We start from the raw sequence: 72089 nt of genomic DNA, 5'->3' as shown, positions 1-72089 counted from the left end.
GTGTCAAATTTGCCTCGGATTCCCGAAACTTTACGCGTAAGACAACGATCATGTGGTGACCCAGGCAGTAATAGATGCTTGGAGATAAATATGCTGGAAGACAATGTTCTGAAAAGCATCGCAGTATGTGTGTTCCGGCGTCATTTAGAGGATGAGAGAACATAAATTAATTGTCTTCTTTGGGTCGGATTTGAAAACTAGATGACAAAACGCGACCATCCGGTGACCGAGGCACAAGTAGACCCTTGTAGATAGTTACGCTGGACATCGATCTATTGAATCGCGACGCTATTTGTGTGTTCCATCGTCAATACCAGGATCTGACGGTAAGAATTAACTGTGAGTTATGAGAGGGAGAAAACAAACTTGACTGCCAAAGAGTACGTCCATCTGGTATGAGGCGGCGATAGACGCTCGGAGATAAGTCGGCTAGTGACCAATGTATTGAATCGCGACGCAATTTCTGTGTTGCATCGGCATTATGGTGGTGGGAATGTCGCAATTAACTGTCAAATGTGCGTCGGATTTGAAAACTAGACTGACAAAGAGCGAACATCCGGTGACCGAGGCACCAATAGACCCTTGTAGATAGTTACGCTAGATATCGATGTATTGAATCGCGACGCTATTTGTGTGTTCCATCGTCGATACCAGGATCTGACGGTAAGAATTAGCTGTGAGTTTTGAGTCGGAGACAAGAAACAGCCAAATTGTACATCCATCTGGTATGAGGCAGCGTTAGACCCTCTGAGATAAGTCGGCTAGTGACCAATGTATTGAATCGCGACGTATTTTCTGTGTTGCATCGTCATTAGGATGGTGGGAATGTCGCAATTAACTGTCAAATGTGCGACGGATTTGAAAACTAGACTGACTAAGAGCGAACATCCGGTGACCGAGGCACCAATAGACCCTTGTAGATAGTTACGCTAGACATCGATGTATTGAATCGCGACGCTATTTGTGTGTTCCATCGTCGATACCAGGATCTCACTGTAAGAATTAACTGTGAGTTTTGAGTCGGAGACAAGAAACTTGACAGCCAAATTGTACATCCATCTGGTATGAGGCAGCGTTAGACCCTCGGAGATAAGTCGGCTAGTGACCAATGTATTGAAACGCGACGCAATTTCTGTGTTGCTTCGTCATTAGGATGGTGGGAATGTCTCAATTAACTGTCAAATTTGCGTCGGATTCCCGAAACTTTACTCGCAGGAGACCGATCATGTGGTGACCCAGGCATGCTTGGAGATAAATCTGCTGGAAGTCGATGTTCTGAAAACCATCGCAGTATTTGTGTTCCATCGTAATTGAGAGTATGGGAGGAATAAAATTAACTGCCAATCTTGCGTCGGATTTGTAAACTAGACTGACAAAACGCGACCATCCGGTGATCGAGGCACCAATAGACCCTTGTAGATAGTTACGATTGACATCGATGTATAGAATCGCGACGCTATTTGTGTGTTCCATCGTCAATACCAGGATCTGACGGTAAGAATTAACTGTGAGTTATGAGAGGGAGAAAACAAACTTGACTGCCAAAGAGTACGTCCATCTGGTATGAGGCACCGATAGACCCTCGGAGATAAGTCGGCTAGTGACCAATGTATTGAAACGCGACGCAATTTCTGTGTTGCTTCGTCATTAGGATGGTGGGAATGTCGCAATTAACTGTCAAATTTGCGTCGGATTCCCGAAATTTTATTCGTAGGACAACGATCATGTGGTGACCCAGGCAGTAATAGATGCTTGGAGATAAATCTGCTGGAAGACAATGTTCTGAAAACCATCGCAGTATGTGTGTTCCATCGTCATTGAGAGGATGAGAGAACATAAATTAACTGTCAGTTTTGCGTCGGTTTTGAAAACTAGATGTCAAAACGCCACCATCCGGTGACCGAGGCACCAATAGACCCTTGTAGATAGTTACGCTGGACATCGATCTATTGAATCGCGACGCTATTTGTGTGTTCCATCGTCAATACCAGAATCTCACGGTAGGAATTAACTGTGAGTTATGAGAGGGGAAAACAAACTTGACTGCCAAAGAGTACGTCCATCTGGTATGAGGCAGCGATAGACCCTCGGAGATAAGTCGGCTAGTGACCAATGTATTGAATCGCGACGCAATTTCTGTGTTGCAACGTCGTTAGGATGGTGTGAATGTCGCAATAACTGTCAAATGTGCGTCGGATTTGAAAACTAGACTGACAAAGAGCGAACATCCGGTGACCGAGGCACCAATAGACCCTTGTAGATAGTTACGCTAAACATCGATGTATTGAATCGCGACGCTATTTGTGTGTTCCATCGTCAATACCAGGATCTGACGGTAAGAATTAACTGTGAGTTATGAGAGGGAGAAAACAAACTTGACTGCCAAACAGTACGTCCATCTGGTATGAGGCAGCGATAGACCCTCGGAGATAAGTCGGCTAGTGACCAATGTATTGAATCGCGACGCAAGTTCTGTGTTGCATCGTCATTAGGATGGTGGGAATGTCGCAATTAACTGTCAAATTTGCGTCGGATTCCCGAAACTATACTCGTAGGACAACGATCATGTGGTGACCCAGGCAGTAATAGATGCTTGGAGATAAATCTGCTGGAAGACAATGTTCTGAAAACCAATGCAGTATGTGTGTTCCGTCGTCATTGAGAGGATGAGAGAACATAAATTAACTGTCTGCTTTGCGTCGGATTTGAAAACTAGATGACAAAACGCGAATATCCGGTGACCGAGGCACAAATAGACCCTTGTAGATAGTTACGCTTGACATCGATTTATTGAATCGCGACGCTATTTGTGTGTTCCATCGTCAATACCAGGATCTGACGGTAAGAATTGACTGTGAGTTATGAGAGGGAGAAAACAAACTTGACTGCCAAAGAGTACGTCCATCTGGTATGAGGCAGCGATAGACCCTCGGAGATAATTCGGCTAGTGACCAATGTATTGAATTGCGACGCAATTTCTGTGTTGCATCGTCATTAGGGTGGTGGGAATGTCGCAATTAACTGTCGAATGTGCGTCGGATTTGAAAACTAGACTGACAAAGAGCGAACATCCGGTGACCGAGGCACCAATAGACCCTTGTAGATAGTTACGCTAGATATCGATGTATTGAATCGCGACGCTATTTGTGTGTTCCATCGTCGATACCAGGATCTGACGGTAAGAATTAGCTGTGAGTTTTGAGTCGGAGACAAGAAACAGCCAAATTGTACATCCATCTGGTATGAGGCAGCGTTAGACCCTCTGAGATAAGTCGGCTAGTGACCAATGTATTGAATCGCGACGTATTTTCTGTGTTGCATCGTCATTAGGATGGTGGGAATGTCGCAATTAACTGTCAAATGTGCGACGGATTTGAAAACTAGACTGACTAAGAGCGAACATCCGGTGACCGAGGCACCAATAGACCCTTGTAGATAGTTACGCTAGACATCGATGTATTGAATCGCGACGCTATTTGTGTGTTCCATCGTCGATACCAGGATCTCACTGTAAGAATTAACTGTGAGTTTTGAGTCGGAGACAAGAAACTTGACAGCCAAATTGTACATCCATCTGGTATGAGGCAGCGTTAGACCCTCGGAGATAAGTCGGCTAGTGACCAATGTATTGAAACGCGACGCAATTTCTGTGTTGCTTCGTCATTAGGATGGTGGGAATGTCTCAATTAACTGTCAAATTTGCGTCGGATTCCCGAAACTTTACTCGCAGGAGACCGATCATGTGGTGACCCAGGCATGCTTGGAGATAAATCTGCTGGAAGTCGATGTTCTGAAAACCATCGCAGTATTTGTGTTCCATCGTAATTGAGAGTATGGGAGGAATAAAATTAACTGCCAATCTTGCGTCGGATTTGTAAACTAGACTGACAAAACGCGACCATCCGGTGATCGAGGCACCAATAGACCCTTGTAGATAGTTACGATTGACATCGATGTATAGAATCGCGACGCTATTTGTGTGTTCCATCGTCAATACCAGGATCTGACGGTAAGAATTAACTGTGAGTTATGAGAGGGAGAAAACAAACTTGACTGCCAAAGAGTACGTCCATCTGGTATGAGGCACCGATAGACCCTCGGAGATAAGTCGGCTAGTGACCAATGTATTGAAACGCGACGCAATTTCTGTGTTGCTTCGTCATTAGGATGGTGGGAATGTCGCAATTAACTGTCAAATTTGCGTCGGATTCCCGAAATTTTATTCGTAGGACAACGATCATGTGGTGACCCAGGCAGTAATAGATGCTTGGAGATAAATCTGCTGGAAGACAATGTTCTGAAAACCATCGCAGTATGTGTGTTCCATCGTCATTGAGAGGATGAGAGAACATAAATTAACTGTCAGTTTTGCGTCGGTTTTGAAAACTAGATGTCAAAACGCCACCATCCGGTGACCGAGGCACCAATAGACCCTTGTAGATAGTTACGCTGGACATCGATCTATTGAATCGCGACGCTATTTGTGTGTTCCATCGTCAATACCAGAATCTCACGGTAGGAATTAACTGTGAGTTATGAGAGGGGAAAACAAACTTGACTGCCAAAGAGTACGTCCATCTGGTATGAGGCAGCGATAGACCCTCGGAGATAAGTCGGCTAGTGACCAATGTATTGAATCGCGACGCAATTTCTGTGTTGCAACGTCGTTAGGATGGTGTGAATGTCGCAATAACTGTCAAATGTGCGTCGGATTTGAAAACTAGACTGACAAAGAGCGAACATCCGGTGACCGAGGCACCAATAGACCCTTGTAGATAGTTACGCTAAACATCGATGTATTGAATCGCGACGCTATTTGTGTGTTCCATCGTCAATACCAGGATCTGACGGTAAGAATTAACTGTGAGTTATGAGAGGGAGAAAACAAACTTGACTGCCAAACAGTACGTCCATCTGGTATGAGGCAGCGATAGACCCTCGGAGATAAGTCGGCTAGTGACCAATGTATTGAATCGCGACGCAAGTTCTGTGTTGCATCGTCATTAGGATGGTGGGAATGTCGCAATTAACTGTCAAATTTGCGTCGGATTCCCGAAACTATACTCGTAGGACAACGATCATGTGGTGACCCAGGCAGTAATAGATGCTTGGAGATAAATCTGCTGGAAGACAATGTTCTGAAAACCAATGCAGTATGTGTGTTCCGTCGTCATTGAGAGGATGAGAGAACATAAATTAACTGTCTGCTTTGCGTCGGATTTGAAAACTAGATGACAAAACGCGAATATCCGGTGACCTAGGCACAAATAGACCCTTGTAGATAGTTACGCTTGACATCGATTTATTGAATCGCGACGCTATTTGTGTGTTCCATCGTCAATACCAGGATCTGACGGTAAGAATTGACTGTGAGTTATGAGAGGGAGAAAACAAACTTGACTGCCAAAGAGTACGTCCATCTGGTATGAGGCAGCGATAGACCCTCGGAGATAATTCGGCTAGTGACCAATGTATTGAATTGCGACGCAATTTCTGTGTTGCATCGTCATTAGGGTGGTGGGAATGTCGCAATTAACTGTCGAATGTGCGTCGGATTTGAAAACTAGACTGACAAAGAGCGAACATCCGGTGACCGAGGCACCAATAGACCCTTGTAGATAGTTACGATGGACATCGATGTATAGAATCGCGACGCTATTTGTGTGTTCCATCGTCAATACCAGGATCTGACGGTAAGAATTAACTGTGAGTTATGAGAGGGAGAAAACAAACTTGACTGCCAAACAGTACGTCCATCTGGTATGAGGCAGCGATAGACCCTCGGAGATAAGTCGGCTAGTGACCAATGTATTGAAACACGACGCAATTTCTGTGTTGCTTCGTCATTAGGATGGTGGGAATGTCGCAATTAACTGTCAAATTTGCGTCGGATTCCCGAAATTTTATTCGTAGGACACCGATCATGTGGTGACCCATGCAGTAATAGATGCTTGGAGATAAATCTGCTGGAAGACAATGTTCTGAAAACCATCGCAGTATGTGTGTTCCATCGTCATTGAGAGGATGAGAGAACATAAATTAACTGTCAGTTTTGCGTCGGTTTTGAAAACTAGATGACAAAACGCCACCATCCGGTGACCGAGGCACCAATAGACCCTTGTAGATAGTTACCCTGGACATCGATCTATTGAATCGCGACGCTATTTGTGTGTTCCATCGTCAATACCAGAATCTCACGGTAAGAATTAACTGTGAGTTATGAGAGGGAGAAAACAAACTTGACTGCCAAAGAGTACGTCCATCTGGTATGAGGCAGCGATATACCCTCGGAGATAAGTCGGCTAGTGACCAATGTATTGAATCGCGACGCAATTTCTGAGTTGCAACGTCGTTAGGATGGTGTGAATGTCGCAATAACTGTCAAATGTGCGTCGGATTTGAAAACTAGACTGACAAAGAGCGAACATCCGGTGACCGAGGCACCAATAGACCCTTGTAGATAGTTACGCTAAACATGGATGTATTGAATCGCGACGCTATGTGTGTGTTCCATCGTCAATACCAGGATCTGACGGTAAGAATTAACTGTGAGTTATGAGAGGGAGAAAACAAACTTGACTGCCAAACAGTACGTCCATCTGGTATGAGGCAGCGATAGACCCTCGGAGATAAGTCGGCTAGTGACCAATGTATTGAATCGCGACGCAATTTCTGTGTTGCATCGTCATTAGGATGGTGGGAATGTCGCAATTAACTGTCAAATTTGCGTCGGATTCCCGAACCTATACTCGTAGGACAACGATCATGTGGTGACCCAGGCAGTAATAGATGCTTGGAGATAAATCTGCTGGAAGACAATGTTCTGAAAACCATCGCAGTATGTGTGTTCCATCGTCATTGAGAGGATGAGAGAACGTAAATTAACTGTCAGTTTTGCGTCGGATTTGAAAAGTAGATGACAAAACGCCACCATCCGGTGACCGAGGCACCAATAGACCCTTGCAGATAGTTACGCTGGACATCGATGTATTGAATCGCGACGCTATTTGTGTGTTCCATCGTCAATACCAGGATCTGACGGTAAGAATTAACTGTGAGTTGTGAGAGGGAGAAAACAAACTTGACTGCCAAACAGTACTTCCATCTGGTATGAGGCAGCGATAGACCCTCGGAGATAAATCGGCTAGTGACCAATATATTGAATCGCGACGCAATTTCTGTGTTGCATCGTCATTAGGGTGGTGGGAATGTCGCAATTAACTGTCAAATGTGCGTCGGATTTGAAAACTAGACTGACAAAGAGCGAACATCCGGGTCCGAGGCACCAATAGACCCTTGTAGATAGTTACGCTAGATATCGATGTATTGAATCGCGACGCTATTTGTGTGTTCCATCGTCGATACCAGGATCTGACGGTAAGAATTAGCTGTGAGTTTTGAGTCGGAGACAAGAAACTTGACAGCCAAATTGTACATCCATCTGGAATGAGGCAGCGTTAGACCCTCTGAGATAAGTCGGCTAGTGACCAATGTATTGAATCGCGACGTATTTTCTGTATTGCATCGTCATTATAATGGTGGGAATGTCGCAATTAACTGTCAAATGTGCGTCGGATTTGAAAACTAGACTTACAAAGAGCGAACATCCGGTGACCGAGGCACCAATAGACCCTTGTAGATAGTTACGCTAGACATCGATGTATTGAATCGCGACGCTATTTGTGTGTTCCATCGTCGATACCAGGATCTGACGGTAAGAATTAGCCGTGAGTTTTGAGTCGGAGACAAGAAACTTGACAGCCAAATTGTACTTCCATCTGGTATGAGGCAGCGATAGACCCTTGGAGATAAGTCTGCAAGTGACCAAAGTATTGAATAGCGACGCAATTTCTGTGTTGCATCGTCATTAGGGTGGTGGGAATGTCGCAATTAACTGTCAAATTTGCGTCGGATTCCCGAAATTTTATTCGTAGGACAACGATCATGTGGTGACCCAGGCAGTAATCGATGCTTGGAGATAAATCTGCTGGAAGACAATGTTCTGAAAACCATCGCAGTATGTGTGTTCCATCGTCATTGAGAGGATGAGAGAACGTAAATTAACTGTCAGTTTTGCGTCGGATTTGAAAACTAGATGACAAAACGCCACCATCCGGTGACCGAGGCACCAATAGACCCTTGCAGATAGTTACGCTGGACTTCGATGTATTGAATCGCGACGCTATTTGTGTGTTCCATCGTCAATACCAGGATCTGACGGTAAGAATTAACTGTGAGTTATGAGAGGGAGAAAACAAACTTGACTGCCAAAGAGTACGTCCATCTGGTATGAGGCAGCGATAGACCCTCGGAGATAAATCGGCTAGTGACCAATGTATTGAATTGCGACGCAATTTCTGTGTTGCATCGTCATTAGGGTGGTGGGAATGTCGCAATTAACTGCCAAATTTGCGGCGGATTTGAAAACTAGACTGACAAAGAGCGAACATCCGGTGACCGAGGCACCAATAGACCCTTGTAGATAGTTACGATGGACATCGATGTATAGAATTGCGACGCTATTTGTGTGTTCCATCGTCAATACCAGGATCTGACGGTAAGAATTAACTGTGAGTTGTGAGAAGGAGAAAACAAACTTGACTGCCAAACAGTACTTCCATCTGGTATGAGGCAGCGATAGACCCTCGGAGATAAGTCGGCTAGTGACCAATATATTGAATCGCGACGCAATTTCTGTGTTGCATCGTCATTAGGGTGGTGGGAATGTCGCAATTAACTGTCAAATGTGCGTCGGATTCCCGAAACTATACTCGTAGGACAACGATCATGTGGTGACCCAGGCAGTAATAGATGCTTGGAGATAAATCTGCTGGAAGACAATGTTTTGAAAACCATCGCAGTATGTGTGTTCCATCGTCATTGAGAGGATGAGAGAACATAAATTAACTGTCAGTTTTGCGTCGGTTTTGAAAACTAGATGACAAAACGCCACCATCCGGTGACCGAGGAACCAATAGACCCTTGTAGATAGTTACGCTGGACATCGATCTATTGAATCGCGACGCTATTTGTGTGTTCCATCGTCAATACCAGGATCTGAAGGTAAGAATTAGCTGTGAGTTTTGAGTCGGAGACAAGAAACTTGACAGCCAAATTGTACATCCATCTGGTATGAGGCAGCGTTAGACCCTCTGAGATAAGTCGGCTAGTGACCAATGTATTGAATCGCGACGTATTTTCTGTGTTGCATCGTCATTAGGATGGTGAGAATGTCGCAATTAACTGTCAAATGTGCGTCGGATTTGAAAACTAGACTGACAAAGAGCGAACATCCGGTGACCGAGGCACCAATAGACCCTTGTAGATAGTTACGCTAGAAATCGATGTATTGAATCGCGACGCTATTTGTGTGTTCCATCGTCTATACCAGGATCTGACTGTAAGAATTAGCTGTGAGTTTTAGTCGGAGACAAGAAACTTGACAGCCAAATTGTACATCCATCTGGTATGGGGCAGCGTTAGACCCTCGGAGATAAGTCGGCTAGTGACCAATGTATTGAATCGCGACGCAATTTCTGAGTTGCATCGTCATTAGGATGGTGGGAATGTCGCAATTAACTGTCAAATTTGCGTCGGATTTCCGAAACTTTACGCGTAAGACTTCGATCATGTGGTGACCCAGGCAGTAATAGATGCTTGGAGATAAATCTGCTGGAAGACGATGTTCTGAAATCCATCGCAGTATGTGTGTTCCATCGTAATTGAGAGTATGGGAGGAATAAAATTAACTGTCAGTTTTGCGTCGGATTTGAAAACTAGACTGACAAAGCGCGACCATCCGGTGACCGAGGCACAAATAGACCCTTCTAGATAGGTACGCTGGACATCGATGTATAGAATCGCGACGCTATATGTGTGTTCGATGGTCGATTCCAGGATCTGACGGTAAGAATTAGCTGTGAGTTTTGAGTCGGAGACAAGAAACTTGACAGCCAAATTGTACATCCATCTGGTATGAGGCAGCGTGAGACCCTCTGAGATAAGTCGGCTAGTGACCAATGTATTGAATCGCGACACAATTTATGTGTTGCAACGTCGTTAGGATGGTGGGAATGTCGCAAATAACTGTCAAATGTGCGTCGGATTTGAAAACTAGACTGACAAAGAGCGAACATCCGGTGACCGAGGCACCAATAGACCCTTGTAGATAGTTACGCTAGATATCGATGTATTGAATCGCGACGCTATTTGTGTGTTCCATCGTCGATACCAGGATCTGACGGTAAGAATTAGCTGTGAGTTTTGAGTCGGAGACAAGAAACTTGACAGCATAATTGTACATCCATCTGGTATGAGGCAGCGTTAGACCCTCTGAGATAAGTCGGCTAGTGACCAATGTATTGAATCGCGACGTATTTTCTGTGCTGCATCGTCATTAGGATGGTGGGAATGTCGCAATTAACTGTCAAATGTGCGTCGGATTTGAAAACTAGACTGACAAAGAGCGAACATCCGGTGACCGAGGCACCAATTGACCCTTGTAGATAGTTACGATGGATATCGATGCATAGAATCGCGACGCTATTTGTGTGTTCCATCGTCAGTACCAGGATCTGACGGTAAGAATTAACTGTGAGTTATGAGAGGGAGAAAACAAACTTGACTGCCAAAGAGTACGTCCATCTGGTATGAGGCAGCGATAGACCCTCGGAGATAAGTCGGCTAGTGACCAATGTATTGAATCGCGATACAATTTCTGTGTTGCATCGTCATTAGGGTGGTGGGAATGTCGCAATTAACTGTCAAATTTGCGTCGGATTTGCAAACTAGACTGACAAAGCGCGAACATCCGATGACCGAGGCACCAATAGACCCTTGTAGATAGTTACGCTAGGCATCGATGTATTGAATCGCGACGCTATTTGTGTGTTCCATGGTCGATACCAAGATCTGACGGTATGATTTAGCTGTGAGTTTTGAGTCGGGGACAGGAAACTTGACAACCAAATTGTACATCCTTCTGGTATGAGGCAGCGATATACCCTCGGAGATAAGTCGGCTAGTGACCAATGTATTGAATCACGACGCAATTTCTGTGTTGCATCGTCATTAGGATGGTGGGAATGTCGCAATTAACTGTCAAATTTGCGTCGCATTCCCGAAACTTTACTCGTAGGACAACGATCATGTGGTGACGCAGGCAGTAATAGATGCTTGGAGATAAACATGCTGGAAGACAATGTTCTGAAAACCATCGCAGTATGTGTGTTCCGTCGTCATTGAGAGGATGAGAGAACATAAATTAATTGTCTTCTTTGGGTCGGATTTGAAAACTAGATGACAAAACGCGACCATCCGGTGACCGAAGCACAAATAGACCCTTGTAGATAGTTACGCTGGACATCGATGTATTGAATCGCTACGCTATTTGTGTGTTCCATCGTCAATACCAGGATCTGACGGTAAGAATTAACTGTGTGTTATGAGAGGGAGAAAACAAACTTGAGTGCCAAGGAGAACGTCCATCTGCTATGAGGTAGCGATAGACCCTCGGAGATAAGTTGGCTAGTGACCAATGTATTGAATCGTGATGCAATTTCTGTGTTGCATCGTCATTAGGGTGGTGGGAATGTTGCAATTAACTGTCAAATTTGCGTCGGATTTGAAAACTAGACTGACAAAGCGCGAACATCCGGTGACCGAGGCACCAATAGACCTTTGTAGATATTTACGCTAGACATCGATGAATTGAATCGCGACGCTATTTGTGTGTTCCATCGCCGATACCAGGATCTGACTGTAAGAATCAGCTGTGAGTTTTGAGTCGGAGACAAGAAACTTGACAGCCAAATTGTACATCCATCTGGTATGAGGCAGCGTTAGACCCTCGAAGATAAGTCGGCTAGTGACCAATATATTGAATCGCGACGCAATTTCTGTGTTGCATCGTCATTAGGGTGGTGGGAATGTCGCAATTAACTGTCAAATTTGCGTCGGATTTGAAAACTAGACTGACAAAGCGCGAACTTCCGGTGACCGAGGCACCAATAGACCCTTGTAGATAGTTACGATGGACATCGATCTAATGAATCGCGACGCTATTTGTGTGTTCCGTCGTCAATACCAGGATCTGACGGTAAGAATTAACTGTAAGTTTTGAGTCTGAGACAAGAAACTTGACAGCCGAATTGTACATCCATCTGGTATGAGGCAGCGTTAGACCCTCGGAGATAAGTCGGCTAGTGACCAATGTATTGAATCGCGACGCAATTTCTGAGTTGCATCGTCATTAGGATGGTGGGAATGTCGCAATTAACTGTCAAATTTGCGTCGGATTCCCGAAACTTTACGCGTAAGACAACGATCATGTGGTGACCTAGGCAGTAATAGATGCTTGGAGATAAATATGCTGGAAGACAATGTTCTGAAAAGCATCGCAGTAAGTGTGTTCCCTCGTCATTGAGAGGATGAGAGAACATAAATTAATATTCTTCTTTGGGTCGGATTTGAAAACTAGATGACAAAACGCGACCATCCGGTGGCCGAGGCACAAGTTGACCCTTGTAGATAGTTACGAAGGACATCGATGTATTGAATCGCGACGCTATTTGTGTGTTCCATCGTCAGTACCAGGATCTGACGGTAAGAATTAACTGTGAGTTATGAGAGGGAGAAAACAAACTTGACTGCCAAAGAGTACGTCCATCTGGTATGAGGCAGCGATAGACGCTCGGAGATAAGTCGGCTAGTGACCAATGTATTGAATCGCGACGCAATTTCAGTGTTGCATCGTCATTATGGAGGTGGGAATGTCGCAATTAACTGTCAAATGTGCGTCGGATTTGAAAACTAGACTGACAAAGAGCGAACATCCGGTGACCGAGGCACCAATAGACCCTTGTAGATAGTTACGCTAGATATCGATGTATTGAATCGCGACGCTATTTGTGTGTTCCATCGTCGATACCAGGATCTGACGGTAAGAATTAGCTGTGAGTTTTGAGTCGGAGACAAGAAACTTGACAGCCAAATTGTACATACATCTGGTATGAGGCAGCGATAGACCCTCGGAGATAAGTCGGCTAGTGACCAATATATTGAATCGTGAAGCAATTTCTGTGTTGCATCGTCATTAGGATGGTGGGAATGTCGCAATTAACTGTCAAATTTGCGTCGCATTCCCGAAACTTTACTCGTAGGACAACGATCATGTGGTGACGCAGGCAGTAATAGATGCTTGGAGATAAACATGCTGGAAGACAATATCTGAAAACCATCGCAGTATGTGTGTTCCGTCGTCATTGAGAGGATGAGAGAACATAAATTAATTGTCTTCTTTGGGTCGGATTTGAAAACTAGATGACAAAACGCGACCATCCGGTGACCGAAGCACAAATAGACCCTTGTAGATAGTTACGCTGGACATCGATGTATTGAATCGCTACGCTATTTGTGTGTTCCATCGTCAATACCAGGATCTGACGGTAAGAATTAACTGTGAGTTATGAGAGGGAGAAAACAAACTTGACTGTCAAGGTGAACGTCCATCTGGTATGAGGTAGCGATAGACCCTCGGCGATAAGTTGGCTAGTGACCAATGTATTGAATCGTGATGCAATTTCTGTGTTGCATCGTCATTAGGGTGGTGGGAATGTTGCAATTAACTGTCAAATTTGCGTCGGATTTGAAAACTAGACTGACAAAGCGCGAACATCCGGTGACCGAGGCACCAATAGACCTTTGTAGATAGTTACGCTAGACATCGATGTATTGAATCGCGACGCTATTTGTGTGTTCCATCGCCGATACCAGGATCTGACTGTAAGAATCAGCTGTGAGTTTTGAGTCGGAGACAAGAAACTTGACAGCCAAATTGTACATCCATCTGGTATGAGGCAGCGTTAGACCCTCTGAAATAAGTCGGCTAGTGACCAATGTATTGAATCGCGACGTATTGTCTGTATTGCATCGTCATTATAATGGTGGTAATGTCGCAATTAACTTCAAATGTGCGTCGGATTTGAAAACTAGACTGACAAAGAGCGAACATCCGGTGACCGAGGCACCAATAGACAGTTGTAGATAGTTACGCTAGACATCGATGTATTGAAACGCGACGCTATTTGTGTGTTCCATCGTCGATACCAGGATCTCACTGTATGAATTAACTGTGAGTTTTGAGTCGGAGACAAGAAACTTGACAGCCAAATTGTACATCCATCTGGTATGAGGCAGCGTTAGACCCTCGGAGTTAAGTCGGCTAGTGACCAATGTATTGAAACGCGACGCAATTACTGTGTTGCTTCGTCATTAGGATGGTGGGAATGTCGCAATTAACTGTCAAATTTGCGTCGGATTCCCGAAACTTCACTCGCAGGAGAACGATCATGTGATGACCCAGGCATGCTTGGAGATAAATCTGCTGGAAGTCGATGTTCTGAAATCCATCGCAGTATTTGTGTTCCATCGTAATTGAGAGTATGGGAGGAATAAAATTAACTGCCAATCTTGCGTCGGATTTGTAAACTAGACTGACAAAACGCGACCATCCGGTGACCGAGGCACCAATAGACCCTTGTAGATAGTTACGATTGACATCGATGTATAGAATCGCGACGCTATCTGTGTGTTCCATCGTCAATACCAGGATCTGACGGTAAGAATTAACTGTGAGTTATGAGAGGGAGAAAACAAGCTTGACTGCCAAACAGTACGTCCATCTGGTATGAGGCACCGATAGACCCTCGGCGATAAGTCGGCTAGTGACCAATGTATTGAATCGCGACGCAATTTCTGTGTTGCATCGTCATTAGGATGGTGGGAATGTCGCAATTAACTGTCAAATTTGCGTCGGATTCCCGAAACTATACTCGTAGGACAACGATCATGTGGTGACCCAGGCAGTAATAGATGCTTGGAGATAAATCTGATGGAAGACAATGTTCTGAAAACCATCGCAGTATGTGTGTTCCATCGTCATTGAGAGGATGAGAGAACGTAAATTAACTGTCAGTTTTGCGTCGGATTTGAAAACTAGATGACAAAACGCCACCATCCGGTGACCGAGGCACCAATAGACCCTTGTAGATAGTTACGCTGGACATCGATCTATTGAATCGCGACGCTATTTGTGTGTTCCATCGTCAATACCAGGATCTGACGGTAAGAATTAACTGTGAGTTATGAGAGGGAGAAAACAAACTTGACTGCCAAATAGTACGTCCATCTGGTATGAGGCAGCGATAGACCCTCGGAGATAAGTCGGCTAGTGACCAATGTATTGCATCGCGACGCAATTTCTGTGTTGCATCGTTATTAGGGTGGTGGGAATGTCGCAATTAACTGCCAAATTTGCGGCGGATTTGAAAACTAGACTGACAAAGAGCGAACATCCGGTGTCCGAGGCACCAATAGACCCTTGTAGATAGTTACGATGGACATCGATGTATGGAATCGCGACGCTATTTGTGTGTTCTATCGTCAATACCGGGGTCTGACGGTAAGAATTAACTGTGAGTTGTGAGAGGGAGAAAACAAACTTGACTGCCAAACAGTACTTCCATCTGGTATGAGGCAGCGATAGACCCTCGGAGATAAGTCGACTAGTGACCAATATATTGAATCGCGACGCAATTTCTGTGTTGCATCGTCATTAGGGTGGTGGGAATGTCGCAATTAACTGTCAAATGTGCGTCGGATTTGAAAACTAGACTGACAAAGAGCGAACATCCGGTGACCGAGGCACCAATAGACCCTTGTAGATAGTTACGCTAATCATCGATGTATTGAATCGCGACGCTATTTGTGTGTTCCATGCTCGATACCAGGATCTGACGGTATGATTTAGCTGTGAGTTTTGAGTCGGGGACAAGAAACTTCACAACCAAATTGTACATCCGTCTGGTATGAGGCAGCGATAGACCCTCGGAGATAAGTCGGCTGGCGACCAATGTATAGAATCGCGACGCAATTTCTGTGTTGCATCGTCATTAGGATGGTGGGAATGTCGCAATTAACTGTCAAATTTGCGTCGGATTCCCGAAACTTCACTCGCAGGAGAACGATCATGTGGTGACCCAGGCATGCTTGGAGATAAATCTGCTGGAAGACAATGTTTTGAAAACCATCGCAGTATGTGTGTTCCATCGTCATTGAGAGGATGAGAGAACATAAATTACCTGTCAGTTTTGCGTCGGTTTTGAAAACTAGATGACAAAACGCCACCATCCGGTGACCGAGGAACCAATAGACCCTTGTAGATAGTTACGCTGGACATCGATCTATTGAATCGCGACGCTATTTGTGTGTTCCATCGTCAATACCAGGATCTGACGGTAAGAATTAGCTGTGAGTTTTGAGTCGGAGACAAGAAACTTGACAGCCAAATTGTACATCCATCTGGTATGAGGCAGCGTTAGACCCTCTGAGATAAGTCGGCTAGTGACCAATGTATTGAATCGCGACACAATTTCTGTGTTGCAACGTCGTTAGGATGGTGGGAATGTCTCAATTAACTGTCAAATTTGCGTCGGATTCCCGAAACTTTACTCGCAGGAGAGCGATCATGTGGTGACCCAGACATGCTTGGAGATAAAACTGCTGGAGGACGATGTTCTGAAAACCATCGCAGTATGTGTGTTCCATCGTAATTGAGAGTATGGGAGGAATAAAATTAACTGCCAATCTTGCGTCGGATTTGTAAACTAGACTGACAAAACGCGACCATCCGGTGACCGAGGCACCAATAGACCCTTGTAGATATTTACGATGGACATCGATGCATAGAATCGCGACGCTATTTGTGTGTTCCATCGTCAATACCAGGATCTGACGGTAAGAATTAACTGTGAGTTATGAGAGTGAGAAATCAAACTTGACTGCCAAACAGTACGTCCATCTGGTATGAGGCAGCGATAGACCCTCGGAGATAAGTCGGCTAGTGACCAATGTATTGAATCGCGACGCAATTTCTGTGTTGCATCGTCATTAGGATGGTGGGAATGTCGCAATTAACTGTCAAATTTGCGTCGGATTCCCGAAACTATACTCGTAGGACAACGATCATGTGGTGACCCAGGCAGTAATAGATGCTTGGAGATAAATCTGCTGGAAGACAATGTTTTGAAAACTATCGCAGTATGTGTGTTCCATCGTCATTGAGAGGATTAGAGAACATAAATTAACTGTCAGTTTTGCGTCGGTTTTGAAAACTAGATGACAAAACGCCACCATCTGGTGAACGAGGAAACAATAGACCCTTGTAGATAGTTACGCTGGACATCGATCTATTGAATCGCGACGCTATTTGTGTGTTCCATCGTCAATACCAGAATCTGACGGTAAGAATTAACTGTGAGTTTTGAGTCTGAGACAAGAAACTTGACAGCCGAATTGTACATCCATCTGGTATGAGGCAGCGTTAGACCCTCGGAGATAAGTCGGCTAGTGACCAATGTATTGAATCGCGACACAATTTCTGTGTTGCAACGTCTTTAGGATGGTGGGAATGTCTCAATTAACTGTCAAATTTGCGTCGGATTCCCGAAACTTTACTCGCAGGAGAGCGATCATGTGGTGACCCAGACATGCTTGGAGATAAAACTGCTGGAGGACGATGTTCTGAAAACCATCGCAGTATGTGTGTTCCATCGTAATTGAGAGTATGGGAGGAATAAAATTAACTGTCAGTTTTGCGTCGGATTTGAAAACTAGACTGACAAAGCGCGACCATCCGGTGACCGAGGCACAAATAGACCCTTCTAGATAGTTACGCTGGACATCGATGTATAGAATCGCGACGCTATTTGTGTGTTCGATGGTCGATACCAGGATCAGACGGTACGAATTAGCTGTGAGTTTTGAGTCGGAGACAAGAAACTTGACGGCCAAATTGTACATCCATCTGGTATGAGGCAGCGTTAGACCCTCTGAGATAAGTCGGCTAGTGACCAATGTATTGAATCGCGACACAATTTATGTGTTGCAACGTCGTTAGGATGGTGGGAATGTCGCAAATAACTGTCAAATGTGCGTCGGATTTGAAAACTAGACTGACAAAGAGCGAACATCCGGTGACCGAGGCACCAATAGACCCTTGTAGATAGTTACGCTAGACATCGATGTATTGAATCGCGACCCTATTTGTGTGTTCCATCGTCGATACCAGGATCTGACTGTAAGAATTAGCTGTGAGTTTTGAGTCGAGACAAGAAACTTGACAGCCAAATTGTACATACATCGGGTATTAGGCAGCGTTAGACCCTCGTAGATAAGTCGGCTAGTGACCAATATATTGAATCGCGACGCAATTTCTGTGTTGCATCGTCATTAGGATGGTGGGAATGTCGCAATTAACTGTCAAATTTGCGTCGGATTCCCAAAATTTTATTCGTAGGACAACGATCATGTGGTGACCCAGGCAGTAATAGATGCTTGGAGATAAATCTGCTGGAAGACAATGTTCTGAAAACCATCGGAGTATGTGTGTTCCATCGTCATTGAGAGGATGAGAGAACATAAATTAACTGTCAGTTTTGCGTCGGTTTTGAAAACTAGATGACAAAACGCCACCATCCGTTGACCGAGGCACCAATATACCCTTGTAGATAGTTACGCTGGACATCGATCTATTGAATCGCGACGCTATTTGTGTGTTCCATCGTCAATACCAGGATCTGACTGTAAGAATTAGCTGTGAGTTTTGAGTCGGAGACAAGAAACTTGACAGCCAAATTGTACATCCATCTGGTATGAGGCAGCGTTAGACCCTCGGAGATAATTCGGCTAGTGACCAATGTATTGAATCGCGATGCAATTTCTGAGTTGCATCGTCATTAGGATGGTGGGAATGTCGCAATTAACTGTCAAATTTGCGTCGGATTCCCGAAACTTTACGCGTAAGACAACGATCATGTGGTGACCCAGGCAGTAATAGATGCTTGGAGATAAAATGCTGGAAGACAATGTTCTGAAAAGCATCGCAGTATGTGTGTTCCGGCGTCATTTAGAGGATGAGAGAACATAAATTAATTGTCTTCTTTGGGTCGGATTTGAAAACTAGATGACAAAACGCGACCATCCGGTGACCGAGGCACAAGTAGACCCTTGTAGATAGTTACGCTGTACATCGATGTATTGAATCGCGACGCTATTTGTGTGTTCCATCTTCAATACCAGGATCTGACGGTAAGAATTAACTGTGAGTTATGAGAGGGAGAAAGCAAACTTGACTTCCAAAGAGTACGTCCATCTGGTATGAGGCAGCGATAGACCCTCGGAGATAATTCGGCTAGTGACCAATGTATTGAATTGCGACGCAATTTCTGTGTTGCATCGTCATTAGGGTGGTGGGAATGTCGCAATTAACTGTCGAATGTGCGTCGGATTTGAAAACTAGACTGACAAAGAGCGAACATCCGGTGACCGAGGCACCAATAGACCCTTGTAGATAGTTACGATGGACATCGATGTATAGAATCATGACGCTATTTGTGTGTTCCATCGTCAATACCAGGATCTGACGGTAAGAATTAACTGTGAGTTATGAGAGGGAGAAAACAAACTTGACTGCCAAAGAGTACGTCCATCTGGTATGAGGCGGCGATAGACGCTCGGAGATAAGTCGGCTAGTGACCAATGTATTGAATCGCGACGCAATTTCTGTGTTGCATCGTCATTATGGTGGTGGGAATGTCGCAATTAACTGTCAAATGTGCGTCGGATTTGAAAACTAGACTGACAAAGAGCGAACATCCGGTGACCGAGGCACCAATAGACCCTTGTAGATAGTTACGCTAGATATCGATGTATTGAATCGCGACGCTATTTGTGTGTTCCATCGTCTATACCAGGATCTGACGGTTAGAATTAGCTGTGAGTTTTGAGTCGGAGACAAGAAACTTGACAGCCAAATTGTACATCCATCTGGTATGAGGCAGCGATAGACCCTCTGAGATAAGTCGGCTAGTGACCAATGTATTGAATCGCGACGTATTTTCTGTGTTGCATCGTCATTAGGATGGTGGGAATGTCGCAATTAACTGTCAAATGTGCGTCGGATTTGAAAACTAGACTGACTAAGAGCGAACATCCGGTGACCGAGGCACCAATAGACCCTTGTAGATAGTTACGCTAGACATCGATGTATTGAATCGCGACGCTATTTGTGTGTTCCATCGTCGATACCAGGATCTCACTGTAGGAATTAACTGTGAGTTTTGAGTCGGAGACAAGAAACTTGACAGCCAAATTGTACATCCATCTGGTATGAGGCAGCGTTAGACCCTCGGAGATAAGTCGGCTAGTGACCAATGTATTGAAACGCGACGCAATTTCTGTGTTGCTTCGTCATTAGGATGGTGGGAATGTCTCAATTAACTGTCAAATTTGCGTCGGATTCCCGAAACTTTACTCGCAGGATCATGTGGTGACCCAGGCATGCTTGGAGATAAATCTGCTGGAAGTCGATGTTCTGAAAACCATCGCAGTATTTGTGTTCCATCGTAATTGAGAGTATGGGAGGAATAAAATTAACTGCCAATCTTGCGTCGGATTTGTAAACTAGACTGACAAAACGCGACCATCCGGTGACCGAGGCACCAATAGACCCTTGTAGATAGTTACGATTGACATCGATGTATAGAATCGCGACGCTATTTGTGTGTTCCATCGTCAATACCAGGATCTGACGGTAAGAATTAACTGTGAGTTATGAGAGGGAGAAAACAAACTTGACTGCCAAAGAGTACGTCCATCTGGTATGAGGCACCGATAGACCCTCGGAGATAAGTCGGCTAGTGACCAATGTATTGAAACGCGACGCAATTTCTGTGTTGCGTCGTCATTAGGATGGTGGGAATGTCGCAATTAACTGTCAAATTTGCGTCGGATTCCCGAAATTTTATTCGTAGGACAACGATCATGTGGTGACCCAGGCAGTAATAGATGCTTGGAGATATATCTGCTGGAAGACAATGTTCTGAAAACCATCGCAGTATGTGTGTTCCATCGTCATTGAGAGGATGAGAGAACATAAATTAACTGTCAGTTTTGCGTCGGTTTTGAAAACTAGATGACAAAACGCCACCATCCGGTGACCGAGGCACCAATAGACCCTTGTAGATAGTTACGCTGGACATCGATCTATTGAATCGCGACGCTATTTGTGTGTTCCATCGTCAATACCAGAATCTCACGGTAAGAATTAACTGTGAGTTATGAGAGGGAGAAAACAAACTTGACTGCCAAAGAGTACGTCCATCTGGTATGAGGCACCGATAGACCCTCGGAGATAAGTCGGCTAGTGACCAATGGATAGAATCGCGACGCAATTTCTGTGTTGCAACGTCGTTAGGATGGTGTGAATGTCGCAATAACTGTCAAATGTGCGTCGGATTTGAAAACTAGACTGACAAAGAGCGAACATCCGGTGACCGAGGCACCAATAGACCCTTGTAGATAGTTACGCTAGACATCGATGTATTGAAACGCGACGCTATTTGTGTGTTCCATCGTCGATACCAGGATCTCACTGTATGAATTAACTGTGAGTTTTGAGTCGGAGACAAGAAACTTGACAGCCAAATTGTACATCCATCTGGTATGAGGCAGCGTTAGACCCTCGGAGTTAAGTCGGCTAGTGACCAATGTATTGAAACGCGACGCAATTACTGTGTTGCTTCGTCATTAGGATGGTGGGAATGTCGCAATTAACTGTCAAATTTGCGTCGGATTCCCGAAACTTCACTCGCAGGAGAACGATCATGTGATGACCCAGGCATGCTTGGAGATAAATCTGCTGGAAGTCGATGTTCTGAAATCCATCGCAGTATTTGTGTTCCATCGTAATTGAGAGTATGGGAGGAATAAAATTAACTGCCAATCTTGCGTCGGATTTGTAAACTAGACTGACAAAACGCGACCATCCGGTGACCGAGGCACCAATAGACAATTGTAGATAGTTACGATTGACATCGATGTATAGAATCGCGACGCTATCTGTGTGTTCCATCGTCAATACCAGGATCTGACGGTAAGAATTAACTGTGAGTTATGAGAGGGAGAAAACAAACTTGACTGCCAAACAGTACGTCCATCAGGTATGAGGCACCGATAGACCCTCGGCGATAAGTCGGCTAGTGACCAATGTATTGAATCGCGACGCAATTTCTGTGTTGCATCGTCATTAGGATGGTGGGAATGTCGCAATTAACTGTCAAATTTGCGTCGGATTCCCGAAACTATACTCGTAGGACAACGATCATGTGGTGACCCAGGCAGTAATAGATGCTTGGAGATAAATCTGATGGAAGACAATGTTCTGAAAACCATCGCAGTATGTGTGTTCCATCGTCATTGAGAGGATGAGAGAACGTAAATTAACTGTCAGTTTTGCGTCGGATTTGAAAACTAGATGACAAAACGCCACCATCCGGTGACCGAGGCACCAATAGACCCTTGCAGATAGTTACGCTAATCATCGATGTATTGAATCGCGACGCTATTTGTGTGTTCCATGCTCGATACCAGGATCTGACGGTATGATTTAGCTGTGAGTTTTGAGTCGGGGACAAGAAACTTCACAACCAAATTGTACATCCGTCTGGTATGAGGCAGCGATAGACCCTCGGAGATAAGTCGGCTGGCGACCAATGTATAGAATCGCGACGCAATTTCTGTGTTGCATCGTCATTAGGATGGTGGGAATGTCGCAATTAACTGTCAAATTTGCGTCGGATTCCCGAAACTTCACTCGCAGGAGAACGATCATGTGGTGACCCAGGCATGCTTGGAGATAAATCTGCTGGAAGACAATGTTTTGAAAACCATCGCAGTATGTGTGTTCCATCGTCATTGAGAGGATGAGAGAACATAAATTACCTGTCAGTTTTGCGTCGGTTTTGAAAACTAGATGACAAAACGCCACCATCCGGTGACCGAGGAACCAATAGACCCTTGTAGATAGTTACGCTGGACATCGATCTATTGAATCGCGACGCTATTTGTGTGTTCCATCGTCAATACCAGGATCTGACGGTAAGAATTAGCTGTGAGTTTTGAGTCGGAGACAAGAAACTTGACAGCCAAATTGTACATCCATCTGGTATGAGGCAGCGTTAGACCCTCTGAGATAAGTCGGCTAGTGACCAATGTATTGAATCGCGACACAATTTCTGTGTTGCAACGTCGTTAGGATGGTGGGAATGTCTCAATTAACTGTCAAATTTGCGTCGGATTCCCGAAACTTTACTCGCAGGAGAGCGATCATGTGGTGACCCAGACATGCTTGGAGATAAAACTGCTGGAGGACGATGTTCTGAAAACCATCGCAGTATGTGTGTTCCATCGTAATTGAGAGTATGGGAGGAATAAAATTAACTGCCAATCTTGCGTCGGATTTGTAAACTAGACTGACAAAACGCGACCATCCGGTGACCGAGGCACCAATAGACCCTTGTAGATATTTACGATGGACATCGATGCATAGAATCGCGACGCTATTTGTGTGTTCCATCGTCAATACCAGGATCTGACGGTAAGAATTAACTGTGAGTTATGAGAGTGAGAAACCAAACTTGACTGCCAAACAGTACGTCCATCTGGTATGAGGCAGCGATAGACCCTCGGAGATAAGTCGGCTAGTGACCAATGTATTGAATCGCGACGCAATTTCTGTGTTGCATCGTCATTAGGATGGTGGGAATGTCGCAATTAACTGTCAAATTTGCGTCGGATTCCCGAAACTATACTCGTAGGACAACGATCATGTGGTGACCCAGGCAGTAATAGATGCTTGGAGATAAATCTGCTGGAAGACAATGTTTTGAAAACTATCGCAGTATGTGTGTTCCATCGTCATTGAGAGGATTAGAGAACATAAATTAACTGTCAGTTTTGCGTCGGTTTTGAAAACTAGATGACAAAACGCCACCATCTGGTGAACGAGGAAACAATAGACCCTTGTAGATAGTTACGCTGGACATCGATCTATTGAATCGCGACGCTATTTGTGTGTTCCCATCGTCAATACCAGAATCTGACGGTAAGAATTAACTGTGAGTTTTGAGTCTGAGACAAGAAACTTGACAGCCGAATTGTACATCCATCTGGTATGAGGCAGCGTTAGACCCTCGGAGATAAGTCGGCTAGTGACCAATGTATTGAATCGCGACACAATTTCTGTGTTGCAACGTCGTTAGGATGGTGGGAATGTCTCAATTAACTGTCAAATTTGCGTCGGATTCCCGAAACTTTACTCGCAGGAGAGCGATCATGTGGTGACCCAGACATGCTTGGAGATAAAACTGCTGGAGGACGATGTTCTGAAAACCATCGCAGTATGTGTGTTCCATCGTAAATGAGAGTATGGGAGGAATAAAATTAACTGTCAGTTTTGCGTCGGATTTGAAAACTAGACTGACAAAGCGCGACCATCCGGTGACCGAGGCACAAATAGACCCTTCTAGATAGTTACGCTGGACATCGATGTATAGAATCGCGACGCTATTTGTGTGTTCGATGGTCGATACCAGGATCAGACGGTACGAATTAGCTGTGAGTTTTGAGTCGGAGACAAGAAACTTGACGGCCAAATTGTACATCCATCTGGTATGAGGCAGCGTTAGACCCTCTGAGATAAGTCGGCTAGTGACCAATGTATTGAATCGCGACACAATTTATGTGTTGCAACGTCGTTAGGATGGTGGGAATGTCGCAAATAACTGTCAAATGTGCGTCGGATTTGAAAACTAGACTGACAAAGAGCGAACATCCGGTGACCGAGGCACCAATAGACCCTTGTAGATAGTTACGCTAGACATCGATGTATTGAATCGCGACCCTATTTGTGTGTTCCATCGTCGATACCAGGATCTGACTGTAAGAATTAGCTGTGAGTTTTGAGTCGAGACAAGAAACTTGACAGCCAAATTGTACATACATCGGGTATTAGGCAGCGTTAGACCCTCGTAGATAAGTCGGCTAGTGACCAATATATTGAATCGCGACGCAATTTCTGTGTTGCATCGTCATTAGGATGGTGGGAATGTCGCAATTAACTGTCAAATTTGCGTCGGATTCCCAAAATTTTATTCGTAGGACAACGATCATGTGGTGACCAAGGCAGTAATAGATGCTTGGAGATAAATCTGCTGGAAGACAATGTTCTGAAAACCATCGGAGTATGTGTGTTCCATCGTCATTGAGAGGATGAGAGAACATAAATTAACTGTCAGTTTTGCGTCGGTTTTGAAAACTAGATGACAAAACGCCACCATCCGTTGACCGAGGCACCAATATACCCTTGTAGATAGTTACGCTGGACATCGATCTATTGAATCGCGACGCTATTTGTGTGTTCCATCGTCAATACCAGGATCTGACTGTAAGAATTAGCTGTGAGTTTTGAGTCGGAGACAAGAAACTTGACAGCCAAATTGTACATCCATCTGGTATGAGGCAGCGTTAGACCCTCGGAGATAATTCGGCTAGTGACCAATGTATTGAATCGCGATGCAATTTCTGAGTTGCAATGTCATTAGGATGGTGGGAATGTCGCAATTAACTGTCAAATTTGCGTCGGATTCCCGAAACTTTACGCGTAAGACAACGATCATGTGGTGACCCAGGCAGTAATAGATGCTTGGAGATAAAATGCTGGAAGACAATGTTCTGAAAAGCATCGCAGTATGTGTGTTCCGGCGTCATTTAGAGGATGAGAGAACATAAATTAATTGTCTTCTTTGGGTCGGATTTGAAAACTAGATGACAAAACGCGACCATCCGGTGACCGAGGCACAAGTAGACCCTTGTAGATAGTTACGCTGGACATCGATGTATTGAATCGCGACGCTATTTGTGTGTTCCATCGTCAATACCAGGATCTGACGGTAAGAATTAACTGTGAGTTATGAGAGGGAGAAAACAAACTTGACTGCCAAAGAGTACGTCCATCTGGTATGAGGCGGCGATAGACGCTCGGAGATAAGTCGGCTAGTGACCAATGTATTGAATCGCGACGCAATTTCTGTGTTGCATCGTCATTATGGTGGTGGGAATGTCGCAATTAACTGTCAAATGTGCGTCGGATTTGAAAACTAGACTGACAAAGAGCGAACATCCGGTGACCGAGGCACCAATAGACCCTTGTAGATAGTTACGCTAGATATCGATGTATTGAATCGCGACGCTATTTGTGTGTTCCATCGTCTATACCAGGATCTGACGGTTAGAATTAGCTGTGAGTTTTGAGTCGGAGACAAGAAACTTGACAGCCAAATTGTACATCCATCTGGTATGAGGCAGCGTTAGACCCTCTGAGATAAGTCGGCTAGTGACCAATGTATTGAATCGCGACACAATTTCTGTGTTGCAACGTCGTTAGGATGGTGGGAATGTCTCAATTAACTGTCAAATTTGCGTCGGATTCCCGAAACTTTACTCGCAGGAGAGCGATCATGTGGTGACCCAGACATGCTTGGAGATAAAACTGCTGGAGGACGATGTTCTGAAAACCATCGCAGTATGTGTGTTCCATCGTAATTGAGAGTATGGGAGGAATAAAATTAACTGCCAATCTTGCGTCGGATTTGTAAACTAGACTGACAAAACGCGACCATCCGGTAACCGAGGCACCAATAGACCCTTGTAGATATTTACGATGGACATCGATGCATAGAATCGCGACGCTATTTGTGTGTTCCATCGTCAATACCAGGATCTGACGGTAAGAATTAACTGTGAGTTATGAGAGTGAGAAATCAAACTTGACTGCCAAACAGTACGTCCATCTGGTATGAGGCAGCGATAGACCCTCGGAGATAAGTCGGCTAGTGACCAATGTATTGAATCGCGACGCAATTTCTGTGTTGCATCGTCATTAGGATGGTGGGAATGTCGCAATTAACTGTCAAATTTGCGTCGGATTCCCGAAACTATACTCGTAGGACAACGATCATGTGGTGACCCAGGCAGTAATAGATGCTTGGAGATAAATCTGCTGGAAGACAATGTTTTGAAAACTATCGCAGTATGTGTGTTCCATCGTCATTGAGAGGATTAGAGAACATAAATTAACTGTCAGTTTTGCGTCGGTTTTGAAAACTAGATGACAAAACGCCACCATCTGGTGAACGAGGAAACAATAGACCCTTGTAGATAGTTACGCTGGACATCGATCTATTGAATCGCGACGCTATTTGTGTGTTCCCATCGTCAATACCAGAATCTGACGGTAAGAATTAACTGTGAGTTTTGAGTCTGAGACAAGAAACTTGACAGCCGAATTGTACATCCATCTGGTATGAGGCAGCGTTAGACCCTCGGAGATAAGTCGGCTAGTGACCAATGTATTGAATCGCGACACAATTTCTGTGTTGCAACGTCGTTAGGATGGTGGGAATGTCTCAATTAACTGTCAAATTTGCGTCGGATTCCCGAAACTTTACTCGCAGGAGAGCGATCATGTGGTGACCCAGACATGCTTGGAGATAAAACTGCTGGAGGACGATGTTCTGAAAACCATCGCAGTATGTGTGTTCCATCGTAATTGAGAGTATGGGAGGAATAAAATTAACTGTCAGTTTTGCGTCGGATTTGAAAACTAGACTGACAAAGCGCGACCATCCGGTGACCGAGGCCCAAATAGACCCTTCTAGATAGTTACGCTGGACATCGATGTATAGAATCGCGACGCTATTTGTGTGTTCGATGGTCGATACCAGGATCAGACGGTACGAATTAGCTGTGAGTTTTGAGTCGGAGACAAGAAACTTGACGGCCAAATTGTACATCCATCTGGTATGAGGCAGCGTTAGACCCTCTGAGATAAGTCGGCTAGTGACCAATGTATTGAATCGCGACACAATTTATGTGTTGCAACGTCGTTAGGATGGTGGGAATGTCGCAAATAACTGTCAAATGTGCGTCGGATTTGAAAACTAGACTGACAAAGAGCGAACATCCGGTGACCGAGGCACCAATAGACCCTTGTAGATAGTTACGCTAGACATCGATGTATTGAATCGCGACCCTATTTGTGTGTTCCATCGTCGATACCAGGATCTGACTGTAAGAATTAGCTGTGAGTTTTGAGTCGAGACAAGAAACTTGACAGCCAAATTGTACATACATCGGGTATTAGGCAGCGTTAGACCCTCGTAGATAAGTCGGCTAGTGACCAATATATTGAATCGCGACGCAATTTCTGTGTTGCATCGTCATTAGGATGGTGGGAATGTCGCAATTAACTGTCAAATTTGCGTCGGATTCCCAAAATTTTATTCGTAGGACAACGATCATGTGGTGACCAAGGCAGTAATAGATGCTTGGAGATAAATCTGCTGGAAGACAATGTTCTGAAAACCATCGGAGTATGTGTGTTCCATCGTCATTGAGAGGATGAGAGAACATAAATTAACTGTCAGTTTTGCGTCGGTTTTGAAAACTAGATGACAAAACGCCACCATCCGTTGACCGAGGCACCAATATACCCTTGTAGATAGTTACGCTGGACATCGATCTATTGAATCGCGACGCTATTTGTGTGTTCCATCGTCAATACCAGGATCTGACTGTAAGAATTAGCTGTGAGTTTTGAGTCGGAGACAAGAAACTTGACAGCCAAATTGTACATCCATCTGGTATGAGGCAGCGTTAGACCCTCGGAGATAATTCGGCTAGTGACCAATGTATTGAATCGCGATGCAATTTCTGAGTTGCAATGTCATTAGGATGGTGGGAATGTCGCAATTAACTGTCAAATTTGCGTCGGATTCCCGAAACTTTACGCGTAAGACAACGATCATGTGGTGACCCAGGCAGTAATAGATGCTTGGAGATAAAATGCTGGAAGACAATGTTCTGAAAAGCATCGCAGTATGTGTGTTCCGGCGTCATTTAGAGGATGAGAGAACATAAATTAATTGTCTTCTTTGGGTCGGATTTGAAAACTAGATGACAAAACGCGACCATCCGGTGACCGAGGCACAAGTAGACCCTTGTAGATAGTTACGCTGGACATCGATGTATTGAATCGCGACGCTATTTGTGTGTTCCATCGTCAATACCAGGATCTGACGGTAAGAATTAACTGTGAGTTATGAGAGGGAGAAAACAAACTTGACTGCCAAAGAGTACGTCCATCTGGTATGAGGCGGCGATAGACGCTCGGAGATAAGTCGGCTAGTGACCAATGTATTGAATCGCGACGCAATTTCTGTGTTGCATCGTCATTATGGTGGTGGGAATGTCGCAATTAACTGTCAAATGTGCGTCGGATTTGAAAACTAGACTGACAAAGAGCGAACATCCGGTGACCGAGGCACCAATAGACCCTTGTAGATAGTTACGCTAGATATCGATGTATTGAATCGCGACGCTATTTGTGTGTTCCATCGTCTATACCAGGATCTGACGGTTAGAATTAGCTGTGAGTTTTGAGTCGGAGACAAGAAACTTGACAGCCAAATTGTACATCCATCTGGTATGAGGCAGCGTTAGACCCTCTGAGATAAGTCGGCTAGTGACCAATGTATTGAATCGCGACGTATTTTCTGTGTTGCATCGTCATTAGGATGGTGGGAATGTCGCAATTAACTGTCAAATGTGCGTCGGATTTGAAAACTAGACTGACTAAGAGCAAACATCCGGTGACCGAGGCACCAATAGACCCTTGTAGATAGTTACGCTAGACATCGATGTATTGAATCGCGACGCTATTTGTGTGTTCCATCGTCGATACCAGGATCTCACTGTAAGAATTAACTGTGAGTTTTGAGTCGGAGACAAGAAACTTGACAGCCAAATTGTACATCCATCTGGTATGAGGCAGCGTTAGACCCTCGGAGATAAGTCGGCTAGTGACCAATGTATTGAAACGCGACGCAATTTCTGTGTTGCGTCGTCATTAGGATGGTGGGAATGTCGCAATTAACTGTCAAATTTGCGTCGGATTCCCGAAATTTTATTCGTAGGACAACGATCATGTGGTGACCCAGGCAGTAATAGATGCTTGGAGATATATCTGCTGGAAGACAATGTTCTGAAAACCATCGCAGTATGTGTGTTCCATCGTCATTGAGAGGATGAGAGAACATAAATTAACTGTCAGTTTTGCGTCGGTTTTGAAAACTAGATGACAAAACGCCACCATCCGGTGACCGAGGCACCAATAGACCCTTGTAGATAGTTACGCTGGACATCGATCTATTGAATCGCGACGCTATTTGTGTGTTCCATCGTCAATACCAGAATCTCACGGTAAGAATTAACTGTGAGTTATGAGAGGGAGAAAACAAACTTGACTGCCAAAGAGTACGTCCATCTGGTATGAGGCACCGATAGACCCTCGGAGATAAGTCGGCTAGTGACCAATGGATAGAATCGCGACGAAATTTCTGTGTTGCAACGTCGTTAGGATGGTGTGAATGTCGCAATAACTGTCAAATGTGCGTCGGATTTGAAAACTAGACTGACAAAGAGCGAACATCCGGTGACCGAGGCACCAATAGACCCTTGTAGATATTTACGCTAAACATCGATGTATTGAATCGCGACGCTATTTGTGTGTTCCATCGTCAATACCAGGATCTGACGGTAAGAATTAACTGTGAGTTATGAGAGCGAGAAAACAAACTTGACTGCCAAAGAGTACGTCCATCTGGTATGAGGCAGCGATAGACCCTCGGAGATAAGTCGGCTAGTGACCAATGTATTGAATCGCGACGCAATTTCTGTGTTGCATCGTCATTAGGATGGTGGGAATGTCGCAATTAACTGTCAAATTTGCGTCGGATTCCCGAAACTATACTCGTAGGACAACGATCATGTGGTGACCCAGGCAGTAATAGATGCTTGGAGATAAATCTGCTGGAAGACAATGTTTTGAAAACTATCGCAGTATGTGTGTTCCATCGTCATTGAGAGGATTAGAGAACATAAATTAACTGTCAGTTTTGCGTCGGTTTTGAAAACTAGATGACAAAACGCCACCATCTGGTGAACGAGGAAACAATAGACCCTTGTAGATAGTTACGCTGGACATCGATCTATTGAATCGCGACGCTATTTGTGTGTTCCCATCGTCAATACCAGAATCTGACGGTAAGAATTAACTGTGAGTTTTGAGTCTGAGACAAGAAACTTGACAGCCGAATTGTACATCCATCTGGTATGAGGCAGCGTTAGACCCTCGGAGATAAGTCGGCTAGTGACCAATGTATTGAATCGCGACACAATTTCTGTGTTGCAACGTCGTTAGGATGGTGGGAATGTCTCAATTAACTGTCAAATTTGCGTCGGATTCCCGAAACTTTACTCGCAGGAGAGCGATCATGTGGTGACCCAGACATGCTTGGAGATAAAACTGCTGGAGGACGATGTTCTGAAAACCATCGCAGTATGTGTGTTCCATCGTAATTGAGAGTATGGGAGGAATAAAATTAACTGTCAGTTTTGCGTCGGATTTGAAAACTAGACTGACAAAGCGCGACCATCCGGTGACCGAGGCACAAATAGACCCTTCTAGATAGTTACGCTGGACATCGATGTATAGAATCGCGACGCTATTTGTGTGTTCGATGGTCGATACCAGGATCAGACGGTACGAATTAGCTGTGAGTTTTGAGTCGGAGACAAGAAACTTGACGGCCAAATTGTACATCCATCTGGTATGAGGCAGCGTTAGACCCTCTGAGATAAGTCGGCTAGTGACCAATGTATTGAATCGCGACACAATTTATGTGTTGCAACGTCGTTAGGATGGTGGGAATGTCGCAAATAACTGTCAAATGTGCGTCGGATTTGAAAACTAGACTGACAAAGAGCGAACATCCGGTGACCGAGGCACCAATAGACCCTTGTAGATAGTTACGCTAGACATCGATGTATTGAATCGCGACCCTATTTGTGTGTTCCATCGTCGATACCAGGATCTGACTGTAAGAATTAGCTGTGAGTTTTGAGTCGAGACAAGAAACTTGACAGCCAAATTGTACATACATCGGGTATTAGGCAGCGTTAGACCCTCGTAGATAAGTCGGCTAGTGACCAATATATTGAATCGCGACGCAATTTCTGTGTTGCATCGTCATTAGGATGGTGGGAATGTTGCAATTAACTGTCAAATTTGCGTCGGATTCCCAAAATTTTATTCGTAGGACAACGATCATGTGGTGACCAAGGCAGTAATAGATGCTTGGAGATAAATCTGCTGGAAGACAATGTTCTGAAAACCATCGGAGTATGTGTGTTCCATCGTCATTGAGAGGATGAGAGAACATAAATTAACTGTCAGTTTTGCGTCGGTTTTGAAAACTAGATGACAAAACGCCACCATCCGTTGACCGAGGCACCAATATACCCTTGTAGATAGTTACGCTGGACATCGATCTATTGAATCGCGACGCTATTTGTGTGTTCCATCGTCAATACCAGGATCTGACTGTAAGAATTAGCTGTGAGTTTTGAGTCGGAGACAAGAAACTTGACAGCCAAATTGTACATCCATCTGGTATGAGGCAGCGTTAGACCCTCGGAGATAATTCGGCTAGTGACCAATGTATTGAATCGCGATGCAATTTCTGAGTTGCAATGTCATTAGGATGGTGGGAATGTCGCAATTAACTGTCAAATTTGCGTCGGATTCCCGAAACTTTACGCGTAAGACAACGATCATGTGGTGACCCAGGCAGTAATAGATGCTTGGAGATAAAATGCTGGAAGACAATGTTCTGAAAAGCATCGCAGTATGTGTGTTCCGGCGTCATTTAGAGGATGAGAGAACATAAATTAATTGTCTTCTTTGGGTCGGATTTGAAAACTAGATGACAAAACGCGACCATCCGGTGACCGAGGCACAAGTAGACCCTTGTAGATAGTTACGCTGGACATCGATGTATTGAATCGCGACGCTATTTGTGTGTTCCATCGTCAATACCAGGATCTGACGGTAAGAATTAACTGTGAGTTATGAGAGGGAGAAAACAAACTTGACTGCCAAAGAGTACGTCCATCTGGTATGAGGCGGCGATAGACGCTCGGAGATAAGTCGGCTAGTGACCAATGTATTGAATCGCGACGCAATTTCTGTGTTGCATCGTCATTATGGTGGTGGGAATGTCGCAATTAACTGTCAAATGTGCGTCGGATTTGAAAACTAGACTGACAAAGAGCGAACATCCGGTGACCGAGGCACCAATAGACCCTTGTAGATAGTTACGCTAGATATCGATGTATTGAATCGCGACGCTATTTGTGTGTTCCATCGTCTATACCAGGATCTGACGGTTAGAATTAGCTGTGAGTTTTGAGTCGGAGACAAGAAACTTGACAGCCAAATTGTACATCCATCTGGTATGAGGCAGCGTTAGACCCTCTGAGATAAGTCGGCTAGTGACCAATGTATTGAATCGCGACACAATTTCTGTGTTGCAACGTCGTTAGGATGGTGGGAATGTCTCAATTAACTGTCAAATTTGCGTCGGATTCCCGAAACTTTACTCGCAGGAGAGCGATCATGTGGTGACCCAGACATGCTTGGAGATAAAACTGCTGGAGGACGATGTTCTGAAAACCATCGCAGTATGTGTGTTCCATCGTAATTGAGAGTATGGGAGGAATAAAATTAACTGCCAATCTTGCGTCGGATTTGTAAACTAGACTGACAAAACGCGACCATCCGGTGACCGAGGCACCAATAGACCCTTGTAGATATTTACGATGGACATCGATGCATAGAATCGCGACGCTATTTGTGTGTTCCATCGTCAATACCAGGATCTGACGGTAAGAATTAACTGTGAGTTATGAGAGTGAGAAATCAAACTTGACTGCCATACAGTACGTCCATCTGGTATGAGGCAGCGATAGACCCTCGGAGATAAGTCGGCTAGTGACCAATGTATTGAATCGCGACGCAATTTCTGTGTTGCATCGTCATTAGGATGGTGGGAATGTCGCAATTAACTGTCAAATTTGCGTCGGATTCCCGAAACTATACTCGTAGGACAACGATCATGTGGTGACCCAGGCAGTAATAGATGCTTGGAGATAAATCTGCTGGAAGACAATGTTTTGAAAACTATCGCAGTATGTGTGTTCCATCGTCATTGAGAGGATTAGAGAACATAAATTAACTGTCAGTTTTGCGTCGGTTTTGAAAACTAGATGACAAAACGCCACCATCTGGTGAACGAGGAAACAATAGACCCTTGTAGATAGTTACGCTGGACATCGATCTATTGAATCGCGACGCTATTTGTGTGTTCCATCGTCAATACCAGAATCTGACGGTAAGAATTAACTGTGAGTTTTGAGTCTGAGACAAGAAACTTGACAGCCGAATTGTACATCCATCTGGTATGAGGCAGCGTTAGACCCTCGGAGATAAGTCGGCTAGTGACCAATGTATTGAATCGCTACACAATTTCTGTGTTGCAACGTCGTTAGGATGGTGGGAATGTCTCAATTAACTGTCAAATTTGCGTCGGATTCCCGAAACTTTACTCGCAGGAGAGCGATCATGTGGTGACCCAGACATGCTTGGAGATAAAACTGCTGGAGGACGATGTTCTGAAAACCATCGCAGTATGTGTGTTCCATCGTAATTGAGAGTATGGGAGGAATAAAATTAACTGTCAGTTTTGCGTCGGATTTGAAAACTAGACTGACAAAGCGCGACCATCCGGTGACCGAGGCACAAATAGACCCTTCTAGATAGTTACGCTGGACATCGATGTATAGAATCGCGACGCTATTTGTGTGTTCGATGGTCGATACCAGGATCAGACGGTACGAATTAGCTGTGAGTTTTGAGTCGGAGACAAGAAACTTGACGGCCAAATTGTACATCCATCTGGTATGAGGCAGCGTTAGACCCTCTGAGATAAGTCGGCTAGTGACCAATGTATTGAATCGCGACACAATTTATGTGTTGCAACGTCGTTAGGATGGTGGGAATGTCGCAAATAACTGTCAAATGTGCGTCGGATTTGAAAACTAGACTGACAAAGAGCGAACATCCGGTGACCGAGGCACCAATAGACCCTTGTAGATAGTTACGCTAGACATCGATGTATTGAATCGCGACCCTATTTGTGTGTTCCATCGTCGATACCAGGATCTGACTGTAAGAATTAGCTGTGAGTTTTGAGTCGAGACAAGAAACTTGACAGCCAAATTGTACATACATCGGGTATTAGGCAGCGTTAGACCCTCGTAGATAAGTCGGCTAGTGACCAATATATTGAATCGCGACGCAATTTCTGTGTTGCATCGTCATTAGGATGGTGGGAATGTCGCAATTAACTGTCAAATTTGCGTCGGATTCCCAAAATTTTATTCGTAGGACAACGATCATGTGGTGACCAAGGCAGTAATAGATGCTTGGAGATAAATCTGCTGGAAGACAATGTTCTGAAAACCATCGGAGTATGTGTGTTCCATCGTCATTGAGAGGATGAGAGAACATAAATTAACTGTCAGTTTTGCGTCGGTTTTGAAAACTAGATGACAAAACGCCACCATCCGTTGACCGAGGCACCAATATACCCTTGTAGATAGTTACGCTGGACATCGATCTATTGAATCGCGACGCTATTTGTGTGTTCCATCGTCAATACCAGGATCTGACTGTAAGAATTAGCTGTGAGTTTTGAGTCGGAGACAAGAAACTTGACAGCCAAATTGTACATCCATCTGGTATGAGGCAGCGTTAGACCCTCGGAGATAATTCGGCTAGTGACCAATGTATTGAATCGCGATGCAATTTCTGAGTTGCAATGTCATTAGGATGGTGGGAATGTCGCAATTAACTGTCAAATTTGCGTCGGATTCCCGAAACTTTACGCGTAAGACAACGATCATGTGGTGACCCAGGCAGTAATAGATGCTTGGAGATAAAATGCTGGAAGACAATGTTCTGAAAAGCATCGCAGTATGTGTGTTCCGGCGTCATTTAGAGGATGAGAGAACATAAATTAATTGTCTTCTTTGGGTCGGATTTGAAAACTAGATGACAAAACGCGACCATCCGGTGACCGAGGCACAAGTAGACCCTTGTAGATAGTTACGCTGGACATCGATGTATTGAATCGCGACGCTATTTGTGTGTTCCATCGTCAATACCAGGATCTGACGGTAAGAATTAACTGTGAGTTATGAGAGGGAGAAAACAAACTTGACTGCCAAAGAGTACGTCCATCTGGTATGAGGCGGCGATAGACGCTCGGAGATAAGTCGGCTAGTGACCAATGTATTGAATCGCGACGCAATTTCTGTGTTGCATCGTCATTATGGTGGTGGGAATGTCGCAATTAACTGTCAAATGTGCGTCGGATTTGAAAACTAGACTGACAAAGAGCGAACATCCGGTGACCGAGGCACCAATAGACCCTTGTAGATAGTTACGCTAGATATCGATGTATTGAATCGCGACGCTATTTGTGTGTTCCATCGTCTATACCAGGATCTGACTGTAAGAATTAGCTGTGAGTTTTGAGTCGGAGACAAGAAACTTGACAGCCAAATTGTACATCCATCTGGTATGAGGCAGCGTTAGACCCTCTGAGATAAGTCGGCTAGTGACCAATGTATTGAATCGCGACGTATTTTCTGTGTTGCATCGTCATTAGGATGGTGGGAATGTCGCAATTAACTGTCAAATGTGCGTCGGATTTGAAAACTAGACTGACTAAGAGCGAACATCCGGTGACCGAGGCACCAATAGACCCTTGTAGATAGTTACGCTAGACATCGATGTATTGAATCGCGACGCTATTTGTGTGTTCCATCGTCGATACCAGGATCTCACTGTAAGAATTAACTGTGAGTTTTGAGTCGGAGACAAGAAACTTGACAGCCAAATTGTACATCCATCTGGTATGAGGCAGCGTTAGACCCTCGGAGATAAGTCGGCTAGTGACCAATGTATTGAATCGCGACGTATTTTCTGTGTTGCATCGTCATTAGGATGGTGGGAATGTCGCAATTAACTGTCAAATGTGCGTCGGATTTGAAAACAAGACTGACAAAGAGCGAACATCCGGTGACCGAGGCACCAATAGACCCTTGTAGATAGTTACGCTAGACATCGATGTATTGAATCGCGACGCTATTTGTGTGTTCCATCGTCGATACCAGGATCTCACTGTAAGAATTAACTGTGAGTTTTGAGTCGGAGACAAGAAACTTGACAGCCAAATTGTACATCCATCTGGTATGAGGCAGCGTTAGACCCTCGGAGATAAGTCGGCTAGTGACCAATGTATTGAAACGCGACGCAATTTCTGTGTTGCGTCGTCATTAGGATGGTGGGAATGTCGCAATTAACTGTCAAATTTGCGTCGGATTCCCGAAATTTTATTCGTAGGACAACGATCATGTGGTGACCCAGGCAGTAATAGATGCTTGGAGATATATCTGCTGGAAGACAATGTTCTGAAAACCATCGCAGTATGTGTGTTCCATCGTCATTGAGAGGATGAGAGAACATAAATTAACTGTCAGTTTTGCGTCGGTTTTGAAAACTAGATGACAAAACGCCACCATCCGGTGACCGAGGCACCAATAGACCCTTGTAGATAGTTACGCTGGACATCGATCTATTGAATCGCGACGCTATTTGTGTGTTCCATCGTCAATACCAGAATCTCACGGTAAGAATTAACTGTGAGTTATGAGAGGGAGAAAACAAACTTGACTGCCAAAGAGTACGTCCATCTGGTATGAGGCACCGATAGACCCTCGGAGATAAGTCGGCTAGTGACCAATGGATAGAATCGCGACGCAATTTCTGTGTTGCAACGTCGTTAGGATGGTGTGAATGTCGCAATAACTGTCAAATGTGCGTCGGATTTGAAAACTAGACTGACAAAGAGCGAACATCCGGTGACCGAGGCACCAATAGACCCTTGTAGATATTTACGCTAAACATCGATGTATTGAATCGCGACGCTATTTGTGTGTTCCATCGTCAATACCAGGATCTGACGGTAAGAATTAACTGTGAGTTATGAGAGCGAGAAAACAAACTTGACTGCCAAAGAGTACGTCCATCTGGTAAGAGGCAGCGATAGACCCTCGGAGATAAGTCGGCTAGTGACCAATGTATTGAATCGCGACGCAATTTCTGTGTTGCATCGTCATTAGGATGGTGGGAATGTCGCAATTAACTGTCAAATTTGCGTCGGATTCCCGAAACTATACTCGTAGGACAACGATCATGTGGTGACCCAGGCTGTAATAGATGCTTGGAGATAAATCTGATGGAAGACAATGTTCTGAAAACCATCGCAGTATGTGTGTTCCATCGTCATTGAGAGGATGAGAGAACGTAAATTAACAGTCAGTTTTGCGTCGGATTTGAAAACTAGATGACAAAACGCCACCATCCGGTGACCGAGGCACCAATAGACCCTTGTAGATAGTTACGCTGGACATCGAAGTATTGAATCGCGACGCTATTTGTGTGTTCCATCGTCAATACCAGGATCTGACGGTAAGAATTAACTGTGAGTTATGAGAGGGAGAAAACAAACTTGACTGCCAAATAGTACGTCCATCTGGTATGAGGCAGCGATAGACCCTCGGAGATAAGTCGGCTAGTGACCAATGTATTGAATCGCGACGCAATTTCTGTGTTGCCTCGTTATTACGGTGGTGGGAATGTCGCAATTAACTGCCAAATTTGCGGCGGATTTGAAAACTAGACTGACTAAGAGCGAACATCCGGTGTCCGAGGCACCAATAGACCCTTGTAGATAGTTACGATGGACATCGATGTATAGAATCGCGACGCTATTTGTGTGTTCTATCGTCAATACCAGGATCTGACGGTAAGAATTAACTGTGAGTTGTGAGAGGGAGAAAACAAACTTGACTGCCAAACACTACTTCCATCTGGTATGAGGCAGCGATAGACCCTCGGAGATAAGTCGACTAGTGACCAATATATTGAATCGCGACGCAATTTCTGTGTTGCATCGTCATTAGGGTGGTGGGATTGTCGCAATTAACTGTCAAATGTGCGTCGGATTTGAAAACTAGACTGACAAAGAGCGAACATCCGGTGACCGAGGCACCAATAGACCCTTGTAGATAGTTACGCTAATCATCGATTTATTGAATCGCGAATCTATTTGTGTGTTCCATGCTCGATACCAGGATCTGACGGTATGATTTAGCTGTGAGTTTTGAGTCGGGGACAAGAAACTTCACAACCAAATTGTACATCCGTCTGGTATGAGGCAGCGATAGACCCTCGGAGATAAGTCTGCTGGTGACCAATGTATAGAATCGCGACGCAATTTCTGTGTTGCATCGTCATTAGGATGGTGGGAATGTCGCAATTAACTGTCAAATTTACGTCGGATTCCCGAAACTTCACTCGCAGGAGAACGATCATGTTGTGACCCAGGCATGCTTGGAGATAAATCTGCTGGAAGTCGTTGTTCTGAAAACCATCGCAGTATTTGTGTTCCATCGTAATTGAGAGTATGGGAGGAATAAAATTAACTGCCAATCTTGCGTCGGATTTGTAAACTAGACTGACAAAACGCGACCATCCGGTGACCGAGGCACCAATAGACCCTTGTAGATAGTTACGATTGACATCGATGTATAGGATCGCGACGCTATTTGTGTGTTCCATCGTCAATACCAGGATCTGACGGTAAGAATTAACTGTGAGTTATGAGAGGGAGAAAATAAACTTGACTGCCAAACAGTACGTCCATCCGGTATGAGGCACCGATAGACCCTCGGAGATAAGTCGGCTAGTGACCAATGTATTGAAACGCGACGCAATTTCTGTGTTGCTTCGTCATTAGGATGGTGGGAATGTCGCAATTAACTGTCAAATTTGCGTCGGATTCCCGAAATTATATTCGTAGGACAACGATCATGAGGTGACCCAGGCAGTAATAGATGCTTGGAGATAAATCTGCTGAAAGACAATGTTCTGAAAACCATCGCAGTATGTGTGTTCCATCGTCATTGAGAGGATGAGAGAACATAAATTAACTGTCAGTTTTGCGTCGGTTTTGAAAACTAGATGACAAAACGCCACCATCCGGTGACCGAGGCACCAATAGACCCTTGTAGATAGTTACGCTGGACATCGATCTATTGAATCGCGACGCTATTTGTGTGTTCCATCGTCAATACCAGGATCTGACGGTAAGAATTAACTGTGAGTTTTGAGTCTGAGACAAGAAACTTGACAGCCGAATTGTACATCCATCTGGTATGAGGCAGCGTTAGACCCTCGGAGATAAGTCGGCTAGTGACCAATGTATTGAATCGCGACGCAATTTCTGAGTTGCATCGACATTAGGATGGTGGGAATGTCGCAATTAAGTGTCAAATTTGCGTCGGATTCCAGAAACTTTACGCGTAAGACAACGATCATGTGGTGACCCAGGCAGTAATAGATGCTTGGAGATAAATATGCTGGAAGACAATGTTCTGAAAACCATCGCAGTATGTGTGTTCCGTCGTCATTGAGAGGATGAGAGATCATCAATTAATTGTCTTCTTTGGGTCGGATTTGAAAACTAGGTGAATAAACGCGACCATCCGGTGACCGAGGCACAAGTAGACCCTTGTAGATAGTTACGCTGGACATCGATGTATTGAATCGCGACGCTATTTGTGTGTTCCATCGTCAATACCAGGATCTGACGGTAAGAATTAACTGTGAATTATGAGAGGTAGAAAACAAACTTGACTGCCAAAGAGTACGTCCATCTGGTATGAGGTAGCGATAGACCCTCGGAGATAAGTCGGCTAGTGACCAATATATTGAATCGCGACGCAATTTCTGTGTTGCATCGTCATTAGGGTTTTGGGAATGTCGCAATTAACTGTCAAATTTGCGTCGGATTTGAAAACTAGACTGACAAAGCGCGAACATCCGATGACCGAGGCACCAATAGACCCTTGTAGATAGTTACGCTAGGCATCGATGTATGGAATCGCGACGCTATTTGTGTGTTCCATGGTCGATACCAGGATCTGACGGTAAGAATTAACTGTGAGTTATGAGAGGGAGAAATAAAACTTGACTGCCAAACAGTACGTCCATCTGGTATGAGGCATCGATAGACCCTCGGAGATAAGTCGGCTAGTGACCAATGAATTGAATCGCGACGCAATTTCTGTGATGCATCGTCATTAGGATGGTGGGAATGTCGCAATTAACTGTCAAATTTGCGTCGGATTCCCGAAACTATACTCGTAGGACAACGATCATGTAGTGACCCAGGCAGTAATAGATGCTTGGAGATAAATCTGCTGGAAGACAATGTTTTGAAAACCATCGCAGTATGTATGTTCCATCGTCATTGAGAGGATGAGAGAACATAAATTACCTGTCAGTTTTGCGTCGGTTTTGAAAACTAGATGACAAAACGCCACCATCCGGTGACCGATTAACCAATAGACCCTTGTAGATAGTTACGCTGGACATCGATCTATTGAATCGCGACGCTATTTGTGTGTTCCATCGTCAATACCAGGATCTGACGGTAAGAATTAGCTGTGAGTTTTGAGTCGGAGACAAGAAACTTGACAGCCAAATTGTACATCCATCTGGTATGAGGCAGCGTTAGACCCTCTGAGATAAGTCGGCTAGTGACCAATGTATTGAATCGCGACACAATTTCTGTGTTGCAACGTCGTTAGGATGGTGGGAATGTCTCAATTAACTGTCAAATTTGCGTCGGATTCCCGAAACTTTACTCGCAGGAGAGCGATCATGTGGTGACCCAGACATGCTTGGAGATAAAACTGCTGGAGGACGATGTTCTGAAAACCATCGCAGTATGTGTGTTCCATCGTAATTGAGAGTATGGGAGGAATAAAATTAACTGCCAATCTTGCGTCGGATTTGTAAACTAGACTGACAAAACGCGACCATCCGGTGACCGAGGCACCAATAGACCCTTGTAGATAGTTACGATGGACATCGATGCATAGAATCGCGACGCTATTTGTGTGTTCCATCGTCAATACCAGAATCTGACGGTAAGAATTAACTGTGAGTTATGAGAGTGAGAAATCAAACTTGACTGCCAAACAGTACGTCCATCTGGTATGAGGCAGCGATAGACCCTCGGAGATAAGTCGGCTAGTGACCAATGTATTGAATCGCGACGCAATTTCTGTGTTGCATCGTCATTAGGATGGTGAGAATGTCGCAATTAACTGTCAAATTTGCGTCGGATTCCCGAAACTATACTCGTAGGACAACGATCATGTGGTGACCCAGGCAGTAATAGATGCTTGGAGATAAATCTGCTGGAAGACAATGTTTTGAAAACTATCGCAGTATGTGTGTTCCATCGTCATTGAGAGGATTAGAGAACATAAATTAACTGTCAGTTTTGCGTCGGTTTTGAAAACTAGATGACAAAACGCCACCATCTGGTTAACGAGGAAACAATAGACCCTTGTAGATAGTTACGCTGGACATCGATCTATTGAATCGCGACGCTATTTGTGTGTTCCATCGTCAATACCAGGATCTGACTGTAAGAATTAGCTGTGAGTTTTGAGTCGAGACAAGAAACTTGACAGCCAAATTGTACATACATCGGGTATTAGGCAGCGTTAGACCCTCGTAGATAAGTCGGCTAGTGACCAATATATTGAATCGCGACGCAATTTCTGTGTTGCATCGTCATTAGGATGGTGGGAATGTCGCAATTAACTGTCAAATTTGCGTCGGATTCCAAAATTTTATTCGTAGGACAACGATCATGTGGTGACCCAGGCAGTAATAGATGCTTGGAGATAAATCTGCTGGAAGACAATGTTCTGAAAACCATCGGAGTATGTGTGTTCCATCGTCATTGAGAGGATGAGAGAACATAAATTAACTGTCAGTTTTGCGTCGGTTTTGAAAACTAGATGACAAAACGCCACCATCCGTTGACCGAGGCACCAATATACCCTTGTAGATAGTTACGCTGGACATCGATCTATTGAATCGCGACGCTATTTCTGTGTTCCATCGTCAATACCAGGATCTGACTGTAAGAATTAGCTGTGAGTTTTGAGTCGGAGACAAGAAACTTGACAGCCAAATTGTACATCCATCAGGTATGAGGCAGCGTTAGACCCTCGGAGATAATTCGGCTAGTGACCAATGTATTGAATCGCGACGCAATTTCTGAGTTGCATCGTCATTAGGATGGTGGGAATGTCGCAATTAACTGTCAAATTTGCGTCGGATTCCCGAAACTTTACGCGTAAGACAACGATCATGTGGTGACCCAGGCAGTAATAGATGCTTGGAGATAAATATGCTGGAAGACAATGTTCTGAAAAGCATCGCAGTATGTATGTTCCGGCGTCATTTAGAGGATGAGAGAACATAAATTAATTGTCTTCTTTGGGTCGGATTTGAAAACTAGATGACAAAACGCGACCATCCGGTGACCGAGGCACAAGTAGACCCTTGTAGATAGTTACGCTGGACATCGATGGATTGAATCGCGACGCTATTTGTGTGTTCCATCGTCAATACCAGGATCTCACGGTAAGATTTAACTGTGAGTTATGAGAGGGAGAAAACAAACTTGACTGCCAAAGAGTACGTCCATCTGGTATGAGGCGGCGATAGACGCTCGGAGATAAGTCGGCTAGTGACCAATGTATTGAATCGCGACGCAATTTCTGTGTTGCATCGTCATTATGGTGGTGGGAATGTCGCAATTAACTGTCAAATGTGCGTCGGATTTGAAAACTAGACTGACAAAGAGCGAACATCCGGTGACCGAGGCACCAATAGACCCTTGTAGATAGTTACGCTAGATATCCATGTATTGAATCGCGACGCTATTTGTGTGTTCCATCGTCGATACCAGGATCTGACGGTAAGAATTAGCTGTGAGTTTTGAGTCGGAGACAAGAAACTTGACAGCCAAATTGTACATCCATCTGGTATGAGGCAGCGTTAGACCCTCTGAGATAAGTCGGCTAGTGACCAATGTATTGAATCGCGACGTATTTTCTGTGTTGCATCGTCATTAGGATGGTGGGAATGTCGCAATTAACTGTCAAATGTGCGTCGGATTTGAAAACTAGACTGACTAAGAGCGAACATCCGGTGACCGAGGCACCAATAGACCCTTGTAGATAGTTACGCTAGACATCGATGTATTGAATCGCGACGCTATTTGTGTGTTCCATCGTCGATACCAGGATCTCACTGTAAGAATTAACTGTGAGTTTTGAGTCGGAGACAAGAAACTTGACAGCCAAATTGTACATCCATCTGGTATGAGGCAGCGTTAGACCCTCGGAGATAAGTCGGCTAGTGACCAATGTATTGAAACGCGACGCAATTTCTGTGTTGCTTCGTCATTAGGATGGTGGGAATGTCTCAATTAACTGTCAAATTTGCGTCGGATTCCCGAAACTTTACTCGCAGGAGAACGATCATGTGGTGACCCAGGCATGCTTGGAGATAAATCTGCTGGAAGTCGATGTTCTGAAAACCATCGCAGTATTTGTGTTCCATCGTAATTGAGAGTATGGGAGGAATAAAATTAACTGCCAATCTTGCGTCGGATTTGTAAACTAGACTGACAAAACGCGACCATCCGGTGACCGAGGCACCAATAGACCCTTGTAGATAGTTACGATTGACATCGATGTATAGAATCGCGACGCTATTTGTGTGTTCCATCGTCAATACCAGGATCTGACGGTAAGAATTAACTGTGAGTTATGAGAGGGAGAAAACAAACTTGACTGCCAAAGAGTACGTCCATCTGGTATGAGGCACCGATAGACCCTCGGAGATAAGTCGGCTAGTGACCAATGTATTGAATCGCGACGCAATTTCTGTGTTGCAACGTCGTTAGGATGGTGTGATTGTCGCAATAACTGTCAAATGTGCGTCGGATTTGAAAACTAGACTGACAAAGAGCGAACATCCGGTGACCGAGGCACCAATAGACCCTTGTAGATAGTTACGCTAAACATCGATGTACTGAATCGCGACGCTATTTGTGTGTTCCATCGTCAATACCAGGATCTGACGGTAAGAATTAACTGTGAGTTATGAGAGGGAGAAAACAAACTTGACTGCCAAACAGTACGTCCATCTGGTATGAGGCAGCGATAGACCCTCGGAGATAAGTCGCATAGTGACCAATGTATTGAATCGCCACGCAATTTCTGTGTTGCATCGTCATTAGGATGGTGGGAATGTCGCAATTAACTGTCAAATTTGCGTCGGATTCCCGAAACTATACTCGTAGGACAACGATCATGTGGTGACCCAGGCAGTAATAGATGCTTGGAGATAAATCTGCTGGAAGACAATGTTCTGAAAACCATCGCAGTATGTGTGTTCCATCGTCATTGAGAGGATGAGAGAACGTAAATTAACTGTCAGTTAACCCAGGCAGTAATAGATGCTTGGAGATAAATATGCTGGAAGACAATGTTCTGAAAACCAATGCAGTATGTGTGTTCCGTCGTCATTGAGAGGATGAGAGAACATAAATTAACTGTCTGCTTTGCGTCGGATTTGAAAACTAGATGACAAAACGCGAATATCCGGTGACCGAGGCACAAATAGACCCTTGTAGATAGTTACGCTTGACATCGATTTATTGAATCGCGACGCTATTTGTGTGTTCCATCTTCAATACCAGGATCTGACGGTAAGAATTAACTGTGAGTTATGAGAGGGAGAAAGCAAACTTGACTGCCAAAGAGTACGTCCATCTGGTATGAGGCAGCGATAGACCCTCGGAGATAATTCGGCTAGTGACCAATGTATTGAATTGCGACGCAATTTCTGTGTTGCATCGTCATTAGGGTGGCGGGAATGTCGCAATTAACTGTCGAATGTGCGTCGGATTTGAAAACTAGACTGACAAAGAGCGAACATCCGGTGACCGAGGCACCAATAGACCCTTGTAGATAGTTACGATGGACATCGATGTATAGAATCGCGACGCTATTTGTGTGTTCCATCGTCAATACCAGGATCTGACGGTAAGAATTAACTGTGAGTTATGAGAGGGAGAAAACAAACTTGACTGCCAAAGAGTACGTCCATCTGGTATGAGGCACCGATAGACCCTCGGAGATAAGTCGGCTAGTGACCAATGTATTGAAACGCGACGCAATTTCTGTGTTGCTTCGTCATTAGGATGGTGGGAATGTCGCAATTAACTGTCAAATTTGCGTCGGATTCCCGAAATTTTATTCGTAGGACAACGATCATGTGGTGACCCAGGCAGTAATAGATGCTTGGAGATAAATCTGCTGGAAGACAATGTTCTGAAAACCATCGCAGTATGTGTGTTCCATCGTCATTGAGAGGATGAGAGAACATAAATTAACTGTCAGTTTTGCGTCGGTTTTGAAAACTAGATGACAAAACGCGACCATCCGGTGACCGTGGCACCAATAGACCCTTGTAGATAGTTACGCTGGACATCGATCTATTGAATCGGGACGCTATTTGTGTGTTCCATCGTCAATACCAGAATCTCACGGTAAGAATTAACTGTGAGTTATGAGAGGGAGAAAACAAACTTGACTGCCAAAGAGTACGTCCATCTGGTATGAGGCAGCGATAGACCCTCGGAGATAAGTCGGCTAGTGACCAATGTATTGAATCGCGACGCAATTTCTGTGTTGCAACGTCGTTAGGATGGTGTGAATGTCGCAATAACTGTCAAATGTGCGTCGGATTTGAAAACTAGACTGACAAAGAGCGAACATCCGGTGACCGAGGCACCAATAGACCCTTGTAGATAGTTACGCTAAACATCGATGTATTGAATCGCGACGCTATTTGTGTGTTCCATCGTCAATACCAGGATCTGACGGTAAGAATTAACTGTGAGTTATGAGAGGGAGAAAACCAACTTGACTGCCAAACAGTACGTCCATCTGGTATGAGGCAGCGATAGACCCTCGGAGATAAGTCGGCTAGTGACCAATGTATTGAATCGCGACGCAATTTCTGTGTTGCATCGTCATTAGGATGGTGGGAATGTCGCAATTAACTGTCAAATTTGCGTCGGATTCCCGAAACTATACTCGTAGGACAACGATCATGTGGTGACCCAGGCAGTAATAGATGCTTGGAGATAAATCTGCTGGAAGACAATGTTCTGAAAACCATCGCAGTATGTGTGTTCCATCGTCATTGAGAGGATGAGAGAACGTAAATTAACTGACAGTTAACCCAGGCAGTAATAGATGCTTGGAGATAAATATGCTGGAAGACAATGTTCTGAAAACCAATGCAGCATGTGTGTTCCGTCGTCATTGAGAGGATGAGAAGACATAAATTAACTGTCTGCTTTGCGTCGGATTTGAAAACTAGATGACAAAACGCGAATATCCGGTGACCGAGGCACAAATAGACCCTTGTAGATAGTTACGCTTGACATCGATTTATTGAATCGCGACGCTATTTGTGTGTTCCATCTTCAATACCAGGATCTGACGGTAAGAATTAACTGTGAGTTATGAGAGGGAGAAAGCAAACTTGACTTCCAAAGAGTACGTCCATCTGGTATGAGGCACCGATAGACCCTCGGAGATAAGTCGGCTAGTGACCAATGTATTGAAACGCGACGCAATTTCTGTGTTGCTTCGTCATTAGGATGGTGGGAATGTCGCAATTAACTGTCAAATTTGCGTCGGATTCCCGAAATTTTATTCGTAGGACAACGATCATGTGGTGACCCAGGCAGTAATAGATGCTTGGAGATAAATCTGCTGGAAGACAATGTTCTGAAAACCATCGCAGTATGTGTGTTCCATCGTCATTGAGAGGATGAGAGAACATAAATTAACTGTCAGTTTTGCGTCGGTTTTGAAAACTAGATGACTAAACGCCACCATCCGGTGACCGAGGCACCAATAGACCCTTGTAGATAGTTACGCTGGACATCGATCTATTGAATCGCGACGCTATTTGTGTGTTCCATCGTCAATACCAGAATCTCACGGTAAGAATTAACTGTGAGTTATGAGAGGGAGAAAACAAACTTGACTGCCAAAGAGTACGTCCATCTGGTATGAGGCAGCGATAGACCCTCGGAGATAAGTCGGCTAGTGACCAATGTATTGAATCGCGACGCAATTTCTGTGTTGCAACGTCGTTAGGATGGTGGGAATGTCGCAATAACTGTCAAATGTGCGTCGGATTTGAAAACTAGACTGACAAAGAGCGAACATCCGGTGACCGAGGCACCAATAGACCCTTGTAGATAGTTACGCTAAACATCGATGTATTGAATCGCGACGCTATTTGTGTGTTCCATCGTCAATACCAGGATCTGACGGTAAGAATTAACTGTGAGTTATGAGAGGGAGAAAACCAACTTGACTGCCAAACAGTACGTCCATCTGGTATGAGGCAGCGATAGACCCTCGGAGATAAGTCGGCTAGTGACCAATGTATTGAATCGCGACGCAATTTCTGTGTTGCATCGTCATTAGGATGGTGGGAATGTCGCAATTAACTGTCAAATTTGCGTCGGATTCCCGAAACTATACTCGTAGGACAACGATCATGTGGTGACCCAGGCAGTAATAGATGCTTGGAGATAAATCTGCTGGAAGACAATGTTCTGAAAACCATCGCAGTATGTGTGTTCCATCGTCATTGAGAGGATGAGAGAACGTAAATTAACTGACAGTTAACCCAGGCAGTAATAGATGCTTGGAGATAAATATGCTGGAAGACAATGTTCTGAAAACCAATGCAGTATGTGTGTTCCGTCGTCATTGAGAGGATGAGAGAACATAAATTAACTGTCTGCTTTGCGTCGGATTTGAAAACTAGATGACAAAACGCGAATATCCGGTGACCGAGGCACAAATAGACCCTTGTAGATAGTTACGCTTGACATCGATTTATTGAATCGCGACGCTATTTGTGTGTTCCATCTTCAATACCAGGATCTGACGGTAAGAATTAACTGTGAGTTATGAGAGGGAGAAAGCAAACTTGACTTCCAAAGAGTACGTCCATCTGGTATGAGGCAGCGATAGAACCTCGGAGATAATTCGGCTAGTGACCAATGTATTGAATTGCGACGCAATTTCTGTGTTGCATCGTCATTAGGGTAGTGGGAATGTCGCAATTAACTGTCGAATGTGCGTCGGATTTGAAAACTAGACTGACAAAGAGCGAACATCCGGTGACCGAGGCACCAATAGACCCTTGTAGATAGTTACGATGGACATCGATGTATAGAATCATGACGCTATTTGTGTGTTCCATCGTCAATACCAGGATCTGACGGTAAGAATTAACTGTGAGTTATGAGAGGGAGAAAACAAACTTGACTGCCAAAGAGTACGTCCATCTGGTATGAGGCACCGATAGACCCTCGGAGATAAGTCGGCTAGTGACCAATGTATTGAAACGCGACGCAATTTCTGTGTTGCTTCGTCATTAGGATGGTGGGAATGTCGCAATTAACTGTCAAATTTGCGTCGGATTCCCGAAATTTTATTCGTAGGACAACGATCATGTGGTGACCCAGGCAGTAATAGATGCTTGGAGATAAATCTGCTGGAAGACAATGTTCTGAAAACCATCGCAGTATGTGTGTTCCATCGTCATTGAGAGGATGAGAGAACATAAATTAACTGTCAGTTTTGCGTCGGTTTTGAAAACAAGATGACAAAACGCCACCATCCGGTGACCGAGGCACCAATAGACCCTTGTAGATAGTTACGCTGGACATCGATCTATTGAATCGCGACGCTATTTGTGTGTTCCATCGTCAATACCAGAATCTCACGGTAAGAATTAACTGTGAGTTATGAGAGGGAGAAAACAAACTTGACTGCCAAAGAGTACGTCCATCTGGTATGAGGCAGCGATAGACCCTCGGAGATAAGTCGGCTAGTGACCAATGTATTGAATCGCGACGCAATTTCTGTGTTGCAACGTCGTTAGGATGGTGGGAATGTCGCAATAACTGTCAAATGTGCGTCGGATTTGAAAACTAGACTGACAAAGAGCGAACATCCGGTGACCGAGGCACCAATAGACCCTTGTAGATAGTTACGCTAAACATCGATGTATTGAATCGCGACGCTATTTGTGTGTTCCATCGTCAATACCAGGATCTGACGGTAAGAATTAACTGTGAGTTATGAGAGGGAGAAAGCAAACTTGACTTCCAAAGAGTACGTCCATCTGGTATGAGGCAGCGATAGAACCTCGGAGATAATTCGGCTAGTGACCAATGTATTGAATTGCGACGCAATTTCTGTGTTGCATCGTCATTAGGGTGGTGGGAATGTCGCAATTAACTGTCGAATGTGCGTCGGATTTGAAAACTAGACTGACAAAGAGCGAACATCCGGTGACCGAGGCACCAATAGACCCTTGTAGATAGTTACGATGGACATCGATGTATAGAATCATGACGCTATTTGTGTGTTCCATCGTCAATACCAGGATCTGACGGTAAGAATTAACTGTGAGTTATGAGAGGGAGAAAACAAACTTGACTGCCAAAGAGTACGTCCATCTGGTATGAGGCACCGATAGACCCTCGGAGATAAGTCGGCTAGTGACCAATGTATTGAAACGCGACGCAATTTCTGTGTTGCTTCGTCATTAGGATGGTGGGAATGTCGCAATTAACTGTCAAATTTGCGTCGGATTCCCGAAATTTTATTCGTAGGACAACGATCATGTGGTGACCCAGGCAGTAATAGATGCTTGGAGATAAATCTGCTGGAAGACAATGTTCTGAAAACCATCGCAGTATGTGTGTTCCATCGTCATTGAGAGGATGAGAGAACATAAATTAACTGTCAGTTTTGCGTCGGTTTTGAAAACTAGATGACAAAACGCCACCATCCGGTGACCGAGGCACCAATAGACCCTTGTAGATAGTTACGCTGGACATCGATCTATTGAATCGCGACGCTATTTGTGTGTTCCATCGTCAATACCAGAATCTCACGGTAAGAATTAACTGTGAGTTATGAGAGGGAGAAAACAAACTTGACTGCCAAAGAGTACGTCCATCTGGTATGAGGCAGCGATAGACCCTCGGAGATAAGTCGGCTAGTGACCAATGTATTGAATCGCGACGCAATTTCTGTGTTGCAACGTCGTTAGGATGGTGGGAATGTCGCAATAACTGTCAAATGTGCGTCGGATTTGAAAACTAGACTGACAAAGAGCTAACATCCGGTGACCGAGGCACCAATAGACCCTTGTAGATAGTTACGCTAAACATCGATGTATTGAATCGCGACGCTATTTGTGTGTTCCATCGTCAATACCAGGATCTGACGGTAAGAATTAACTGTGAGTTATGAGAGGGAGAAAACCAACTTGACTGCCAAACAGTACGTCCATCTGGTATGAGGCAGCGATAGACCCTCGGAGATAAGTCGGCTAGTGACCAATGTATTGAATCGCGACGCAATTTCTGTGTTGCATCGTCATTAGGATGGTGGGAATGTCGCAATTAACTGTCAAATTTGCGTCGGATTCCCGAAACTATACTCGTAGGACAACGATCATGTGGTGACCCAGGCAGTAATAGATGCTTGGAGATAAATCTGCTGGAAGACAATGTTCTGAAAACCATCGCAGTATGTGTGTTCCATCGTCATTGAGAGGATGAGAGAACGTAAATTAACTGACAGTTAACCCAGGCAGTAATAGATGCTTGGAGATAAATATGCTGGAAGACAATGTTCTGAAAACCAATGCAGTATGTGTGTTCCGTCGTCATTGAGAGGATGAGAGAACATAAATTAACTGTCTGCTTTGCGTCGGATTTGAAAACTAGATGACAAAACGCGAATATCCGGTGACCGAGGCACAAATAGACCCTTGTAGATAGTTACGCTTGACATCGATTTATTGAATCGCGACGCTATTTGTGTGTTCCATCTTCAATACCAGGATCTGACGGTAAGAATTAACTGTGAGTTATGAGAGGGAGAAAGCAAACTTGACTTCCAAAGAGTACGTCCATCTGGTATGAGGCAGCGATAGAACCTCGGAGATAATTCGGCTAGTGACCAATGTATTGAATTGCGACGCAATTTCTGTGTTGCATCGTCATTAGGGTGGTGGGAATGTCGCAATTAACTGTCGAATGTGCGTCGGATTTCAAAACTAGACTGACAAAGAGCGAACATCCGGTGACCGAGGCACCAATAGACCCTTGTAGATAGTTACGATGGACATCGATGTATAGAATCATGACGCTATTTGTGTGTTCCATCGTCAATACCAGGATCTGACGGTAAGAATTAACTGTGAGTTATGAGAGGGAGAAAACAAACTTGACTGCCAAAGAGTACGTCCATCTGGTATGAGGCACCGATAGACCCTCGGAGATAAGTCGGCTAGTGACCAATGTATTGAAACGCGACGCAATTTCTGTGTTGCTTCGTCATTAGGATGGTGGGAATGTCGCAATTAACTGTCAAATTTGCGTCGGATTCCCGAAATTTTATTCGTAGGACAACGATCATGTGGTGACCCAGGCAGTAATAGATGCTTGGAGATAAATCTGCTGGAAGACAATGTTCTGAAAACCATCGCAGTATGTGTGTTCCATCGTCATTGAGAGGATGAGAGAACATAAATTAACTGTCAGTTTTGCGTCGGTTTTGAAAACTAGATGACAAAACGCCACCATCCGGTGACCGAGGCACCAATAGACCCTTGTAGATAGTTACGCTGGACATCGATCTATTGAATCGCGACGCTATTTGTGTGTTCCATCGTCAATACCAGAATCTCACGGTAAGAATTAACTGTGAGTTATGAGAGGGAGAAAACAAACTTGACTGCCAAAGAGTACGTCCATCTGGTATGAGGCACCGATAGACCCTCGGAGATAAGTCGGCTAGTGACCAATGGATAGAATCGCGACGCAATTTCTGTGTTGCAACGTCGTTAGGATGGTGTGAATGTCGCAATAACTGTCAAATGTGCGTCGGATTTGAAAACTAGACTGACAAAGAGCGAACATCCGGTGACCGAGGCACCAATAGACCCTTGTAGATATTTACGCTAAACATCGATGTATTGAATCGCGACGCTATTTGTGTGTTCCATCGTCAATACCAGGATCTGACGGTAAGAATTAACTGTGAGTTATGAGAGCGAGAAAACAAACTTGACTGCCAAAGAGTACGTCCATCTGGTAAGAGGCAGCGATAGACCCTCGGAGATAAGTCGGCTAGTGACCAATGTATTGAATCGCGACGCAATTTCTGTGTTGCATCGTCATTAGGATGGTGGGAATGTCGCAATTAACTGTCAAATTTGCGTCGGATTCCCGAAACTATACTCGTAGGACAACGATCATGTGGTGACCCAGGCTGTAATAGATGCTTGGAGATAAATCTGATGGAAGACAATGTTCTGAAAACCATCGCAGTATGTGTGTTCCATCGTCATTGAGAGGATGAGAGAACGTAAATTAACAGTCAGTTTTGCGTCGGATTTGAAAACTAGATGACAAAACGCCACCATCCGGTGACCGAGGCACCAATAGACCCTTGTAGATAGTTACGCTGGACATCGAAGTATTGAATCGCGACGCTATTTGTGTGTTCCATCGTCAATACCAGGATCTGACGGTAAGAATTAACTGTGAGTTATGAGAGGGAGAAAACAAACTTGACTGCCAAATAGTACGTCCATCTGGTATGAGGCAGCGATAGACCCTCGGAGATAAGTCGGCTAGTGACCAATGTATTGAATCGCGACGCAATTTCTGTGTTGCCTCGTTATTACGGTGGTGGGAATGTCGCAATTAACTGCCAAATTTGCGGCGGATTTGAAAACTAGACTGACTAAGAGCGAACATCCGGTGTCCGAGGCACCAATAGACCCTTGTAGATAGTTACGATGGACATCGATGTATAGAATCGCGACGCTATTTGTGTGTTCTATCGTCAATACCAGGATCTGACGGTAAGAATTAACTGTGAGTTGTGAGAGGGAGAAAACAAACTTGACTGCCAAACACTACTTCCATCTGGTATGAGGCAGCGATAGACCCTCGGAGATAAGTCGACTAGTGACCAATATATTGAATCGCGACGCAATTTCTGTGTTGCATCGTCATTAGGGTGGTGGGAATGTCGCAATTAACTGTCAAATGTGCGTCGGATTTGAAAACTAGACTGACAAAGAGCGAACATCCGGTGACCGAGGCACCAATAGACCCTTGTAGATAGTTACGCTAATCATCGATTTATTGAATCGCGAATCTATTTGTGTGTTCCATGCTCGATACCAGGATCTGACGGTATGATTTAGCTGTGAGTTTTGAGTCGGGGACAAGAGACTTCACAACCAAATTGTACATCCGTCTGGTATGAGGCAGCGATAGACCCTCGGAGATAAGTCTGCTGGTGACCAATGTATAGAATCGCGACGCAATTTCTGTGTTGCATCGTCATTAGGATGGTGGGAATGTCGCAATTAACTGTCAAATTTACGTCGGATTCCCGAAACTTCACTCGCAGGAGAACGATCATGTTGTGACCCAGGCATGCTTGGAGATAAGTCTGCTGGAAGTCGTTGTTCTGAAAACCATCGCAGTATTTGTGTTCCATCGTAATTGAGATAATGGGAGGAATAAAATTAACTGCCAATCTTGCGTCGGATTTGTAAACTAGACTGACAAAACGCGACCATCCGGTGACCGAGGCACCAATAGACCCTTGTAGATAGTTACGATTGACATCGATGTATAGGATCGCGACGCTATTTGTGTGTTCCATCGTCAATACCAGGATCTGACGGTAAGAATTAACTGTGAGTTATGAGAGGGAGAAAATAAACTTGACTGCCAAACAGTACGTCCATCCGGTATGAGGCACCGATAGACCCTCGGAGATAAGTCGGCTAGTGACCAATGTATTGAAACGCGACGCAATTTCTGTGTTGCTTCGTCATTAGGATGGTGGGAATGTCGCAATTAACTGTCAAATTTGCGTCGGATTCCCGAAATTATATTCGTAGGACAACGATCATGAGGTGACCCAGGCAGTAATAGATGCTTGGAGATAAATCTGCTGAAAGACAATGTTCTGAAAACCATCGCAGTATGTGTGTTCCATCGTCATTGAGAGGATGAGAGAACATAAATTAACTGTCAGTTTTGCGTCGGTTTTGAAAACTAGATGACAAAACGCCACCATCCGGTGACCGAGGCACCAATAGACCCTTGTAGATAGTTACGCTGGACATCGATCTATTGAATCGCGACGCTATTTGTGTGTTCCATCGTCAATACCAGGATCTGACGGTAAGAATTAACTGTGAGTTTTGAGTCTGAGACAAGAAACTTGACAGCCGAATTGTACATCCATCTGGTATGAGGCAGCGTTAGACCCTCGGAGATAAGTCGGCTAGTGACCAATGTATTGAATCGCGACGCAATTTCTGAGTTGCATCGACATTAGGATGGTGGGAATGTCGCAATTAAGTGTCAAATTTGCGTCGGATTCCAGAAACTTTACGCGTAAGACAACGATCATGTGGTGACCCAGGCAGTAATAGATGCTTGGAGATAAATATGCTGGAAGACAATGTTCTGAAAACCATCGCAGTATGTGTGTTCCGTCGTCATTGAGAGGATGAGAGATCATCAATTAATTGTCTTCTTTGGGTCGGATTTGAAAACTAGGTGAATAAACGCGACCATCCGGTGACCGAGGCACAAGTAGACCCTTGTAGATAGTTACGCTGGACATCGATGTATTGAATCGCGACGCTATTTGTGTGTTCCATCGTCAATACCAGGATCTGACGGTAAGAATTAACTGTGAGTTATGAGAGGGAGAAAGCAAACTTGACTTCCAAAGAGTACGTCCATCTGGTATGAGGCAGCGATAGAACCTCGGAGATAATTCGGCTAGTGACCAATGTATTGAATTGCGACGCAATTTCTGTGTTGCATCGTCATTAGGGTGGTGGGAATGTCGCAATTAACTGTCGAATGTGCGTCGGATTTGAAAACTAGACTGACAAAGAGCGAACATCCGGTGACCGAGGCACCAATAGACCCTTGTAGATAGTTACGATGGACATCGATGTATAGAATCATGACGCTATTTGTGTGTTCCATCGTCAATACCAGGATCTGACGGTAAGAATTAACTGTGAGTTATGAGAGGGAGAAAACAAACTTGACTGCCAAAGAGTACGTCCATCTGGTATGAGGCACCGATAGACCCTCGGAGATAAGTCGGCTAGTGACCAATGTATTGAAACGCGACGCAATTTCTGTGTTGCTTCGTCATTAGGATGGTGGGAATGTCGCAATTAACTGTCAAATTTGCGTCGGATTCCCGAAATTTTATTCGTAGGACAACGATCATGTGGTGACCCAGGCAGTAATAGATGCTTGGAGATAAATCTGCTGGAAGACAATGTTCTGAAAACCATCGCAGTATGTGTGTTCCATCGTCATTGAGAGGATGAGAGAACATAAATTAACTGTCAGTTTTGCGTCGGTTTTGAAAACTAGATGACAAAACGCCACCATCCGGTGACCGAGGCACCAATAGACCCTTGTAGATAGTTACGCTGGACATCGATCTATTGAATCGCGACGCTATTTGTGTGTTCCATCGTCAATACCAGAATCTCACGGTAAGAATTAACTGTGAGTTATGAGAGGGAGAAAACAAACTTGACTGCCAAAGAGTACGTCCATCTGGTATGAGGCAGCGATAGACCCTCGGAGATAAGTCGGCTAGTGACCAATGTATTGAATCGCGACGCAATTTCTGTGTTGCAACGTCGTTAGGATGGTGGGAATGTCGCAATAACTGTCAAATGTGCGTCGGATTTGAAAACTAGACTGACAAAGAGCTAACATCCGGTGACCGAGGCACCAATAGACCCTTGTAGATAGTTACGCTAAACATCGATGTATTGAATCGCGACGCTATTTGTGTGTTCCATCGTCAATACCAGGATCTGACGGTAAGAATTAACTGTGAGTTATGAGAGGGAGAAAACCAACTTGACTGCCAAACAGTACGTCCATCTGGTATGAGGCAGCGATAGACCCTCGGAGATAAGTCGGCTAGTGACCAATGTATTGAATCGCGACGCAATTTCTGTGTTGCATCGTCATTAGGATGGTGGGAATGTCGCAATTAACTGTCAAATTTGCGTCGGATTCCCGAAACTATACTCGTAGGACAACGATCATGTGGTGACCCAGGCAGTAATAGATGCTTGGAGATAAATCTGCTGGAAGACAATGTTCTGAAAACCATCGCAGTATGTGTGTTCCATCGTCATTGAGAGGATGAGAGAACGTAAATTAACTGACAGTTAACCCAGGCAGTAATAGATGCTTGGAGATAAATATGCTGGAAGACAATGTTCTGAAAACCAATGCAGTATGTGTGTTCCGTCGTCATTGAGAGGATGAGAGAACATAAATTAACTGTCTGCTTTGCGTCGGATTTGAAAACTAGATGACAAAACGCGAATATCCGGTGACCGAGGCACAAATAGACCCTTGTAGATAGTTACGCTTGACATCGATTTATTGAATCGCGACGCTATTTGTGTGTTCCATCTTCAATACCAGGATCTGACGGTAAGAATTAACTGTGAGTTATGAGAGGGAGAAAGCAAACTTGACTTCCAAAGAGTACGTCCATCTGGTATGAGGCAGCGATAGAACCTCGGAGATAATTCGGCTAGTGACCAATGTATTGAATTGCGACGCAATTTCTGTGTTGCATCGTCATTAGGGTGGTGGGAATGTCGCAATTAACTGTCGAATGTGCGTCGGATTTCAAAACTAGACTGACAAAGAGCGAACATCCGGTGACCGAGGCACCAATAGACCCTTGTAGATAGTTACGATGGACATCGATGTATAGAATCATGACGCTATTTGTGTGTTCCATCGTCAATACCAGGATCTGACGGTAAGAATTAACTGTGAGTTATGAGAGGGAGAAAACAAACTTGACTGCCAAAGAGTACGTCCATCTGGTATGAGGCACCGATAGACCCTCGGAGATAAGTCGGCTAGTGACCAATGTATTGAAACGCGACGCAATTTCTGTGTTGCTTCGTCATTAGGATGGTGGGAATGTCGCAATTAACTGTCAAATTTGCGTCGGATTCCCGAAATTTTATTCGTAGGACAACGATCATGTGGTGACCCAGGCAGTAATAGATGCTTGGAGATAAATCTGCTGGAAGACAATGTTCTGAAAACCATCGCAGTATGTGTGTTCCATCGTCATTGAGAGGATGAGAGAACATAAATTAACTGTCAGTTTTGCGTCGGTTTTGAAAACTAGATGACAAAACGCCACCATCCGGTGACCGAGGCACCAATAGACCCTTGTAGATAGTTACGCTGGACATCGATCTATTGAATCGCGACGCTATTTGTGTGTTCCATCGTCAATACCAGAATCTCACGGTAAGAATTAACTGTGAGTTATGAGAGGGAGAAAACAAACTTGACTGCCAAAGAGTACGTCCATCTGGTATGAGGCACCGATAGACCCTCGGAGATAAGTCGGCTAGTGACCAATGGATAGAATCGCGACGCAATTTCTGTGTTGCAACGTCGTTAGGATGGTGTGAATGTCGCAATAACTGTCAAATGTGCGTCGGATTTGAAAACTAGACTGACAAAGAGCGAACATCCGGTGACCGAGGCACCAATAGACCCTTGTAGATATTTACGCTAAACATCGATGTATTGAATCGCGACGCTATTTGTGTGTTCCATCGTCAATACCAGGATCTGACGGTAAGAATTAACTGTGAGTTATGAGAGCGAGAAAACAAACTTGACTGCCAAAGAGTACGTCCATCTGGTAAGAGGCAGCGATAGACCCTCGGAGATAAGTCGGCTAGTGACCAATGTATTGAATCGCGACGCAATTTCTGTGTTGCATCGTCATTAGGATGGTGGGAATGTCGCAATTAACTGTCAAATTTGCGTCGGATTCCCGAAACTATACTCGTAGGACAACGATCATGTGGTGACCCAGGCTGTAATAGATGCTTGGAGATAAATCTGATGGAAGACAATGTTCTGAAAACCATCGCAGTATGTGTGTTCCATCGTCATTGAGAGGATGAGAGAACGTAAATTAACAGTCAGTTTTGCGTCGGATTTGAAAACTAGATGACAAAACGCCACCATCCGGTGACCGAGGCACCAATAGACCCTTGTAGATAGTTACGCTGGACATCGAAGTATTGAATCGCGACGCTATTTGTGTGTTCCATCGTCAATACCAGGATCTGACGGTAAGAATTAACTGTGAGTTATGAGAGGGAGAAAACAAACTTGACTGCCAAATAGTACGTCCATCTGGTATGAGGCAGCGATAGACCCTCGGAGATAAGTCGGCTAGTGACCAATGTATTGAATCGCGACGCAATTTCTGTGTTGCCTCGTTATTACGGTGGTGGGAATGTCGCAATTAACTGCCAAATTTGCGGCGGATTTGAAAACTAGACTGACTAAGAGCGAACATCCGGTGTCCGAGGCACCAATAGACCCTTGTAGATAGTTACGATGGACATCGATGTATAGAATCGCGACGCTATTTGTGTGTTCTATCGTCAATACCAGGATCTGACGGTAAGAATTAACTGTGAGTTGTGAGAGGGAGAAAACAAACTTGACTGCCAAACACTACTTCCATCTGGTATGAGGCAGCGATAGACCCTCGGAGATAAGTCGACTAGTGACCAATATATTGAATCGCGACGCAATTTCTGTGTTGCATCGTCATTAGGGTGGTGGGAATGTCGCAATTAACTGTCAAATGTGCGTCGGATTTGAAAACTAGACTGACAAAGAGCGAACATCCGGTGACCGAGGCACCAATAGACCCTTGTAGATAGTTACGCTAATCATCGATTTATTGAATCGCGAATCTATTTGTGTGTTCCATGCTCGATACCAGGATCTGACGGTATGATTTAGCTGTGAGTTTTGAGTCGGGGACAAGAGACTTCACAACCAAATTGTACATCCGTCTGGTATGAGGCAGCGATAGACCCTCGGAGATAAGTCTGCTGGTGACCAATGTATAGAATCGCGACGCAATTTCTGTGTTGCATCGTCATTAGGATGGTGGGAATGTCGCAATTAACTGTCAAATTTACGTCGGATTCCCGAAACTTCACTCGCAGGAGAACGATCATGTTGTGACCCAGGCATGCTTGGAGATAAGTCTGCTGGAAGTCGTTGTTCTGAAAACCATCGCAGTATTTGTGTTCCATCGTAATTGAGATAATGGGAGGAATAAAATTAACTGCCAATCTTGCGTCGGATTTGTAAACTAGACTGACAAAACGCGACCATCCGGTGACCGAGGCACCAATAGACCCTTGTAGATAGTTACGATTGACATCGATGTATAGGATCGCGACGCTATTTGTGTGTTCCATCGTCAATACCAGGATCTGACGGTAAGAATTAACTGTGAGTTATGAGAGGGAGAAAATAAACTTGACTGCCAAACAGTACGTCCATCCGGTATGAGGCACCGATAGACCCTCGGAGATAAGTCGGCTAGTGACCAATGTATTGAAACGCGACGCAATTTCTGTGTTGCTTCGTCATTAGGATGGTGGGAATGTCGCAATTAACTGTCAAATTTGCGTCGGATTCCCGAAATTATATTCGTAGGACAACGATCATGAGGTGACCCAGGCAGTAATAGATGCTTGGAGATAAATCTGCTGAAAGACAATGTTCTGAAAACCATCGCAGTATGTGTGTTCCATCGTCATTGAGAGGATGAGAGAACATAAATTAACTGTCAGTTTTGCGTCGGTTTTGAAAACTAGATGACAAAACGCCACCATCCGGTGACCGAGGCACCAATAGACCCTTGTAGATAGTTACGCTGGACATCGATCTATTGAATCGCGACGCTATTTGTGTGTTCCATCGTCAATACCAGGATCTGACGGTAAGAATTAACTGTGAGTTTTGAGTCTGAGACAAGAAACTTGACAGCCGAATTGTACATCCATCTGGTATGAGGCAGCGTTAGACCCTCGGAGATAAGTCGGCTAGTGACCAATGTATTGAATCGCGACGCAATTTCTGAGTTGCATCGACATTAGGATGGTGGGAATGTCGCAATTAAGTGTCAAATTTGCGTCGGATTCCAGAAACTTTACGCGTAAGACAACGATCATGTGGTGACCCAGGCAGTAATAGATGCTTGGAGATAAATATGCTGGAAGACAATGTTCTGAAAACCATCGCAGTATGTGTGTTCCGTCGTCATTGAGAGGATGAGAGATCATCAATTAATTGTCTTCTTTGGGTCGGATTTGAAAACTAGGTGAATAAACGCGACCATCCGGTGACCGAGGCACAAGTAGACCCTTGTAGATAGTTACGCTGGACATCGATGTATTGAATCGCGACGCTATTTGTGTGTTCCATCGTCAATACCAGGATCTGACGGTAAGAATTAACTGTGAATTATGAGAGGTAGAAAACAAACTTGACTGCCAAAGAGTACGTCCATCTGGTATGAGGTAGCGATAGACCCTCGGAGATAAGTCGGCTAGTGACCAATATATTGAATCGCGACGCAATTTCTGTGTTGCATCGTCATTAGGGTTTTGGGAATGTCGCAATTAACTGTCAAATTTGCGTCGGATTTGAAAACTAGACTGACAAAGCGCGAACATCCGATGACCGAGGCACCAATAGACCCTTGTAGATAGTTACGCTAGGCATCGATGTATGGAATCGCGACGCTATTTGTGTGTTCCATGGTCGATACCAGGATCTGACGGTAAGAATTAACTGTGAGTTATGAGAGGGAGAAATAAAACTTGACTGCCAAACAGTACGTCCATCTGGTATGAGGCATCGATAGACCCTCGGAGATAAGTCGGCTAGTGACCAATGAATTGAATCGCGACGCAATTTCTGTGATGCATCGTCATTAGGATGGTGGGAATGTCGCAATTAACTGTCAAATTTGCGTCGGATTCCCGAAACTATACTCGTAGGACAACGATCATGTAGTGACCCAGGCAGTAATAGATGCTTGGAGATAAATCTGCTGGAAGACAATGTTTTGAAAACCATCGCAGTATGTATGTTCCATCGTCATTGAGAGGATGAGAGAACATAAATTACCTGTCAGTTTTGCGTCGGTTTTGAAAACTAGATGACAAAACGCCACCATCCGGTGACCGATTAACCAATAGACCCTTGTAGATAGTTACGCTGGACATCGATCTATTGAATCGCGACGCTATTTGTGTGTTCCATCGTCAATACCAGGATCTGACGGTAAGAATTAGCTGTGAGTTTTGAGTCGGAGACAAGAAACTTGACAGCCAAATTGTACATCCATCTGGTATGAGGCAGCGTTAGACCCTCTGAGATAAGTCGGCTAGTGACCAATGTATTGAATCGCGACACAATTTCTGTGTTGCAACGTCGTTAGGATGGTGGGAATGTCTCAATTAACTGTCAAATTTGCGTCGGATTCCCGAAACTTTACTCGCAGGAGAGCGATCATGTGGTGACCCAGACATGCTTGGAGATAAAACTGCTGGAGGACGATGTTCTGAAAACCATCGCAGTATGTGTGTTCCATCGTAATTGAGAGTATGGGAGGAATAAAATTAACTGCCAATCTTGCGTCGGATTTGTAAACTAGACTGACAAAACGCGACCATCCGGTGACCGAGGCACCAATAGACCCTTGTAGATAGTTACGATGGACATCGATGCATAGAATCGCGACGCTATTTGTGTGTTCCATCGTCAATACCAGAATCTGACGGTAAGAATTAACTGTGAGTTATGAGAGTGAGAAATCAAACTTGACTGCCAAACAGTACGTCCATCTGGTATGAGGCAGCGATAGACCCTCGGAGATAAGTCGGCTAGTGACCAATGTATTGAATCGCGACGCAATTTCTGTGTTGCATCGTCATTAGGATGGTGAGAATGTCGCAATTAACTGTCAAATTTGCGTCGGATTCCCGAAACTATACTCGTAGGACAACGATCATGTGGTGACCCAGGCAGTAATAGATGCTTGGAGATTAATCTGCTGGAAGACAATGTTTTGAAAACTATCGCAGTATGTGTGTTCCATCGTCATTGAGAGGATTAGAGAACATAAATTAACTGTCAGTTTTGCGTCGGTTTTGAAAACTAGATGACAAAACGCCACCATCTGGTTAACGAGGAAACAATAGACCCTTGTAGATAGTTACGCTGGACATCGATCTATTGAATCGCGACGCTATTTGTGTGTTCCATCGTCAATACCAGGATCTGACTGTAAGAATTAGCTGTGAGTTTTGAGTCGAGACAAGAAACTTGACAGCCAAATTGTACATACATCGGGTATTAGGCAGCGTTAGACCCTCGTAGATAAGTCGGCTAGTGACCAATATATTGAATCGCGACGCAATTTCTGTGTTGCATCGTCATTAGGATGGTGGGAATGTCGCAATTAACTGTCAAATTTGCGTCGGATTCCAAAATTTTATTCGTAGGACAACGATCATGTGGTGACCCAGGCAGTAATAGATGCTTGGAGATAAATCTGCTGGAAGACAATGTTCTGAAAACCATCGGAGTATGTGTGTTCCATCGTCATTGAGAGGATGAGAGAACATAAATTAACTGTCAGTTTTGCGTCGGTTTTGAAAACTAGATGACAAAACGCCACCATCCGTTGACCGAGGCACCAATATACCCTTGTAGATAGTTACGCTGGACATCGATCTATTGAATCGCGACGCTATTTCTGTGTTCCATCGTCAATACCAGGATCTGACTGTAAGAATTAGCTGTGAGTTTTGAGTCGGAGACAAGAAACTTGACAGCCAAATTGTACATCCATCAGGTATGAGGCAGCGTTAGACCCTCGGAGATAATTCGGCTAGTGACCAATGTATTGAATCGCGACGCAATTTCTGAGTTGCATCGTCATTAGGATGGTGGGAATGTCGCAATTAACTGTCAAATTTGCGTCGGATTCCCGAAACTTTACGCGTAAGACAACGATCATGTGGTGACCCAGGCAGTAATAGATGCTTGGAGATAAATATGCTGGAAGACAATGTTCTGAAAAGCATCGCAGTATGTATGTTCCGGCGTCATTTAGAGGATGAGAGAACATAAATTAATTGTCTTCTTTGGGTCGGATTTGAAAACTAGATGACAAAACGCGACCATCCGGTGACCGAGGCACAAGTAGACCCTTGTAGATAGTTACGCTGGACATCGATGGATTGAATCGCGACGCTATTTGTGTGTTCCATCGTCAATACCAGGATCTCACGGTAAGATTTAACTGTGAGTTATGAGAGGGAGAAAACAAACTTGACTGCCAAAGAGTACGTCCATCTGGTATGAGGCGGCGATAGACGCTCGGAGATAAGTCGGCTAGTGACCAATGTATTGAATCGCGACGCAATTTCTGTGTTGCATCGTCATTATGGTGGTGGGAATGTCGCAATTAACTGTCAAATGTGCGTCGGATTTGAAAACTAGACTGACAAAGAGCGAACATCCGGTGACCGAGGCACCAATAGACCCTTGTAGATAGTTACGCTAGATATCCATGTATTGAATCGCGACGCTATTTGTGTGTTCCATCGTCGATACCAGGATCTGACGGTAAGAATTAGCTGTGAGTTTTGAGTCGGAGACAAGAAACTTGACAGCCAAATTGTACATCCATCTGGTATGAGGCAGCGTTAGACCCTCTGAGATAAGTCGGCTAGTGACCAATGTATTGAATCGCGACGTATTTTCTGTGTTGCATCGTCATTAGGATGGTGGGAATGTCGCAATTAACTGTCAAATGTGCGTCGGATTTGAAAACTAGACTGACTAAGAGCGAACATCCGGTGACCGAGGCACCAATAGACCCTTGTAGATAGTTACGCTAGACATCGATGTATTGAATCGCGACGCTATTTGTGTGTTCCATCGTCGATACCAGGATCTCACTGTAAGAATTAACTGTGAGTTTTGAGTCGGAGACAAGAAACTTGACAGCCAAATTGTACATCCATCTGGTATGAGGCAGCGTTAGACCCTCGGAGATAAGTCGGCTAGTGACCAATGTATTGAAACGCGACGCAATTTCTGTGTTGCTTCGTCATTAGGATGGTGGGAATGTCTCAATTAACTGTCAAATTTGCGTCGGATTCCCGAAACTTTACTCGCAGGAGAACGATCATGTGGTGACCCAGGCATGCTTGGAGATAAATCTGCTGGAAGTCGATGTTCTGAAAACCATCGCAGTATTTGTGTTCCATCGTAATTGAGAGTATGGGAGGAATAAAATTAACTGCCAATCTTGCGTCGGATTTGTAAACTAGACTGACAAAACGCGACCATCCGGTGACCGAGGCACCAATAGACCCTTGTAGATAGTTACGATTGACATCGATGTATAGAATCGCGACGCTATTTGTGTGTTCCATCGTCAATACCAGGATCTGACGGTAAGAATTAACTGTGAGTTATGAGAGGGAGAAAACAAACTTGACTGCCAAAGAGTACGTCCATCTGGTATGAGGCACCGATAGACCCTCGGAGATAAGTCGGCTAGTGACCAATGTATTGAATCGCGACGCAATTTCTGTGTTGCAACGTCGTTAGGATGGTGTGATTGTCGCAATAACTGTCAAATGTGCGTCGGATTTGAAAACTAGACTGACAAAGAGCGAACATCCGGTGACCGAGGCACCAATAGACCCTTGTAGATAGTTACGCTAAACATCGATGTACTGAATCGCGACGCTATTTGTGTGTTCCATCGTCAATACCAGGATCTGACGGTAAGAATTAACTGTGAGTTATGAGAGGGAGAAAACAAACTTGACTGCCAAACAGTACGTCCATCTGGTATGAGGCAGCGATAGACCCTCGGAGATAAGTCGCATAGTGACCAATGTATTGAATCGCCACGCAATTTCTGTGTTGCATCGTCATTAGGATGGTGGGAATGTCGCAATTAACTGTCAAATTTGCGTCGGATTCCCGAAACTATACTCGTAGGACAACGATCATGTGGTGACCCAGGCAGTAATAGATGCTTGGAGATAAATCTGCTGGAAGACAATGTTCTGAAAACCATCGCAGTATGTGTGTTCCATCGTCATTGAGAGGATGAGAGAACGTAAATTAACTGTCAGTTAACCCAGGCAGTAATAGATGCTTGGAGATAAATATGCTGGAAGACAATGTTCTGAAAACCAATGCAGTATGTGTGTTCCGTCGTCATTGAGAGGATGAGAGAACATAAATTAACTGTCTGCTTTGCGTCGGATTTGAAAACTAGATGACAAAACGCGAATATCCGGTGACCGAGGCACAAATAGACCCTTGTAGATAGTTACGCTTGACATCGATTTATTGAATCGCGACGCTATTTGTGTGTTCCATCTTCAATACCAGGATCTGACGGTAAGAATTAACTGTGAGTTATGAGAGGGAGAAAGCAAACTTGACTGCCAAAGAGTACGTCCATCTGGTATGAGGCAGCGATAGACCCTCGGAGATAATTCGGCTAGTGACCAATGTATTGAATTGCGACGCAATTTCTGTGTTGCATCGTCATTAGGGTGGCGGGAATGTCGCAATTAACTGTCGAATGTGCGTCGGATTTGAAAACTAGACTGACAAAGAGCGAACATCCGGTGACCGAGGCACCAATAGACCCTTGTAGATAGTTACGATGGACATCGATGTATAGAATCGCGACGCTATTTGTGTGTTCCATCGTCAATACCAGGATCTGACGGTAAGAATTAACTGTGAGTTATGAGAGGGAGAAAACAAACTTGACTGCCAAAGAGTACGTCCATCTGGTATGAGGCACCGATAGACCCTCGGAGATAAGTCGGCTAGTGACCAATGTATTGAAACGCGACGCAATTTCTGTGTTGCTTCGTCATTAGGATGGTGGGAATGTCGCAATTAACTGTCAAATTTGCGTCGGATTCCCGAAATTTTATTCGTAGGACAACGATCATGTGGTGACCCAGGCAGTAATAGATGCTTGGAGATAAATCTGCTGGAAGACAATGTTCTGAAAACCATCGCAGTATGTGTGTTCCATCGTCATTGAGAGGATGAGAGAACATAAATTAACTGTCAGTTTTGCGTCGGTTTTGAAAACTAGATGACAAAACGCGACCATCCGGTGACCGTGGCACCAATAGACCCTTGTAGATAGTTACGCTGGACATCGATCTATTGAATCGGGACGCTATTTGTGTGTTCCATCGTCAATACCAGAATCTCACGGTAAGAATTAACTGTGAGTTATGAGAGGGAGAAAACAAACTTGACTGCCAAAGAGTACGTCCATCTGGTATGAGGCAGCGATAGACCCTCGGAGATAAGTCGGCTAGTGACCAATGTATTGAATCGCGACGCAATTTCTGTGTTGCAACGTCGTTAGGATGGTGTGAATGTCGCAATAACTGTCAAATGTGCGTCGGATTTGAAAACTAGACTGACAAAGAGCGAACATCCGGTGACCGAGGCACCAATAGACCCTTGTAGATAGTTACGCTAAACATCGATGTATTGAATCGCGACGCTATTTGTGTGTTCCATCGTCAATACCAGGATCTGACGGTAAGAATTAACTGTGAGTTATGAGAGGGAGAAAACCAACTTGACTGCCAAACAGTACGTCCATCTGGTATGAGGCAGCGATAGACCCTCGGAGATAAGTCGGCTAGTGACCAATGTATTGAATCGCGACGCAATTTCTGTGTTGCATCGTCATTAGGATGGTGGGAATGTCGCAATTAACTGTCAAATTTGCGTCGGATTCCCGAAACTATACTCGTAGGACAACGATCATGTGGTGACCCAGGCAGTAATAGATGCTTGGAGATAAATCTGCTGGAAGACAATGTTCTGAAAACCATCGCAGTATGTGTGTTCCATCGTCATTGAGAGGATGAGAGAACGTAAATTAACTGACAGTTAACCCAGGCAGTAATAGATGCTTGGAGATAAATATGCTGGAAGACAATGTTCTGAAAACCAATGCAGCATGTGTGTTCCGTCGTCATTGAGAGGATGAGAGAACATAAATTAACTGTCTGCTTTGCGTCGGATTTGAAAACTAGATGACAAAACGCGAATATCCGGTGACCGAGGCACAAATAGACCCTTGTAGATAGTTACGCTTGACATCGATTTATTGAATCGCGACGCTATTTGTGTGTTCCATCTTCAATACCAGGATCTGACGGTAAGAATTAACTGTGAGTTATGAGAGGGAGAAAGCAAACTTGACTTCCAAAGAGTACGTCCATCTGGTATGAGGCACCGATAGACCCTCGGAGATAAGTCGGCTAGTGACCAATGTATTGAAACGCGACGCAATTTCTGTGTTGCTTCGTCATTAGGATGGTGGGAATGTCGCAATTAACTGTCAAATTTGCGTCGGATTCCCGAAATTTTATTCGTAGGACAACGATCATGTGGTGACCCAGGCAGTAATAGATGCTTGGAGATAAATCTGCTGGAAGACAATGTTCTGAAAACCATCGCAGTATGTGTGTTCCATCGTCATTGAGAGGATGAGAGAACATAAATTAACTGTCAGTTTTGCGTCGGTTTTGAAAACTAGATGACTAAACGCCACCATCCGGTGACCGAGGCACCAATAGACCCTTGTAGATAGTTACGCTGGACATCGATCTATTGAATCGCGACGCTATTTGTGTGTTCCATCGTCAATACCAGAATCTCACGGTAAGAATTAACTGTGAGTTATGAGAGGGAGAAAACAAACTTGACTGCCAAAGAGTACGTCCATCTGGTATGAGGCAGCGATAGACCCTCGGAGATAAGTCGGCTAGTGACCAATGTATTGAATCGCGACGCAATTTCTGTGTTGCAACGTCGTTAGGATGGTGGGAATGTCGCAATAACTGTCAAATGTGCGTCGGATTTGAAAACTAGACTGACAAAGAGCGAATATCCGGTGACCGAGGCACCAATAGACCCTTGTAGATAGTTACGCTAAACATCGATGTATTGAATCGCGACGCTATTTGTGTGTTCCATCGTCAATACCAGGATCTGACGGTAAGAATTAACTGTGAGTTATGAGAGGGAGAAAACCAACTTGACTGCCAAACAGTACGTCCATCTGGTATGAGGCAGCGATAGACCCTCGGAGATAAGTCGGCTAGTGACCAATGTATTGAATCGCGACGCAATTTCTGTGTTGCATCGTCATTAGGATGGTGGGAATGTCGCAATTAACTGTCAAATTTGCGTCGGATTCCCGAAACTATACTCGTAGGACAACGATCATGTGGTGACCCAGGCAGTAATAGATGCTTGGAGATAAATCTGCTGGAAGACAATGTTCTGAAAACCATCGCAGTATGTGTGTTCCATCGTCATTGAGAGGATGAGAGAACGTAAATTAACTGACAGTTAACCCAGGCAGTAATAGATGCTTGGAGATAAATATGCTGGAAGACAATGTTCTGAAAACCAATGCAGTATGTGTGTTCCGTCGTCATTGAGAGGATGAGAGAACATAAATTAACTGTCTGCTTTGCGTCGGATTTGAAAACTAGATGACAAAACGCGAATATCCGGTGACCGAGGCACAAATAGACCCTTGTAGATAGTTACGCTTGACATCGATTTATTGAATCGCGACGCTATTTGTGTGTTCCATCGTCAATACCAGGATCTGACGGTAAGAATTAACTGTGAGTTATGAGAGGGAGAAAGCAAACTTGACTTCCAAAGAGTACGTCCATCTGGTATGAGGCAGCGATAGAACCTCGGAGATAATTCGGCTAGTGACCAATGTATTGAATTGCGACGCAATTTCTGTGTTGCATCGTCATTAGGGTGGTGGGAATGTCGCAATTAACTGTCGAATGTGCGTCGGATTTGAAAACTAGACTGACAAAGAGCGAACATCCGGTGACCGAGGCACCAATAGACCCTTGTAGATAGTTACGATGGACATCGATGTATAGAATCATGACGCTATTTGTGTGTTCCATCGTCAATACCAGGATCTGACGGTAAGAATTAACTGTGAGTTATGAGAGGGAGAAAACAAACTTGACTGCCAAAGAGTACGTCCATCTGGTATGAGGCACCGATAGACCCTCGGAGATAAGTCGGCTAGTGACCAATGTATTGAAACGCGACGCAATTTCTGTGTTGCTTCGTCATTAGGATGGTGGGAATGTCGCAATTAACTGTCAAATTTGCGTCGGATTCCCGAAATTTTATTCGTAGGACAACGATCATGTGGTGACCCAGGCAGTAATAGATGCTTGGAGATAAATCTGCTGGAAGACAATGTTCTGAAAACCATCGCAGTATGTGTGTTCCATCGTCATTGAGAGGATGAGAGAACATAAATTAACTGTCAGTTTTGCGTCGGTTTTGAAAACTAGATGACAAAACGCCACCATCCGGTGACCGAGGCACCAATAGACCCTTGTAGATAGTTACGCTGGACATCGATCTATTGAATCGCGACGCTATTTGTGTGTTCCATCGTCAATACCAGGATCTGACGGTAAGAATTAACTGTGAGTTATGAGAGGGAGAAAACCAACTTGACTGCCAAACAGTACGTCCATCTGGTATGAGGCAGCGATAGACCCTCGGAGATAAGTCGGCTAGTGACCAATGTATTGAATCGCGACGCAATTTCTGTGTTGCATCGTCATTAGGATGGTGGGAATGTCGCAATTAACTGTCAAATTTGCGTCGGATTCCCGAAACTATACTCGTAGGACAACGATCATGTGGTGACCCAGGCAGTAATAGATGCTTGGAGATAAATCTGCTGGAAGACAATGTTCTGAAAACCATCGCAGTATGTGTGTTCCATCGTCATTGAGAGGATGAGAGAACGTAAATTAACTGACAGTTAACCCAGGCAGTAATAGATGCTTGGAGATAAATATGCTGGAAGACAATGTTCTGAAAACCAATGCAGTATGTGTGTTCCGTCGTCATTGAGAGGATGAGAGAACATAAATTAACAGTCTGCTTTGCGTCGGATTTGAAAACTAGATGACAAAACGCGAATATCCGGTGACCGAGGCACAAATAGACCCTTGTAGATAGTTACGCTTGACATCGATTTATTGAATCGCGACGCTATTTGTGTGTTCCATCTTCAATACCAGGATCTGACGGTAAGAATTAACTGTGAGTTATGAGAGGGAGAAAGCAAACTTGACTTCCAAAGAGTACGTCCATCTGGTATGAGGCAGCGATAGAACCTCGGAGATAATTCGGCTAGTGACCAATGTATTGAATTGCGACGCAATTTCTGTGTTGCATCGTCATTAGGGTGGTGGGAATGTCGCAATTAACTGTCGAATGTGCGTCGGATTTCAAAACTAGACTGACAAAGAGCGAACATCCGGTGACCGAGGCACCAATAGACCCTTGTAGATAGTTACGATGGACATCGATGTATAGAATCATGACGCTATTTGTGTGTTCCATCGTCAATACCAGGATCTGACGGTAAGAATTAACTGTGAGTTATGAGAGGGAGAAAACAAACTTGACTGCCAAAGAGTACGTCCATCTGGTATGAGGCACCGATAGACCCTCGGAGATAAGTCGGCTAGTGACCAATGTATTGAAACGCGACGCAATTTCTGTGTTGCTTCGTCATTAGGATGGTGGGAATGTCGCAATTAACTGTCAAATTTGCGTCGGATTCCCGAAATTTTATTCGTAGGACAACGATCATGTGGTGACCCAGGCAGTAATAGATGCTTGGAGATAAATCTGCTGGAAGACAATGTTCTGAAAACCATCGCAGTATGTGTGTTCCATCGTCATTGAGAGGATGAGAGAACATAAATTAACTGTCAGTTTTGCGTCGGTTTTGAAAACTAGATGACAAAACGCCACCATCCGGTGACCGAGGCACCAATAGACCCTTGTAGATAGTTACGCTGGACATCGATCTATTGAATCGCGACGCTATTTGTGTGTTCCATCGTCAATACCAGAATCTCACGGTAAGAATTAACTGTGAGTTATGAGAGGGAGAAAACAAACTTGACTGCCAAAGAGTACGTC

This window comes from Schistocerca gregaria, unplaced genomic scaffold, assembly GCF_023897955.1.
Source record: "Schistocerca gregaria isolate iqSchGreg1 unplaced genomic scaffold, iqSchGreg1.2 ptg000246l, whole genome shotgun sequence".
Classification (NCBI taxonomy): domain Eukaryota; kingdom Metazoa; phylum Arthropoda; class Insecta; order Orthoptera; family Acrididae; genus Schistocerca; species Schistocerca gregaria.
This window is presented reverse-complemented; position numbering follows the sequence as displayed.